At 50.4% G+C, this 69676-nt stretch overlaps 3 protein-coding genes and 1 pseudogene across 13 annotated transcripts in view; 1 reads left to right on the top strand and 3 right to left on the bottom strand.

Moving 5' to 3' along the window:
• LOC114117993 (carcinoembryonic antigen-related cell adhesion molecule 6-like) overlaps window positions 1–476 on the bottom strand; it is a 6976-nt gene extending 6500 nt beyond the window's left edge. For both annotated transcript variants that reach the window (XM_027978389.3, XM_060398638.1), the window contains exon 1: window positions 308–476. In XM_027978389.3, coding sequence (XP_027834190.1) covers window positions 308–371 — 64 coding nt within the window. In that variant the 5' untranslated portion in view covers window positions 372–476. The remainder of the gene's footprint in view (window positions 1–307) is intronic.
• Window positions 477–12738: 12262 nt separating this feature from the next.
• LOC105605823 (carcinoembryonic antigen-related cell adhesion molecule 6-like) lies at window positions 12739–61788 on the top strand. 9 transcript variants are annotated; one of them, XR_009596352.1, is made up of 10 exons: window positions 12739–12912; window positions 13808–14167; window positions 15399–15677; window positions 16508–16786; window positions 25802–25913; window positions 27098–27126; window positions 27447–27478; window positions 28096–28137; window positions 44791–44882; window positions 48793–61788. XR_009596352.1 is itself a non-coding variant. In XM_042230971.2 (9 exons), exons 1-7 carry the CDS (start codon window positions 12849–12851, stop codon window positions 27476–27478), a joined length of 1155 nt encoding a protein of 384 aa, XP_042086905.1. In that variant the 5' UTR covers window positions 12739–12848; the 3' UTR covers window positions 28096–28137; window positions 44791–61788. The 9 variants fall into 9 exon arrangements, 6 of the variants coding, with proteins under 6 accessions (XP_042086905.1, XP_060254617.1, XP_042086904.1 ...); XM_042230971.2 differs by having other exon boundaries at window positions 44791–61788; XM_060398634.1 differs by lacking the exons at window positions 44791–44882; window positions 48793–61788 and adding an exon at window positions 36196–37444.
• LOC114117900 (carcinoembryonic antigen-related cell adhesion molecule 1-like) lies at window positions 39252–43617 on the bottom strand (annotated as a pseudogene).
• Window positions 53535–69174, bottom strand: LOC105605921 (carcinoembryonic antigen-related cell adhesion molecule 4-like). 2 transcript variants are annotated; one of them, XM_027978383.3, is made up of 9 exons: window positions 69003–69174; window positions 67751–68110; window positions 66242–66520; window positions 65085–65363; window positions 56373–56484; window positions 55167–55195; window positions 54817–54848; window positions 54157–54198; window positions 53535–53913 (listed from the first exon to the last, which is right to left on the bottom strand). In XM_027978383.3, exons 1-9 carry the CDS (start codon window positions 69064–69066, stop codon window positions 53848–53850), a joined length of 1263 nt encoding a protein of 420 aa, XP_027834184.1. In that variant the 5' UTR covers window positions 69067–69174; the 3' UTR covers window positions 53535–53847. The 2 variants fall into 2 exon arrangements, with proteins under 2 accessions (XP_027834184.1, XP_027834185.1); XM_027978384.3 differs by lacking the exon at window positions 65085–65363.
• Between the last annotated feature and the right edge of the window lie 502 nt (window positions 69175–69676).

The following is a 69676-nucleotide window of genomic DNA, read 5'->3' as shown; positions in this document are numbered from 1 at the left end:
CCTGGTTATGTCTTTTTCTGTAGTGAGATAATAAATTGTTATTATTGTCATCAGTTATCAACAAACCGGTCAGTGAATTATAACTCGTAAAACCTACAGCAGTTGAGTCCTCCCGCCCCTCGCCAGCTCTAGCTCAAGCAGAGTCCTCTGTGGCTGAGCCCCCTCCCTCCCCTGTCCGCTGTCCTGTGCCCTCAGGTCCGAAAAGAAGCCCCCTGTCCCCTCTCAGAGCCCCGTCTCCCCCCCCAGGGACCAGCCAGGCTCTCGTTCTCCAGTCTCCGCCCCCTCCCTGAACACTGTCCCCTCTCACCTGCCAGCAGGAGCCTGCTCCAGGGGACATGCCGCCTGCTTGCAGGGCCTGACGGGGGCTCCATGGTGCCTGCTGTCTGCTGTGTCCCTCTCTCTGTGAGGAGAACTTCCTCTCCAGAGACGCTCACAAACCCTGCAGTCCTTGCAGAAGCTCTGCTGTCCTTCCCTCTGTGTGCTGGGCCTGCCCCTGGGCAGGAGCACTTCGCTGGGTCACGTCGCCCAGCCCCATGGGGCGGAGTCTCTGTCCAGGCCCCACCCCCTCCTCTCCTCCTTCCCTCCCTCGTGGCCCCTCCCACTTCCCCCTCTGTCTGTATTTCTATTCCCTGAACTCTGCTGAGTCCTATGCCTTCTAGAGCAGTGATTCTCCACCTACACACACACACAGACACACACACAGACACATACACACACCTACACACACGTACCTACATCTCAGCTACACACAGACACCTAGATACACACACATCTATACACACACACCCTTGTCTGGAAAAGCACAACCTTGGGGTGTCCGGGTCGGGGTCCCCACTGCTCTGGATCAGATGCACACTCAGCCTCCCCTACAGCCCTCCCTCATCCCCTTCTGGCTTTTCCCTTCAGAGGAGGAGTCTAGGGGTGAGGGGGGTACATCAGGAACGCTTGTCACAGGGACGTCCTCCCCACGGTGCGTGGGAATCACCTGTGGAGCTTCTTGAAGACTGCCAACCCCCAGGTGACACCTTAGAAATGCTGTTTCAGCAGCTGCCAGGTCACACGCTTGCCCAGCCTGGCCGAGACCCCAGAACTCTGGTTAGGCCGCCCCACCCACCCCAGTGCTGGCCTCTGCTGTGTTTTGATCTGGGGTCTCTCAGCACAATCACAGATCCAGGGGTTTCCAAATTTTGGTGGTAATTGTTCCTGTGACACAGAAACCCAGCTGGATGCCCAGGGTCTTCCTGTTGTTCTCAAATATCTGAGAAGATTGCAGATATTTGACCCGCCTGAAGGTCACACTGACTCTGGAGGAGAGAAAGGGGTCACGTGAGTGATGACTGGAGAGTGGACCTGACCTCTACCTTAGCTTGTCACCAGCCTGGCATCTGTTCTCAGGGACTGCTGCTGTTGCTGCTGCTAAGACACTTCATTCGTGTCTGACTCTGTGCGACCCCATAGACAGCAGCCCAGCAGGATCCTCCCTCCCTGGGACTCTCCAGGCAAGAGTACTGAAGTGGGTTGCCATTTCCTTCTCCAGGAACAGAGACCCAGATACCGGGTGTCAGGAGGAGCTGCAGTTGGCAGGTGAGAAGGGAAAGCTTTCCTGTGTGTCCTGGGAAGAGAGGAACCTGGTGCTGAGGGTGGGCTGACTGTGGGCTCCCTGGTCCTCTGGTCAAGTTCCGGGAGACTCTCCCTCTGTGTGTCTGTTGCCTGAGCCTTGGTTCAGAAACTGTCCAGGTCTTCCTTGCCATTACAGGGCCTCCTCTGTCAGCCTGGCTTATCTTTCTGTGGTCACTGTGATCTTTCCCATGGGTGGTTGCTGGCAGGGATGGGAGCTGGCATGGGTGCCCATAGGCCCCTATAAGGTTGGGCAGGGTAGTGTGGGCACCCAGGAGGGGCTCTAGGGTCTGTTAGAGGAGGGGTCCCTGGGGTCTAACGCCTAATGACCCGAAGTGAAGCTGATGTAATAATAATAGGTATAGGTGCACAGTAATTGTAACGCACTTGAATTATCCCCAAATCCTCTCCACCACTCCGCAATTGTCTTCCATGAAGCCGGTCCCTGGTGCCCTTAAGGTTGGAGAGCGCTGTTTAGAAGGAGGGATGGAAATCAGGCTCCTTTTCCACTTCCTTAGGCAAAGTTCACCTGTTAATATCCTGTTAATTTTCTGTTTGGCCTAATATTTTCCCCTGGAGGTCATGAGCAGACCTGGGGATAATGTAACGGGCTGCACAGGGGTGCAAAGGCCAAACGGTGTGAGCTGGCTCTGCGCCCTGGGCAGAGGTGGGCGCTGACCTCCAGACTAGAGGCTATCAGCCGGAGTTCAGGTCACTGTGAGTCCCCAGGCTTCCCGACCTCATCCCAGTGCAGGGTAAGCCCAGGGAGACGATGGGCATTGTTCAGTGGCAGGAGAACCATCCATCCAGGTGTGCTCAGGAGGAGCTCTCAGTCCCTTAGGCTCCAAAGGAAGGGCCGGCGGGGGGTCTCTGGGGCTTTGGGGAGAGGGTGGCAGCCTTTGGGCTGGACCCCAGAAGGCCGTGTCCTTCTCCACCTCATGGCACTGGGCCTGCACCCTAGTTCTCTGTGTCCCCATCAGTGGTCTGCTCTCAGCCTCCCCACAGTGCCAGGACCTGGGGCAGCTCCACCTGGAGACTCTGTCAGTGGAGGGGAGACCCCCATGGGACCCCAGTCCCCCTGAGATGGAGCAACTGCGGCAGCTGGTTCCTCGGTTCCGAAAGTTCCCCTCATTTCCCAGGAAGCCTTAGGGGGAGGGGCTGAAATGTCTCCGGGGACCAGACACAGGTGTCCCCACAGATGAGGGGCCTTGGGATGAGGAGCTGCTCCCCAATTCCTGTGAGTTCAGCTAGGGCTCCCCCTCCCCTGTGGCGACTCCCTTGGGATGGAGGATCGGGAGTCTGAGCCAGGTCAGGTCTCTGAGAGCAGGGGAAGGACTCAAGCTGCCAGCCCAGGCCCTCCAGGGAGACTACAAGATTCTCCTGAGTAGAGACAGGAGGAGGTGTGATTATCTGGGAATGAGCAGAGGTCTGACCCGACACAGAGGCCCCTGTCCTCAAAACTGACTCCATGAGGAATAAAGTCCCGCCCTGGAACAGCTTGGGCTCTTGCAAGTCTCCTCCCAGTTTGAAGCCAGGGCCCCTGTGTCCACAAGGAATATTCTCTGACACCTCGGTGTCACACTGGGTGGGGGGTGTGAGTTCTGGCTTCTGTAATGTAGATTCCCTTATCTATTTCAGTTCAGTTCAGTTCAGTTGCTCAGTCGTGTCCAACTCATTGCGACCCCGTGAATTGCAGCACGCCAGGCCTCCCTGTCCATCACCATCTCCCAGAGTTCACTCAGACTCACGTCCATCGAGTCAGTGATACCATCCAGCCATCTCATCTTCTGTTGTCCCTTTTCCTCCTGCCCCCAATCCCTCCCAGCATCAGAGTCTTTTCCAATGAGTCAACTCTTCGCATGAGGTGGCCAAAGTACTGGAGTTTCAGCTTTAGCATCATTACTTTCAAAGAAAACCCAGAGTTGATCTCCTTCAGAATGGACTGGTTGGATCTCCTTGCAGTCCCAGGGACTCTCAAGAGTTTTCTCCAACACCACAGTTCAAAAGCATCAATTCTTCGGTGCTCAGCCTTCTTCACAGTCCAACTCTCACATCCATACATGACCACTGGAAACACCATAGCCTTGACTAGACGGACCTTAGTCGGCAAAGTAAAGAGTATTTACTGAGCATGTGTGACCTGTCAGCCCTGGGTTGTGTCCTGGTCTCCAGAGAATAGGATAGACTTGGACTCCGGCTCACACACCTGACCTTGTGACGGGGAGACAGACACTCAGAGAAAATCCTGGAAATAAGGAGCTGATTATGATGGAAGGATGGACTGAAAGGGAAGGGTCTGGTGCATCCGGAATCTGTCACGGAATCTCAGCTGGACTTGGTGTCATGGAAGGCACCCCTGAGAAAGTGATCTTTTGACTGAGACATGAAGGGTGAGCAGACCCTCAGCAGAGAAAGACAGGGGAATCAGAGGGCAGAGCTACCTGAGGGGAGTCTGGCCTTCAGGTGGGCCTGGCTGGGAGGAGCGGCTGACAGAGTCCAGTGTGGGGAACTGGGAGAGTGGGGAGGACCGTGGACGGAGTCGGTTGGTGAGGGTCAAAGGCTGCTGGGCGGTGGGAGCTGCTAAGTGGGAAGGAGGTGGGCAGCCCTGTGGAGGCTCCGGACTGTGGAGGAGCTCTGCCGCCCTCTGGCGGCCATGGAGGGGAGTGTCGAAGGGAAAGTACTCCAGGAGGTTTTCTCCTAAGACAACTCAAGCATATGTCAAGAGTTTACATATCATTTTAGGAATCCCAGGGACAGAGGATGCTGGCAGGCTACAGACATGAGGTCGCGAAGGATTGTATATGACCTATGACTAACCCTTTCCACACTGCGTATCAGTAACGCTGAATCGTGTCCCACTCTGAATTTCCAATGTCTCTCATCCAAGATCTCCTCTTATACGCCCCACTCCAAGATTTCATCCGGTTGAGATCTGTGTTGACACCAGGCCAATTTCTTTCTGTCGAAGAGGATCCAGATGCAACATTCTCAGTCCTTGGGCAGGACTGGAGCATCTGTGAGTAGGAGGAGGGTGAGGAATGTCCGTGTTCCTGCCTGTGCCGGAGGGTCCATGTGGACGTGAAAAGGCTGCATTTCCTTTTCCCCCGTGCCCCCTCAGTGTCTTCCGCATGGGGCAGGGCCAGGTGGAATCGGAAGACCTGGGAGGTGCAGTGATTCTGAACCTCGTCTTCCCTCCTTCTCTGTCTCTGCCCCCATCAGGGGACCTGGTCTTCATGGAGGGAAGGAAGGTGGGGCAGCTCCATAGGCCCCTGATCAGAGATTCTTTCAGCCAAAGGGACACAGGGCTCAAGCCCGCTAGCTCTGCACTCAGTGTCCCTGACACCCTGTGACTGTAGGAACTGAATTATTAGGGTCTAATGGCCTCTTTTGTATTCTGATTTATTAGATTGCTTTTACTTCTTTTTACCTTTTGATATTTGAAGTTTCAAAGGTGAATTTCCATCTTCCTTGAGCATAAGCATGGTTGGTGCCAGGGTAGTTCAGTGGTCTTAAAGGTTATTTTTTATAGTAGCTTCAGTTTCACAGCAAAAGTGAGGGTAAGGGATCAAACCCATGTCCTGGGCTTTGACAGGCAGATTCCTGTCCACTAAGCCATCGGAAATGTCCTTTAATATTGCTTAACTTGAAGGTAGACACTGGTTCATCACGGCCACCGCACACACGAGGTTTCTATATTTGAGCATGGGTAATTTTTTTGGGCTCCAAAATCACTGCAGATGGTGATTGCAGCCATGAAATTGAAAGACGCTTAATCCTTGGAAGAAAAGGTATGACCAACCTAGATAGTATATTCAAAAGCAGAGACGTGACTTTGCCGACTAAGGTCCGTCTAGTCAAGGCTATGGTGTTTCCTGTGGTCATGTATGGATGTGAGAGTTGGACTTTGAGAAGGCTGAGCGCCGAAGAATTGATGCTTTTGAACTGCGGTGTTGGAGAAAACTCTTGAGAGTGCCACGGACTGCAAGGAGATCCAACCAGTCCATTCTGAAGGAGATCAGCTCTGGGATTTCTTTGGAAGGAATGATGCTAAAGCTGAAACTCCAGTACTTTGGCCACCTCATGCGAAGTGTTGACTCATTGGAAAAGACTCTGATGCTGGGAGGGATTGAGGGCAGGAGGAGAAGGGGACGACAGAGGATCAGACGACTGGATGGAATCACGGACTCGATGGACGAGAGTCTGAGTGAACTCCAGGAGTTGGTGATGGACAGGGAGGCCTGGCGTGCTGCGATTCATGGGGTCACAAAGAGTCGGACACCACTGAGCAATTGAACTGAACTGAACTGAAATAAACAAGTGATGTATGTCATCCTTTTTCAATTTACAGACACACAACCACCTGCTCTGAGCTCACTAGCCCTGCTGGTGTGACTTGCGCAGCAGGACTCTTACTGACATTGTGGTTGTTCTAGTTGCTAAGTCATGTGAAACACTTTTGTGACCCCATGGACTGGAGCCCACCAGGCTCCTCTATCCATGGGATTTCCCAGGAAAGAACAATGGGGTGGGTTGCCATTTCTTCTCCAGGAGATCTTCCTGAGCCAGAAATCAAACCTGGGACGTGAGTCTCCTGAACTGGCAGGAGGATCTTTACCGCGGCACCACCGGGAAGCCCATGCTGCTGAAGATCACTTGCTGAAACCTCACAAGTTACGGTGCCAAGTGTGAGCCCCAGTGGAAGCTGTGGAAGCTGGGTAGTGTTCATGCGTTCACGTGGGTTCATCAGCTGATAAAATGCACACCTCGGGGGTGGAATGTTGAGTATTAAGGAGGTCCTACACTTGTGGACAGCAGGTATCTAGGAAAACTCCATATCTTCCCTCACTTTGCTGTGAAACTGAAGCTACTATAAAAAGTAACCTTTAAGACAACTGAACTGTCCTGGCACCAACCCTGCTGAGGCTTAAGGAAGATGGAGATTCACCTTTGAAACTTCAAATATCAAAAGGTAAAAAGAAGTAAGAGCAATCTAATAAATCAGAATACAAAAGAGGCCATTAGACCCTAATAATTCAGTTCCTACAGTCACAGGGTGTCAGGGACACTGAGTGCAGAGCTAGCGGGCTTGAGCCCTGTGTCCCTTTTGCTGAAAGAATCTCTGATCAGGGGCCTAGGGAGCCACTCACCTTCCTTCCCATCAAGAAGACCAGGTCCCCTGATGGAGGCAGAGACAGAGAAGGCGGGAAGATGAGCTTCAGAATCACTGCACCAGCCTGGTCTTCCGGTTCCACCTGGCCCTGCCCCATGAAGACAATAAGGGGGCACGGGGGGAACGGAAATGCAGCCTTTTCATGGCCACATGGACCATCCGGCACAGGCAGGACACTGGACATTCCTCACCCTCCTCCTACTCACAGATGCTCCCGTCCTGCCCAAGGACTGAGAATGTTGTAACTGGATCTTCTTCTACAGAGAGAAACAGGCCTGGTGTCAACACAGATCTCAACCAGATGAAATCTTGGAGTGGGGTATATAAGAAAAGATCTTGGATGAGAGATGTTGGAAATTCAGAGTGGGACACGATTCAGCATGAATGATATGCAGTATGGAAAGGGTGAGTCGCTAGGTCGTATACGATCTTTCTCGACCTCATGTCTGTACCCTGCCAGCATCCTCTGTCCCTGGGATTCCTAAAATGATACGTAAACTCTTGACATATGCTTGAGTTGTCTTAGGAGAAAACCTCCTTGAGATACGTTCCCTTCGACACTCCCCTCCATGGCCACCAGAGGGCGGCAGAGCTCCTCCACAGTCTGGAGCCTCCACAGGGCTGCCCACCTCCTTCCCACTTAGCAGCTCCCACCGCCCAGCAGCCTCTGACCCTCACCAACCGACTCCATCCACAGTCCTCCCCACTCTCCCAGTTCCCCACACTGGACTCTGTCAGCCGCTCCTCCCAGCCAGGCCCACCTGAAGGCCAGACTCCCCTCAGGTAGCTCTGCCTTCTGAGCCCCTGTCCCTCTCTGCTGAGGGTCTGCTCACCCTTCACGTGTGAGTCAAAAGATCACTTTCTCAGGGGTGCCTTCCATGACACCCAGTCCAGCTGAGATTCCGTGACAGACTCCGGATGCACCAGACACTTCCCCTTCAGTCCATCCCTCCATCATAATTAGCTCCTTATTTCCAGGATTTTCTCTGAGTGTCTGTCTCCCTGTCACAAGGTCAGGTGTGTGAGCCCAGAGTTCAAGTCTATCCTATTCTCCGGAGAGCAGGACACAACCCAGGGCTGACAGGTCACACATGCTCAATAAATACTCTTTATTTTGGGGGGCTCCAAAATCACTGCAGATGCTGATTGCAGCCATGAAATTAAGAGACACCCACTCCTTGGAAGGAAAGTTATGACCAACCGAGACAGCATGTTAAAAAGCAGAGACATTACTTTGTCAACAAAGGTCTGTCTAGTCAAGGCTATTATTTTTCCAGTAGTCATGTATGGATGTGAGAGTTGGACTGTGAAGAAAGCTGAGCACAGAAGAATTGATGCTTTTGAACTGTGGTGTTGGAGAAGACTCTTGAGAGTCCCTTGGACTGCAAGGAGATCCAACCAGTCCATCCTAAAGGACATCAGTCCTGGGTGTTCATTGGAAGGACTGATTTTGAAGCTGAAACTCCAGTACTTTGGCCACGTGATGCAAAGAGCTGACTCATTTGAAAAGACCCTAATGCTGGGAAAGATTGAGGGCAGGAGGAGAAGGGCACAACAGAGGATGAAATGATTGGACAGCATCACTGACTCAATGGACATTTGGGTAAACTCAGGGAGTTGGTGATGGACAGGGAGACCTGGCATGCTGCGGTTCATGGGGTTGCAAAGAGTCGGACACGACTGAGCAACTGAACTGAACTGAACTGAAATAGATAAGGGAATCTTCATAACAGAAACCACCCCCAACCCCCCACCCAGTGTGCTACCAAGGGGTCAGAGAATATTCCTTGTGGACACAGGGGCCCTGGCTTCAGACTGGGAGGAGACCTGCAAGAGCCCACAGCTGCTCCAGGGCGGGACGGTATTCCTCCCGGGTCAGGAGTGAAGACAGGGGCCTCTTAACTGTGATGAGACAGCCCTCTGCTCATTCCCAGATAATCACACCCCCTCCTGTCTCTACTCAGGAGAATCTTGTAGTCTCCCTGGAGGGCCTGGGCTGGCAGCTTGAGTCCTTCCCCTTCTCTCAGAGAGCTGAGCTGGCTCAGACTCCCGATCCTCCATCCCAAGGGAGTCGCCACAGAGGAGGCGGGAGCCCCAGCTGAACTCAGGAATTGGGGAGCAGCTCCTCATCCCAAGGTCCCTCATCTGTGGGGACACCTGGGTCTGGTTCCTTGAGACATCTCAGCATCTCCCCCTAAGGTGTCCTGGGAAAGGAGGGGAACTTCCGGAACAGAGGAACCAGCTTCTGCAGCTGCTCCATCTCAGGGGGACTGGGGTCCCATGGGGGTCTCCCCTCTCCTGACAGAGTCTCCAGGTGGAGCTGCCCCAGGTCCTGGCACTGCGGGGAGGCTGAGAGCAGACCACTGAGGGGGACACAGAGAACTAGGGTGCAGGCCCAGTGCCATGAGGTGGAGAAGGACAGGGCCTTCTGGGGTCCAGCCCACAGGCCGCCACCCTCTCCCCAAAGCCCCAGAGACCCCCCGTCGGCCCTTCCTTTGAAGCCTCAGGGACTGAGAGCTCCTCCTGAGCACACATGGATGGATGGTTCTCCTGCAATTGAACAATGCCCATCGTCTCTCTGGGCTCACCCTGCACTGGGATGAGGTGGGGAAGCCTGGGGACCCACAGTGACCTGAACTCCGGCTGATAGCCTCTAGTCTGGAGGTCAGCCTCCACCTCTGCCCAGGGCGCAGAGCCAGCTCACACCGTTTGGCCTTTGCACCCCTGTGCAGCCCGTTACATTGTCTCTAGGTCTGTTCATGACCTCCAGGGGGCAACATTGGGCCAAACAGAAAAGTAACAGGAAATTAACAGGTGTACTTTGTTTTGCCTAAGGAAGTGGAGAAGGAGCCTGATTTCCATCCCTCCTTCTAAACAGCGGTCCCCAACCTTAAGGGCACCAGGGACCGGTTTCATGGAATACAATTGCGGAGTGGTGGGGATGATTTTGCGCTGGGGTCCAGCCCCCGCGGGATCCAGGGAAACCCGGAGGAGAAACGGCGTCGGCGATTGATTTAGAGAGAGAAGGAAAGAAAGTTGAAGATAAGAAAATAGAGGAGAGAAAGAAAAGAGGCTGCTGTTCCTTGGTTTATACAGAAAATCAATAAAGTCTCAAGACAAGAGACTTGCACCGTCTACGTGAGGCCACAGGTGCCCTCCCGGTCTCCCGAGGGAGTGAAGGCACAGGGCGCCTTCCCGTTCGGGTCTTAGAAACCCAGGCAAATAAGGAGACACGGCGGATCTCTGTACTACAGATGGGAACCAGCCTGAAAGAGAGAGGAAGAAGAGGAAGATGATTGACATAAGGAGACCAAGCTGCTTTGATGAGCGAGATCCAAAGCTTTATTTTTAAACGGTACATATATACTCTTTTGTACATAGAGGGAAATGAAAGACGCAAGGTCATACAGTCAGCCCAACATTCCAGCAGTATTGCCCTTATCGAAACCATGATTTTCCTGCATACCTTTTCCACAAAAGATGGTGTGTACAGTATCTTCTGGCCTTGGAGGCCTGTGAACATTTTATGATCCTCTTTTGATAAAGGCTGCTCAACCAGAAAACTTATTTTCCTCAAAGTGTTTTTTCTTTATATTTCTAATCTATGTCAGCCTCAGAAAATGCCAAACAGAGTTACGTTTTTCACAGAGCAAAGGTGCAGTGAGTTACAAGAAAGAACCACTTAGCTCAAAAGTCTCATATGGTTACATTCAAGGCTACACGTGTTTTTCTAGCATTCTCACCGTGTTAACTAATGCATTCCCAGGTGCACAGTGGATAAGAGATATGGGAACTTAGCAACAGGCATTGGCCCAATAATGAAATCCTACATCAGCACTAGCACCACTCTAATAACTTTTAACTCTTTCAAAGGCTCTTTGTTTTAGGCTTTCCATGCTTCTCACAGTTGGGAGGCTGTAAATAATTGTATGCATAGCTGCAAGAGTCTGGATAACCTGCCAAGCAAGCTAGAATGTTAACAGAGGGGGTTTGATTTGAAATATTCCTTTCATGTCCAGGAGACTTATTAGCTATAGCCCTAAGTTGATTTTCTCCAGAGAAAGGTGGTCAGGGTTAGCCCCCTGTTAACGTCAGAGGAGTTGGTGAAAGTCATGAAACAGTAAAACAGACAGATTCTGGTCTTGGGGTAGATGCTCGAGAAAGCCTAGGGAGCCCCTTGAGTTCCGAAGCCTTGCTTAACAGTTCTCTTCCACATGACCTTGTCATGGGTGGGATCTCCCATGGTGGCTCCCGGCAATTTTGGGATAATTCAAGTGCGTTACAATTACTGTGCACTTATACCTACTATTATTACATCAGCTTCACCTCAGGTCATTAGGTGTTAGACCCCAGGGGACCCCTTCTCTAACAGACCCTCAGAGCCCCACCTGGGTGCCCAACTACCCTGCCCAACCTTCTAGGGGCCTATGGGCACCCATGCCAGCTCCCATCCCTGCCTGCAACCACCCATGGGAAAGATCACAGTGACCACAGAAAGATAAGCCAGGCTGACAGAGGAGGCCCTGGAATGGCAAGGAGCACCTGGACAGTTTCTGAACCAAGGCTCAGGCAACAGACACACAGAGGGAGAGTCTCCCGGAACTTGACCAGAGGACCAGGGAGCCCACAGTCAGCCCACCCTCAGCACCAGGTTCCTCTCTTCCCAGGAAACACAGGAAAGCTTTCCCTTCTCACCTGCCAACTGCAGCTCCTCCTGACACCCGGTTCTGGGTCTCTGTTCCTGGAGAAGGCAATGGCAACCCACTTCAGTATTCTTGCCTGGGGAATCCAGTGGACGGAGAAGCCTGGTGGGCTGCTGCCCATAGGGTCACACAGAGTCGGACTCAACTGAAGAGAATTAGCACGCAAGCATGCATTTGAGAAGGAAATGGCAACCCACTCCAGTACTCTTGCCTGGAGAGTCCCAGGGAGGGAGGATCCTGCTGGGCTGCTGTCTATGGGGTCGCACAGAATCAGACATGACTGAAGTGTCTTAGTAGCAGCAACAGCAGCAGTCCCTGAAAACAGACGCCAGGCTGGTGACAAGCTAAGGGAGAGACCAGGTCCCCTCTCCAGGCATCACTCACGTGACCCCTTTCTCTCCTCCAGAGTCAGTGTGACCTTCAGGCAGGTCAAATATCTGCAATCTTCTCAGATATTTGAGAACCACAGGAAGACCCTGGGCATCCAGCTGGGTTTCTGTGTCACAGGAACAGTTACCACCAAAATTTGGAAACCCCTGGATCTGTGACTGTGCTGAGAGACCCCAGACCAAAACCCAGCAGGGGCCAACACTGGGGTGGGTGGGGCGGGCTAACCGCTGTTCTGGGGTCTCAGCCAGGCTGGGCAGGTGTGTCACCTGGCAGCTGCTGAAACAGCATTTCTAAGGTGTCACTTGGGGGTTCGCAGTCTTCATGAAGCTCCACAGGTGATTCCCACGCACCGTGGGGAGGACGTCCCTGTGACAAGCGTTCCTGATGCACCCCCATCCCCAGGCTCCTCCTCTGAAGGGAAAAGCCAGAGGGGATGAGGGAGGGCTGTCAGGGAGGCTGAGTGTGCATCTGATCCAGAGCAGTGGGGACCCCGGACCCGGACACCCCAAGGTTGTGCTTTTCCAGACAAGGGTGTGTGTGTGCATGTGTGTGTATAGATGTGTGGGTATCTAGGTGTCTGTATGTAGCTGTGTGTGTAGATGTGTGTGAGTAGAGGTGTGTGTGTGTAGGTGTGTGTGTGTGTGTGTGTGTGTGTGTGTGTGTAGGTGGAGAATCACTGCTCTAGAAGACATAGGACTCAGCAAAGTTCAGGGAATAGAAATACAGACAGAGGGGGAAGGGGAAGAGGGGCCTCTAGGGAGGGAAGGAGGAGAGGGGAGGCAGAGGGCGGGGCCTGGGCCGAGACCCCGCCCCAGGGCCACGTGACCCAGCCAAGTGCTCCTGCCTCCGGAAGAGGCCCAGCACAGAGCGGGAAGGACAGCAGAGCTCACACAAGGACTGCAGGGCTTGTGAGCGTTTCTGGAGAGGAAGTTCTCACAGAGAGAGGGACACAGCAGACAGCAGGCACCATGGAGCCCCCGTCAGGCCCTGCAAGCAGGCGGCATGTGCCCTGGAGCAGGCTCCTGCTGGCAGGTGAGAGGGGACAGTTTTCAGGGAGGAGGCGGAGACTGGAGAACGAGAGACTGGCTGGTCCCTGGGGTAGACGGGGCTCTGAGAGGGGACAGGGGCCTTCTGTTCAGACCTGAGGGCAGAGGACAGTGGACCAGGGAGGGAGGGAGGTTCAGCCACAGGAGACTCTGCATGAGCTAGAGCTGGTGAGGGGCAGAAGGACTCAACTGCTGTAGGTTTTATGTGTAATTCTTCACTGAGAAGTAACTGTTGAAGACTGATGATGATAATAATTATTTCTATCTGGGTGTCACTACAGAAAAAGACATAACCAGGACAGTAAACACTGTCCTTACCCGGCACCCTTAGAAGCTGACAAGCACCAGGCTGTGGAATTCCTGGGAACTCTCCTTCCTTCATGCCCAGGTACTAATATCTGGAGCCTGGTCCAGGCCCTGCGTTTCAAGCAGGATCAGACAAGCCCCTGCCCTCACGGAGCCCGCGCTCTGTGGGGAGGAAGACACACAAGGAGAGAGATGGAGAGTGTGCTGGCAGGTGCTACAGGCGTCACGTGGGAACCAGAGCGGGGAAGGGTCAGCAGTGAGCACACAGGGTCTTTACAGCAGCTGGTCGTTGTTGGGGGCATCTCCCAAGAGGCCCTGAATGTGAGCAGGGGTGTGAGGGCAGCGAGGGGGTGGGCCAGGGGACAGCTGGGGAAGCAGAGGAAAAAACAAGCCCAGAGGGGCTGAAGTGACGGGGGTCATGCTGCTGACCTTGAACCACACACACACAAACATACCCACATACACACCCACAGTAAGGCGGAGGGATAAAGAGACCAGCTCAGGACCCAGAGCACCATTTTCCCATCCCCCACGCAGGTCACAATAGTAACCGATTTCTCTCTCTTCCCTCCTAGGCTCACTCTTAAATTTCTGGACCCCGCCCACTGCTACCCAGCTCACTGTTGAAACGGTGACCCCCCTTGCTGCAGAAGGGTCAGATGTTCTTCTACTTGCCCACAACATGACAAAGAATACTCTAGGCTATGCCTGGCAGAGAGGAGAAAGGGTAGACAACGCCCAGCTAATTGCATCGTATAGAGTAGATACTAATGCAACTACCAATGGGCCTGCGTACAGCGGACGGGAGACACTTTACCCCAACGGAACCCTGCTGATCCGGAACGTCACCCAGAGAGACACAGGATCCTACACCCTGCTCGTTACAAAGAATGATTTACAGACAGAAATACAGACTGGACACCTCCACGTTCACCGTGAGTGCTTCCTGTCTAACCTCGAGGTGTTTGGCAGGCGGGGGCGGGGGTGGAGGGTTGCGGTTGAATTCTGTTCACACAGAACTGAGAGCCTCGGAAGTTGCCCCCATCCCCCTCTGCATTATGTCCCGTGTCGGGGTTTGAACATTCAGTGCAGGACACACGCTGTGGAGACAAACTCCAAAGGGTCAGAAATGCTTCCAGGAAGCCAGGCCCTGCAGACAGTGTGCAGAGAGAAGGACGGACTGATGGAGGGACTCAGCAGAGGGACAGCACTCTCAGTCCAGCCCCCTGGCCCCTCCCCGTGACCAGGACCCTGAGGAAGACCCTGCAGGACTCAGGGAAGACCCTGGCCTGAGGGCCCCAGGGATCCTCACAGAGAAGCTCAGCCCCAGGAAGCCCCACCCAGACCCTGTCCCAGGGCTCCTGCCTGCAGTGACACCAGGAAGCCTGTGCCAAATCCCTAGGCTCCCAAGCTGGTCACCAGCCAGGGCTCAGCCCCGAGAGCCACATCCGCTCAGGGGCACAGCCTGGTCCTACTCCTGAGACTTGGCATGGAGAGCACACAGGTACAAGGTCCCCAGGAATCAACCAAATGCCCTGGGGGACTTGGAGACGCCAGAGAAATCTCAGCACCCCCAGAGAGGAACAGAGGAAGGAAGACACTCCTGGCAGCTCCTCAACCCGAGGGTGCCACCCAGGGAGCTCTCTCCCGAGGCTGGTTGATGAAACCAGGATAGATGCCAGGTGGTCTCTGAATCCCACCCAGGTCTGTCCACCACTAAATGCTGCTGCACAATTGACCCCCGAGGAAGCCTGTGTTTCTCCCAGACATAGAGCAGGTGGCCTCACACTGTGAGCTCAGGTCCCCATGCATTTGTCTTGCCATACACAAGCATGCCTTATCGTTAAAGACTCTGTCTGTCTGAGAGGCGAAGGATTCCAGTTTTGTTTGAAGGTGTTTCTAGAGGAGGCTAAGGTATAAAGAAAGGGAAAGTGTTAGTCGCTCAATCACATCCCACTCTTTGCTACCCTGTGTGCTATAGCCCAGCAAGTTCCGCTGTCCTTGGAACTCTCCAGGCAAGAATGCTGACTGGGTAGCAATTCCCATCTCCAGGGGATCTTCCCAACCCAGGGATTGAGCCCAGGGCTCCTGCACTGGCAGGCAGATTCTTTACTGTCTGAGCCACCAGGGAAACTCAGGGCAATGTTCTCTCTGTTATCTGCACAGCGGTGCTACCCACACCCGTCATCACCAGCAACAACTCCAACCCCAGGGAGCACGAGGACACTGTGGTGTTAACATGTGGAGCTGAGACCCAGAACACCTCCTACATGTGGTGGATCAACAGTCAGAGCCTCCCCAAGGGCACCAGGCTGGAACTGTCCGAGGACAAGAGGACTCTCACAGTAGTCGCCGTAACAAGGAATGACACAGGACCCTATGTGTGTGAAGCCCGGAACCCAGTGAGTGTCAGCCGCAGTGACCCATTCACCCTGGATGTCCTCTGTGAGTAACCTCTGTTCCTAGGTGACCTGAACTGCCCACCCAAATGCACATTGCCAGAGGCCAGTCCACACCCATCCCACTCAGGTCCGAGTACATGGGCCATCACCCCTGGACACCCAGACTGGACATGACTTCCTATCCCAGGCAAGTCCAGGCAGGTCCACCTTGAATGAAGCCAGGAAGGGGATGGGCTGCTCTGTGTTGGTGGCTGAGGATCACCAGAATATGATGGGAGAAACAAATTAATGTCAGACTCCCAATGAGTGAGCATAAAGGACCCAGGGCCCCAGTACAGACCAGGAACTTCCCTTCCCTCTGATTGCACCACATGTGGCTTTCTGCTCTTTGCTCCAAATGGTCCGGAAACCCCACACTTCCCCTCAGACTCGTCTGACCATCCAGAGGGTACCTCAAGCTCTCCTGCTACACAGCCTCTCACCCAGCCACACAGCGCTCCCGGCCTGTCAGTGTGAGGCCCTGGCAATGCGCCCAGGCTCTCTATCCCCAATCACAACATGTACTCTCAGGTCCTGCACTCCCTGTCTGGCCTGGAAAGCACCACAGTCAGAAAACCAAGGTTCCCAGGGCTGATAGCACAGAGCTGTCCAGTACTAGAGTGTTGTCCTAGCAACCAGGCAAGGGTCCCCCTGACGTGATGTGGGGGTCAGAGGAGATGTGCGTTCGTCTCTTTCCTGTTGTCACCTGAACAAAGACCCAGGGCCTTCCTCAGAATTGCCTTTACAGAGGTCACTGGGCCCCGAGACTGCGGAGGGAGCAAGGCCCAGGCCCCCTCACCCACTCTCAGCAGTCACCCCTCTCTCTCTACACAGCCCCAGTGGCAAAACCCTCCCTCCAAGCCAGCAACGCCACAGTCACAGAACACGAGGGCCCCGTGATCCTGACCTGCCTCGCAGATGAGACTGGGGTCTCCATACGCTGGTTCTTCAAAGGCCAGAGCCTCCTCCTCGCACAGAGGATGACACTGTCCTCAGACAAGAGCACCCTCACCATAGACCCCGTCAGCAGAGAGGACACCGGGGATTATCAGTGTGAGGCCTTCAACAGGGGCAACTCCAGCAGAAGCGACCCCCTCAGGCTGCGTGTGACTTGTGAGTGGCCATCATCGCCTCCTGTCTTAGTCGTTCAGTGGTGTCCGACTCTCTGTGACACCACGGACTTGAGCTCACTAGGCTACTCTGTCCATGGGATTTCCCAGGCAAGAGTCCTGGAGTGGGGTGCCATTTGCTACTCCAGGGGATCATCCTGACCCAAGGATGGAACCCGAGTCTACTGCACTGCAGGCGCTCTTCCCGTATAGGCCACCAGGGAAGCCCATTTTAACCTGGATAAGCTTCCTTTATTAATTCCACCAACAATTAGCCTATCATCTTATTTCCTCCACTTCAAGCAATTGGAACGTGTGCTGTCTCTCCCCTCCTCACCCCCTGATTTCTCCTGGCCCTCTGCTGTGAAGCCTCGTTGCCAGGACCTCTGGAAGCAGCGCTAAAATCAGTCCCTGGGACTTCCTGGGCAGCCCAGAGGTGAAGACTGCACCTTCCACTGCAGAGGTTGCCGTGACCTCCTCCGGGGGATCTTCCCCACCCGGGACTGGGTCCCTGTGTCCTATGTCTCCTGATTGGCAGGTGGGATCGTTACCACTAGCACCTGCTGGGAAGCCCCGGTGAGTCACAAAGGCTAACCCTCCTCTTCCTTATGTGCACCGTGAGGTGTGGTGTGCACTCTATAGAGCTGTGTGAATACGCGCCCCAGTGAAGGCAGGGCCACGGCAGACGCGTTCAAGCAGGAGGTGTCCGCATGCTAGCTGGCACTGCTGTGATTGCGGGCTTGCCGGCACACTCGACTCCACGTCCCTCCTCCTGTCTTTCTTAGTTGCGCCGTCATCTCTACAATGCAAGTGACGCCATTGCTCCCCAGGATGGGCGGTGGTCGTGTGTGGTGAGAGATGGGGGCCTTGAGGACTGTAATTTGTGCAACATAAACTCCTACGACTGTGTGTTGTCTGTTGGCCGGTTAGGTCTCTGGTTTGCAGTTCTCTCATGACCCCTAGTTTCTCACTGAAATTCCCTCTGACTGCCGCATCCATCATTGAAAGCTGGGTGTTGTCGTGTCACTGTTGTGACCGAGCTATTTCTCCCCTCGATGCTGTCCATTTTGATTCACAAATCTGGTGGTGTTAGGTGCATGATGCTTATAATTGTTCGATTTCCTTGGTGAATGAAACATTTCTTGATATGTACGGTCTTACTTTGTCTCTTGTAGGCTTTTTTGATTTAGAGATTACTGTATCAGACACTCATACAGCCACCACAATTCTCTTTTTATTACTATTTGCATAGAATATCTTTTTCCAACCTTGCTTCAACCTTCTATGTCTTTGTATCTAAAGTGAGTCCCTTGAGGAGAGTATAGAGATAGGTCATAATTTTTAATCCATTCTGTCAACCTCTGCCTTCAATTTCAAGGTTGAGGCTATCTATGAGTCAGATACTTCCCGATAGGAAAGAGCTTCTGCCATCTCACTACTTGGTATTTGTCCTATTAATTCCTCTATTTCTTCCTCTTTGGTAGTTAAGTGATTTCCTTTCTTAGGTGTCATTTTGATTCTATCTTTCCCTTTCCACATATATTTCAGTTCTTTTCTTAGGGGCTAACTTGAAGATGACAATTAATATCTTAAACAGGTATCTATCTAGTTGAAATATCAACTAGATTCTATGATGTATAAAACAGAGGAGGTGCTCCTATCCATCTCCATCCCTCTGATTTTATACACATATTGTCATAAATTTCAGCCATCCTTATACAATGTGTGTCCATTATATAGATTTATAAATATTGTTCCACGAAATACCTTTCAAATGAGAAAGAAAACCAAGTGATTGCAAGAAAGACAAGAATATTGGCTTAAATGAGATAGCTACCTTGGATCACTCTTAGCACTATCCTTTTTTCTTTAATTAGTTTTTTATTGGAGGATAAGCGCTTTACAGAATTCTGTTGTTTCCATCAAACCTCAACATGAATCAGCCATAGGCGTACATTTACCCCTCCCTTTGGAACCTCCCTCCCCATCCCCTCTAAGCTGATACACAGCCGCTGTCTGAGTTTCCTGAGCCATACAGCAATTTCCCATTGCCTATCTGTTTTACATACGGTAATGTAAGTTTCCATGTTACTCTTTCCACGCGTCTCACCCTCTCCTGCCCTCTCCCCATGTCCATAAGTTGATTCTCTGTGTCTGTTTCTCCATTGCTGCCCTGTAAGTAAATTCTTCAGGACCATTTTTCTAGATTCCGTATATATGCGTTAGAATACGGTATTTATCTTTCTTTTTCTGGTTTACCTCACTCTGTATAATAGGTTCTAGGTCCATCCACCTCATTAGAACTGACTCAAAGGCGTTCCTTTTTGTGGCTGAGTATACTCCATTGTGTCTGTGCACCACAATTTCTTTATCCATTGATCACTCGATAGACATCTAGGTTGCTTTCACGTTCCAGCTCTTGTAAATAGTGCTGCAATGAACAGTGGGTTACAGGTGTCTTTTTCAGTTTTGGTTTCCTCGGGATATGTGCCCAGTAGTGGGATTGCTGGGTCATATGTTGGTTTTATTCCTAGTTTTTTAAGGAGTCTCCATTCTGTCTTCCATAGTGGCTGTATCAATTTACATTCCCACCAACTGTACAAGAGCATTCCCTTTTCTTACACCGTCTCCAACATTTATAGTTGGTCGACTTTGATGTTGGCCATTCTGACTGGTATGAAGTGATATCTCATTGTAGTTTTGATTTGCATTTCTCTAAGAATGAGCCATGTTGAGCATCTTTTCATGTGTTTGTTACCCATCTCTATGCAACCTAGACAGCATGTTTAAAAGCAGAGACATTACTTTGCCATAAAGGTCTGTCTAGTCAAGGCTATGGTTTTTCCAGTGGTCATGTATGGATGTGAGAGTTGGACTGTGGAGAAAGCTGAGCACTGAAGAATTGATGCTTTTGAACTGTGGTGTTGGAGAAGACTCTTGAGAGTCCCTTGGACTGCAAGGAGATCCAACCAGTCCATTCTAAAGGAGATCAGTCCTGGGATTTCTTTGGAAGGAATGATGCTAAAGCTGAAACTCCAGTACTTTGGCCACCTCATGTGAAGAATTGACTCATTGAAAAAGACTCTGATGCTGGGAGGGGTTGGGGGCAGGAGGAGAAGGGGACGACAGAGGATGAGATGGATGGATGGCATCACCGACTTGCTGGGTGTGAGTCTGAGTGAACTCCAGGAGTCGGTGATGGACAGGGAGGCCTCGCATGCTGCGATTCATGTGGTCACAAAGGGTCGGACACGACTGAGCAACTAAACTGACTGACTGATGTCTTCTTTGGAGAAGTGTCTGTTTAGGTCTTTTTCCCACTTTTTGATTGGGTTGGGTTTTTTTTTTTTTTTCTGGTATTGAGTTGTATGAGCTGCTTGTTTATTTTGGAACTTAACCCTTTGTCAGTTATTTAATTTGCTATTATTTTCTCCCATTCTGAGAGTTGTATTTTCACCTTACCATCAAAGGTCCGTGTAGTCAATGCTATGATTTTTCCTGTGGTCATGTATGGATGTGAGAGTTGGACTGTGAAGAAAGCTGAGCGCTGAAGAATTGATGCTTTTGACCTGTGGTGTTGGAGAAAACTCTTGAGACTCCCTTGGACTACAAGGAGATCCAACCAGTCCATTCTGAATGAGATCAACCCTGGGATTTCTTTGGAGGGAATGATGCCAAAGCTGAAACTCCAGCGCTTTGGCCACCTCATGCAAAGAGTTGATTCATTGGAAAAGACTCTGATGCTGGGAGGGATTGGGGGCAGGAGGAGAAGGGGATGACAGAGGACGAGATGGCTGGATGGCATCACTGACTGGATGGACGTGAGTCTGGGTGAACTCCAGGAGTTGGTGATGGACAGGGGGGCCTGGCGTGCTGCGATTCATGGGGTTGCAAAGAGTCAGACACGACTGAGCATCTGAACTGAACTGAACTGATAGTTTCCTTTGCTGTGTAAATGTTTTAAGTTTAATCAGGTCCCACTTGTTTACTTTTGTTTTTTTTGCCATGACTCTAGGAGGTGTGTCATAGAGGATCTTGCTTTGGTTTATGTCATCGAGTGTTCTGCCTATAGTTTCCTCTAAGAATTTTATAGTTTCTGGTCTTATATTAAGGTCTTTAATCCATTTTGACTTTGTGTTTGGTGTTAGGAATTGTTCTAATTTCATTGTTTTACCTGTAGCTGTCCAGTTTTCCAGCACCGTTTATTGAAGAGGCTATCTTTGCCCATTCTATATTCTTGCCTTCTTTGTTAAAAAAAATGGGTACCCATAGGTGCCTGTGTTTATTTGGGGGCTTTCTGTCTTATTTCATTGGCTATGTTCCTTTCTATGTATGGTACTGGCACACAAAAAATTATGTGTTTTTGTGCCAGTACCATACTGTCTTCGTGACTGTAGCTTTGTAGTATAATCTGAATTCAGGAAGGTTGATTCCTCCTGCTCCATTCTTCTTTCTCAAGACTGCTTTGGCTATTTGCGGTCTTTTGTGTTTCCATATGAATTGTGAATTTTTTTGTTCTAGTTCTGTGAAAAATGTCATTAGTAGCTTGATAGGGATCACATGGAATCTGTAGATTGCATTTGGTAGTATCATCATTTTCACAGTATTGGTTCTTCGTACCCAGGAACATGGAGTATCTCTCCATCTGTTTCTGTCGTCTTTGATTTCCTTCATTAGTGTCTTATACTTTTCTGGGTACAGTTCTTCTGTCTCCTGAGGTAAGTTTATTCCTAGATATTTAATTCCTTTTGTTGCTAAGATGAATGGGATTGATTCCTTAATTTCTCTTTCTGATTTTTCAATGTTAGTTTATAGAAATGCAAGTGGTTTCTCTGTATTGATTCTTTATTTGCAACTTTGCTAAATTCACTGATTAACTCTAGTAATTTTCTGGTAGTGTCTTTAGGGTTTGCTATGTACATTATCCTGTCATCTGCAAACAGTGAGAGCTTTACTTCTTCTTTTCCCATCTGTATTGTCTGTTTTAACCTCTCCTTTTTCATTTCTAATTTTGTTGATTTGATTCTTCTTTTTTTTTCCTTGATGAGACTGGCTAAAAGTTTGTCAATTTTGTTTATTTTCTCAAAGAACGACCTTTTAGTTTTATTCCTCTTTACTATTGTTTCTTTCATTTCTTTTTCATTTATTTCTGCTCAGATCTTGTTGATTTATTTCCTTCTACTCATTTTGGGGGGTTTTGTTCTTCTTTTTCCAGTTGTTTTAGGTGTAGCGTGAGGTAGTCTATTCAATGGTTTTCTTGTTTCTTGGGGTAGGATTGTATTGCTGTAAACTTCCCTCTGAGAACTGGTTTTGGATTATAAGAGACTATTATGAAAACTATATGGCAATAAAATGGATAACCTGGAAGAAATGGACAGATTCATAGAAAAGTTCAGTCTTGGACTGAACCAGGAAGACTGGTTGAGTCTTCCTGACTCAACCAGGAAGAAATAAAAATCACAAACAACCCCATTACAAGCACTGAGATTGCAGCTGTGATCAAAAATCTCCCAAAAGAGAAAAGTCCAGGACCAAATGGCTTCACAAGAGCATTCTCGCAAACATTTAGAGAAGAGCGAATGCCTATCCTTCTAAAACGCTTTCAAAAAATTGCAGAGGAAGCAACACTTCCAATTTCATTCTATGAGGCTACCATTACTCTGATACCAAAACCACACAAAGACAACACTAAAAAAGAACACTATGGCCAATATGACTGATGGGCAGAGACACAGAAATCCTCAACAGAATTTTAGCAAACAGAATTCAGCAACACATCAAGAAGTTTGTAAGCCATGATCAGGTTGGGTTTATTCCAGTGATGCAAGGATTCTTCAGTATACGCTAAGCAATCAATGTGATATATCATATTAACAAATTGAAAGATGAAAACCATGTGATCATCTCAATAGATGCAGAAAAAGCCTTTGACAAAATTCAGCACCCATTTATGATGACAACTCTTCAGAAAATGGGCATAGAAGGAACCTGCCTCGACATACTAAAGGCCACATATGAGAAGCCTACAGCAAGCATTATTCTCAATGGTGAAAAACTGAAAGCATTCCCCCTAAGATCAGAAACAAGACAAGGGTGTCCACTTCCAGCACTATTATTCAGCATCGATCTGGAAGTGCTAGCTACAGCAGTCAGAGAAGAGAACGAAAGAAAAGGAATCCAGATGGGAAAGGAAGTAAAGCTCTCACTGGAATGTATTTTTCCATCCTCTCACTTTCAGTCTACCTGTGTCTTTAGGTCTGAAGTGGGTTTCTGGTGGATCGCGTATATATGGGTCTTGTGTTTGTGTCCATTCAGCCAGTTGTCTTTTGGTTGGAGCTGCCAGTGATCAGCTGTTGTGCTGTCCGCCATCCGTGTTCTGTGTGGATCTGTATATTCTTTTCCGCTGGTCAGGTCCTCCTCTCCACTCTCAGCTGGTGTTCTGCATGCACTCCTGTCTCTGAAGGTGTGTTCCTGATGCATCTGTGGAGAGAGACGTACTCCACGTCCCCGCTCTTGTTCTTCTCCTGACCTCTGTTCTTTATACATTCCTGTGGCTTTGAGTTACTGTCCAGTGTTTGAACAGTCATCTTAAAGGATCCCCTTTACGTTTCATATGAGGCACATCTCCAAGGAATAAACTCCCTTGACCATTGTTTATCTACGAAAGTCCTAATTTGAGCTTCAGTGGAGAAGACTTTTTCTGTGCATTGCTTTCCTGGTTGAAATCTTCCAATAGGACTTAATTCAGCCATCCCAATATCTTCTGGCCCCCTGATCTCTGATGTGAAATTTGCTTTCACTTTGTTGAAGATGCCTTGTACGTGATAAGCCACTTCTCTCTCGCAGCTTTAATCGCTTCCTCTTTTGCTCAGTATTTCAGCAGTTTGACTAAATTGTGTCACACCATCTGAATCGTGAAACGTCCTTTTGTGGAGCCTGAACCACCCTTTATAGGTAATCTCCCATCTGGCTTGGAAAGCTTTAAGACATTAATTTTAACCTTTTTTTTTTCAGTGCTTTCCTCTCTCTCTTCTACTTCAAAAACTGCCATTCTGCACATGTTTGTCCACTTGATGGAGTTCTGCGTAATACTTTGCCTGGAGTCACCAGTCCTCATTTTTTCTTCCTTTCTAATCCCCAGTCTGAATAATTTCTTTTGTGGTTTTTTTTTTTTCTACACGTTCATGGATTCTTTCTTCCACCTGCTCAAATGTGCTGAGGAATCACCCTTCCAAGTTACTGTTTTCACTTCTTATACTTTAGCTCCAAATTTTCTTCAACCCTGTTTAAATAATTTAACAACGAGGAAGAAAACATCTTTCTTGAGAAGCAGGTTCTCCTTAGACCTGCCCAATATGGAGACAGCCATCCCCTCACACTGAGGACTCCAGTGCTTTAGACATGGACCTTGATTATATAGCTAGGTGAGTCAGTCTCAGACAAGCACATTAGGAGTGGAAAACCAGAACAGACAGGAGGCTAGTTTTGGACCCTGAGAAGGAAGGCTCATCTCTCGGAGCTCTCAGGTGGGATCAGCCAAGGAACTGGACTTGTCCTCAAGTTTGATGTCCCCTCTTCCCTCTCTAGGGGCTTCACAGGTGGGGCTAGTGGTAAAGAACCAAAGAACCTGCCTGCCAGTGCCTGTCCCTGAGACTAAGAGATGCAGGTTCAGTCCCTGGGTCGGGAAGATCCCCTGGAGGAGGAAATGGCAACTCACTCCAGTATTCTTACCTGGAGAATTCCATGGACAGAGGCATCAGTCCAAGAGATGTGGAACCACAGGCAAAGGTCATGCTGTTCGGTAGTCAGTCCCTACCTCTGAGAAAGCCCATGAGCATTCCAGTCCAGGTGCAAACAGATCATGGGGACAGGCATCCAGTGGTCAGTGAATTGATGAGCGGAGTTTACGGCTCCCTGAGAAGGGGGTGCTGCCCCACACAATCAGCAGTGTCAGGACAGAGGATGCAGGATCCCCCCAGTGTAGAGTCTCCCCACCATCAGAGTCTGCAGATGAGACCCCAGCTCCCCAGCTGAGCACTCTAAGTGACCCTCAGCACCTCTACACCTTCCCTGGTGATTTCACAGGAAGTGGGTGTGTAATGAAAGCAAATGATGAGGATGTGGTCTCCTTTCAGAGCCTGTAGAACAATGTGTCCAATTAATTGTTCAAAACTTAGCTCATCTTGTCGTAGTTTGGTTATTATTTGTGAGAGTTGTTTGACTGTGGGCAGCACACTGGATCTTGTGCCTCAGTTTCCTCATCTTAAACCTGGAGAAGAACAGCTGGATTTTAGCACTGTTCAGAGGCTGTTCACCAGGAGGTTGATGAGATATAAAATCCTTCCCCAGGTCCCTCCACAGAGTCAGCATGCAAGAAACATTTTCACTGGTGATATTTTGGTTTTCAACACGGTGGTTTTTGACTGTAAAGCCAGACAACTTGCTTGCATTTTGTTGCACCCGCCACTAGTTCTGTGGCTTCCGGTGATCTACTGAACTACTGTGTGTCTCAGATCTGTGTGTACAGTGGGGATGACAGCCCCTCCCTCATGCGGACGGAAAGAGCCGGGTGTAAAGGTTTTCACCATGTGCAAAGTCACACAGGAAGAGCTGGAAACATTGGCTCATATGATTAACCAGTCAGTGTTAGTGGACTGGAGAGGACCTGCCCTCCACCACCCACAATAGTGATGAAATGAAAAAATCAGAGGGCGGGGGCATAATGTGAGAAGAAAAGAGTCCTTCAGAGGAAAATGAACAGGACATGGAATTGGCTACCGTGAGAGAATGGAGAGTGAGAGCAAGCCCAGGGCTTCAAATCTGATAAAGAGTAAAATGATGCAACCACGTGCGGCAGGAGAGTCCGGAAGACACTGTGATGACAAAACATGCAACCACATACCGATCTCAGAGCATTCCCTTCCTGCTAACCAGGCCCTCTCCCTGTAAGACTCCCCTTGGTGCTCCCTCCAGTGAACTCGGAGCTCATTTCCCCTCTCTGTTTCTCTTCTGCTTTCAGGGAGAGAAAACAGCCGAGCCCTCGGTGTGGGGGCCATTACTGGCATCGTGATTGGGGTCCTGCTTGTGCTGACGCTGCTGGCTGTCCTGGGGCATTTGATTTTCCTTCACAGGTACAGTGGCATTCCCAGATGCTGCTCCTGCCCCAGGTTGACCCTAGTCCTAGAGGAAGGACACCCCATCCTCCATTTCAGGCCTGGATCTCCAGGACCTCCCCACTTCCCCACGGATATTCTCTCTCGTCCTCAGTTCCTGCCTCACCTGGTATTGACCTGTGGCAGCTTCCTTAACACTGTCCTCATTTATTTTGTTATTTAGTCGTGAAGTTGGGTCCATCTCTTTGCCACTCCATGGACTCCTCTGTCCATGGAATTTCCAGGCAGGAATACTGGAGTGGGTTGCCATTTCCTTCCTCAGGGAATCTTCCTGACCTAGGGATCGAACCTGCGTCTCCTGCATTGGCAAGCGGATTCGTTATCTCTGAGCCACCAGGGAAGCCTCATCTATCAGTTAACAAAATTAAGACCCCTCCATGTCCTAGTTCCCTATATGTAGGCTGGAGGTAGTAAGTACTCAGAAAAAAGTATCTCCTGTATATTTAAATCCAGCTACTATGTGGGGCAGTCATGGGGCCAGGGTCTGAGGGGCATCCTGACCAAGGTCACGCTTGGCCAGAGAGTGGAAGTCTGGACAGGCCAGGTGTGGTCAAATGCCCCCAGCTGGCAGATGCGTTAACAACAGCCCCGGATCATGAGACAGAACATCGTGCCAGGTCAGGGGGAGGTGGGATGTCTTTACACTTCAGGTCCAGGTGATGGAGACAGAGGACAAGGCCGCTGTCACATTTCAGCAGCTCCTGGGTGAGGGCAGGGGGCCACAGCAGCGACACTGCCCTCAGTGAGACCCCAGAGTCACTGGCTTCCGTTTCCTCCCCACGCACTGGCCCTGCTCTCCCCATAAGTGTGATGCGTCCGCTCAGACAAAGCTTTGGATGGATGGATACCTTTCCCAGAGCCCTGGTCCCTTCAGTGACCACTTTCTTCTGAACCCTATTAGCCTATGGTCCTGTCCCTCTCGACTCGTGGCAGATACGGCTTCATAAGGACTTTCCTCAGCTTCCTTGCTGGGGGCTCCCCTCTCAGTGGCCTTGGTGGAGAAAGGAGGAGTTCAGCCCCTACTTGGATGTGGGGATCCTCCTGTCCCGTGTTCTGAGACCAAAGCCCTGACCTCTGTCTACACTCCTCACAAATATGCCTCTTTTGTTTTTCTTCCCTAACCCCGGCTGCCTGCACAACAGAGGGAACTGGCCCCCAGCATCCACCTCAGGTGAGTGTCTATTCAGCCCAGCACAACGGGGTGCCCTGGGCAGGCCCTGCCCTGTCTGTTCCTGCCTGGCTCCCCCAGGGTCTCTGGCCCTTTCTCTGGGGCTTCAGCACAGGGGACCCCGACTGGCTAGTCTGCTTGTCTGGTGGCTTATAATCCTGGGAGGCTCCCTTGCCCTCACTGGGGCCTGAAATTGCCAGAGTGTCTCTCCCTTGGTGGGGCTCTTTCTCCCATGGTTCTCCAGAAGGTAGGCTCTCAGCCTCTCCTGAGAGAATGGGCTAAGCTTCCTCACATGCTCGGTGGTAACTCCTGTCTCCTCCCAGGACGTGGTCCCTCTGGCAGCTCTGTCTCCTAGGTGAGTACATGCCTTCCTTGCCTCTTCTCCCCAGCGTCCCCGCTTCACAGGCTCAGGGCAGGGGGCCTGTCCAACCCTGACGCACTGTGCAGACCCCTTTCACTTGAGAGTAGTTGAAAGTCGCTCAGTCGTGTCCAGCCTTTGTGACCCCATGGACTGTAGACTGCCAGGCTCTTCTGTCCATGGATTTCTCCAGGCAAGAATTCTGGAATGGGTAACCATTGCCTTCTCCAGGGGATCTCCCTGACCCAGGGATTGAGCCGGGGTCTCTCGCACTGCAGGCAGATTCTTTGCCTTCTGAGCCACCAGGGAAGCTCGTAAGAGTGTTTAGGACATAGTAAGTCCCACCAAGCTGGAAGCTGTATCCACTTCAGGGACGGGACCACCCACCACCTTATCCAGAGGCTGCCCTGGGCCCCTCACTTGACCTCAGGAGAACCTTGGATCGAGCCAGGATGAGAGTGGGCACTGGATCATCCATCAGGGGAGCCAGGCTAACAAGGGTGGGAAACAGAGCCCAGACAGGATTTGGGGTGGGGGCTGCAGGTTGGAGATGGCTGCTCGGGAGAAATGACTCTCCTTCGCTCTCCTCTGATGCCTGCTTCCTCCATGCCCAGGCCTCCCTACGTGATGCCAGGCCACCAGCTCCCATCTACCAGGTGAGTGTGGGGATCTAGGTTCTGGTCCCATAAGCCCAAGGTGCAGAGGAAATGCCCCCTGCACACCTGGCTGTGTTTGAAGGTCCAATAAATAGCAGAAAGATGGAAAGGGGATGAAGGGGAGGTGGGTCTGGACCAAAAACCTCTGACAGAAACAGACCCTGGGTGACCCGGGGCTGGGAAGTCCCTGGGAAGTCATCTGACACGGTTACATGAGCTTGGAGGCGTCGGATCTCTTTTGCAGGAATTACTATACCCGAAAGGAGATGTTTACTGTCATATCAGCCACAAAGCAGATGTGGGTCCTTAGTTCCTCCAGACATGTCTCCTTAACAGACTGTGGGAAAGAGCTTACCTGAGACCCAAGACCCGAGTGAGATGAAGAGGAAGAGCTTGAGGCAGAGAACCAGCTCTGAGACCTGAGGCTATTCGGGAACCTGGGCCCAGGCTCAGGGTCCTCCTGGATTCCTGGACACCCTGACAGGCTTCCCTGAACCCTGATGGACCAGAACTCAGGCTGCGATTCCCACAGTGGGGGGAGGTCCCAACAGGGCAGCAGACTGGGCCCGTGACCCACTGTGGACCACCGGAGAGATCTGAGTAAAGAGCACTTTCCTTCTGGCTGCAAAATATACTGCCCCTGGGTCCAGTCCAGCTAGAAATTCACCTGAATCTGTGCTCCGGTCTCTCCATGGTTCCTCAGGGAACACATTAGCTCTAGTTAGCTGACCTCCCCATCTATTCCCTGGGGGAAAGGAAGGGGAAGATTGTGAGAATGGAGGGAGGGGGCATGCTAACAGGAAAGGAGGGTCACCAGACCCTTCGCAGCCACGTGGGCATCGGCAGTCCTCACACTGCCCTGGGGTCCCAGGCACTTCCCAGTGCCTGCTCACCTGGCATGGGGTCTCTGGAGCACACAATATGGGACCATCTGAGACCCACTAGAACCTGAGTCAGGAAGGAGAAGTCGTGGGTGAGACAGCTATTATGGGTGAGGTCCCTTTGCAGCCTCTTGGTGTCCTGAGCCCTCTGGCCCTTATCTTCCATGGGGACAGAGTCTGCAGGAATCACCCGGGCTCATGTGCACCACCTGTGGAACCATGGTGTTTAAATGGAGCAGCAGAGGGAGCTACTGAGGGTATCTCAGGGGTCCTGGCATCTGGCCAACCACAAAGGCACAGCCAAAAGACTTCGTGAAAAAAAGAAGAATGGGTATGGGACAAGGAGGGATGGGGTGTGCCAGAGGGATGGACGTATATACACACATGCTGTCTCCTCACAGAATTTTTCCGTAAAGGGTGAGGATGTTGGAAATGAACATTTTCCTATACTCCCCATGCAAACGCAGTTCAGTGGATACAGTGGCATTGAGTGTGCACACAGGTTGACCAGGACTCCAGTTCTAAGAGGATCCCTGAGCTGGGAGCTCGGACATGGAAGGATTCACCTGCCCTGCTTCTGCTGAGTCCACTGGCCAGCTCCAGGCCTGAGGCAGGGAGCTGCGTACCTGTGTGTCAAATGAATGAGCCCCTGGATCATACTCCACTGGGGCTGAGATTTGTGGTGAGGATGTTCACTGCAGAGCAGATGGTCAGTGTGAAAGGTAGGATGCTTGCTAGTGGCTGTTCCAGACTGAAAACAAATTTGCAGTGAAGTCATCAATGGCAGAGCAGGTCCTCAGCCTGTGGAAAATCAATGTTTCAATGGTGTTTGGATGTTTGAGAAAGAGGGACATGAAAAGAAGACCTGACAGCTTCGGGGATAACATTTAGTTCTGAACTACTCTTAGGAAACATTTTTTTTATTTTTTATTTCCGGCTGCGCTAGTTCTTCATTGTTTTCCACCAGTTTCCTCTAGTGTGGTGAGCAGGGGCTACTCTTCGCTGCGATACGTTGGCTGCTCATCACAGGGGCTTCTCTCTTCCCGAACATAGGCTCTCGGCAAGCACACTTCAGTCGCTGCAGCTCATGGGCTCTAGAGCACAGACTTAGTAGTTCTGATGCATGGCCTTAGTTGCTCAGAAGCATGAGAAATCCTCCTGACCAGGGATGAAACCCGGGTCCCACACTTTTTCAGGTGGATTTCTATCCAGTGAGCACCAGGAAAGTCCTCTAAACAATGCTTAACTTGTAGGCAGACACTGGATCATCATGGCCACCCCACACAAGAGGTTTTCCTGGATACCTGCCACCCACAAGTGTAGGGCCTCCTCAGTATTCAACATTCCACCCCCGAGGTGTGCATTCTACCAGCTGATGAACCCACGTGAATACATGAACATGACCCAGCTTCCATAGCTTACATTAGGCTCACACTTGGCACCGTAACTTGCGTGAGTTTCAGCAAGTGAGCAGCATGGGCTTCCCCGGTGGCGCCGTGGTGAAGATCCTCCTGCCAGTTCAGGAGACCCAGGTGTGATTTCTGGCTCAGGAAGATCTCCTGGAGAAGAAACGGCAACCCACTCCAGTGTTCTTGCCTGGGAAATCCCATGGATAGAGGAGCCTGGCGGGCTCCAGTCCATGGGTCACAGGAGAGTTGCACCTGACTTAGCAACTAGAACAACCACAATGTCAGGAAGAGTCCTGCTGCCCAAGTCACACCAGCAGGGCTAGTGAGCGCAGAGCAGGTGGTTGTGAGTCTGCAGGGCTAGTGAGTGCATAGCAGGTGGTTATGAGTCTGCAGGGCTAGTGAGCACAGAGCAGGTGGTTGTGAGTCTGCAGGGCTAGTGAGCACAGAGCAGGTGGTTGTGAGTCTGCAGGGCTAGTGAGCACAGAGCAGGTGGTTCTGAGTCTGCAGGGCTAGTGAGCGCAGAGCAGGTGGTTGTGTGTCTGTAAATTCAAAAAGGATGACATACATCGCTTGTTCATTTACCCATACTCAAATATGGAAACCACGTGTGAGGCGGCCATAATGATCCACTGTCTATCTATGAGTTGAGCATTGTATAGAGGACTTTCCTGGTGGCTCAGTGGATAGGAATCCACCTGCCAAAGCGTGGGACACGGGTTTCATCCTTGGTTAGGAGGACTTCACATGCTTCTGAGCAACTAAGGCTATACATCAGAACTACGAGGCTCCTCTGTCCATGGGATTTCTCAGGCAAGAGTACTGGAGTGGGGTGCCATTGCCTTCCCTACCCATCCTTTTATCCATCTTTTCATGAAGTCCTGTGGCTGGGCCTCTGTGGTTGGCCAGATGCCAGGACCCCTGACATACCCTCAGTAGCTCCCTCCGCTGCTCCATTTAGACACCATGGTCCCACAGGTGGTGCACCTGAGCCCAGGTGATTCCTGCAGAGTCTGTCCCCAGGGAAGATAAGGGAGGCCCCTGGACCCACGTGACTATTATACTGGGTATCTCGAGCCTTTAGCATGACTGTTAGGGATGCTGGATGGGTTAGACCTGAGCCCTTGGGAAGTATAGTGCTGGGTTTGCCTGTCAGAGTTACCTCTGTCAATAGTATATTTATGGAGAACAGGAAGTTAGTTTGGGGTGACTGTGGAGCCCTAGTTCCTTCTCTTCCCTGGGGTTCACAGGCAGACAGATGAGCCCTCAGGTGACAGATTGTACCCTGGAGACTGGTCTTCAGGCTCCACTTGTTTTTCAGCAGGACCCTTGCTCTGTTGGAAGCATGGGGAGATGGCAAAAGCTCTCACACCAGGCTTGAGGCTCAGACTGGAGGAGCTGGGAGGGTAGCCCAGGCGTTCTGCTCAACCTTGCTCCGTGGGGGAGGGGCATCATTTGGAGAATGAGGGAAGAGGAGGCTGTGCTCAGGGGGCCTCCAGGCTAGGTGATGGCTGTCTCCAAGGTCAGGTACCGAGGGTCAGGACTTAACCATGAAACGTTCCCTCCAAGTGGTAGACAAGCCAGTTATCTGACACTCAGCAGCGGGGAGATACCCTGAGAGGACAGACTTAGTTCTCAGCCTCCTTGAGGACACCCTCCGGGTGCAGGATCATTCACCAGGGAGTTATCATGGGTGTAGCTACAACTAATACACAGACACAATAAAGTGCTCCCGATTCATAAACTAGAGCAAGTGGGTTATCCGTGAACACATTCTACCATGTTCATCTTTGTCATAGAATAGAAATGGGCAGGATATCCAGCCGTCCCTTCCCATTGAGCCCTTCTTGCTGCAGCCCAGGGGCTGAGCACAGCAGAGACACTGTCCATGGTGCTGATGAACACAGGCCACCTGGAGACGTGGGAGTTGTGGTCTTTGAGTCACATCTGCTCTCTTTTCATTCTGAAAAATTGGGCATTGCTAGAAAAGAAGAGGCTTCTGTGGTGGCTCAGACAGTAAAGAATCTTCCTGCAATGCCGGAGACCTGGGTTTGATGAGCCTACAGAGATGGCAATGGCTATCCACTCCAGTATTCTTGCTTGGAGAATCCCATGGCAGATGTGCCTGGAGGGTTACAGTCCATGGGGTTGCAAAGAGTTGGACAGACTGAGCAACGTTCACTTCATAGGAAAGAAGAGGTGGGGAGAACTGCAGGGAGTGAGGACTGGCTTCGATCTCCAGGGCTCAGGGCCAGTGACATTGCTGAGGACGTCATGGCAGGACTTAACCCCACATCAGCATGACAAAGTCCAAGCTGCCCAGAGCAGATTGCAGTGAGGGAAGATGATGACCCCAGCCTTGAGAGGAGTGGTGGGCAGAGCACAGAACCCTAAGAGATGTCCACAGCCTCAAGCCCACAATTTGAGAAATGTGCCCCATGAAGAAGGAAACCTACAGATGAAATCCAGATCACATGACTGGGAGATTACGGTGGGGAATATGGGAGATATGTGGGTTACTTGAAGATTATGGTGGGAAATGTATTGGGCTGAGTCCAATACATTCATATTGTTCCAAGGCAGGAGGGGCAGAGCCAGAGGAGATGGGAGGATGGAAGGAGAGCTTGGGGAGCTTCAAGATGCTCCACTGCTGGCTTTGAAGATGGAGGAAGGGGCCACGAACCCAGGAAAGCAGGCAGCCCCTCACAGGTTGGAAAGGCAAGCAAATGAACTGTCTGTAGAATCCAGAATCAACGGGGTCATATTCACACCTTGATTGAGTAGATTTGTGCCAGTAAATTTGTGGTCATCTGACCTATAGACACAGGTAGACGAAAGTGAGAGGATGGAAAAATATATTCCAGTGTGGGCTTTACTTCTTCTTTTCCCATCTGGATTCCTTTTCTTTCTTTCTCTTCTCTGATTGCTGTAGCTAGGACCTCCAGATAGATGTTGAATAATAGTGGTGAAAGTGGACACCCTGTCTTATTTCTGTTCTTAGGGGGAATGCTTTCAGTTATTCACCATTGAGAATAATGTTTGCTGTAGGCTTCTCATATGTGGCCTTTACTATGTTGAGGTAGGTTCCTTTTATGCCCATTTTCTGAAGAGTTGTCATCATAAATGGGTGCTGAATTTTGTCAAAGGCTTTTTCTGCATCTATTGAGATGAGCATATGGTTTTTATCTTTCAATTTGTCAATATGATATATCACATTGATTGCTTAGCGTATATTGAAGAATCCTTGCATCACTGAAATAAACCCAACTTGATCATGGTATATGAACTTCTTGATGTGTTGCTGAATTCTGTTTGCTAAAATTCTGTTGAGGATTTCTGTGTCTCTGTCCATCAGTATATTGACCCATAGTGTTCTTTTTTAGTGTTGCCTTTAGATCAGCCCTGGGATTTCTCTGGAAGGAATGATGCTAAAGCTGAAACTCCAGTACTTTGGCCACCTCATGCAAAGAGTTGACTCACTGGACTCTGATGCTGGGAGGGATTGGGGGCAGGAGGAGAAGGGGATGACAGAGGATGAGCTGGCTGGATGGCATCACTGACTTGATGGGCATGAATCTGAGTGAACTCCAGGAGTTGGTGATGGACAGGGAGGTCTGGCGTGCTGCAATTCATGGGGTCACAAAGAGTTGGACATGACTGAGCGACTGAACTGAATTTGGTTTTGGTATCGGAGTAATGGTAGCCTCATAGAATGAGCTTGGAAGTCTTCCTTCCTCTGCAATTATTTTGAAAGAGTTTTAGAAGGATAGGCATTAGCTCTTCTCTAAATGTTTGATAGAATTCTCCTGTGAAGCCATTTGATCCTGGACTTTTCTTTTTTGGGAGATTTTTGATCACAGCTTCAATTACAGTGCTTGTAATGGGGTTGAGTCAGGAAGACTGAACCAGTCTTCCTGGTTCAGTCCAAGACTGAACTTTTCTAAGAATCTGTCCATTTCTTCCAGGTTATCCATTTTATTGCCATATAGTTTTCATAATAGTCTCTTATAATTCAAAACCAGTTCTCAGAGGGAAGTTGATAGCAGTACAATCCTACCTCAAGAAACAAGAAAAACATTGAATAGACTACCCAACTTTACACCTAAAACAACTGGAAAAAGAAGAACCAAAACCCCCAAAATTAGTAGAAGGAAATAAATCAACAAGATCTGAGCAGAAATAAATGAAAAAGAAATGAAAGAAACAATAGTAAAGAGCAATAAAACTAAAAGGTCATTCTTTGAGAAAATAAAATTGACAAACTTTTAGCCAGACTCATCAAGGAAAAAACAGAAGAATCAAATCAACAAAATTAGAAATGAAAAAGGAGAGGTTAAAACAGACAATACAGATGGGAAAAGAAGAAGTAAAGCTCTCACTGTTTGCAGATGACTGGATAATGTACATAGCAAACCCTAAAGACACTAGCAGAAAATTATTAGAGTTAATCAGTGAATTTAGCAAAATTTCAAATAAAAAATCAATACACAAAAACCACTTGCATTTCTATAAACTAACATTGAAAAATCAGAAAGAGAAATTAAGGAATCAATCCCATTCACCATTCCAACAAAAAGAATTAAATATCTAGGAATAAACTTACCTAAGGAGACAAAAGAACTGTACCCAGAAAAGTGTAAGACACTAATGAAGGAAATCAAAGAGGACAGAAACAGATGGAGAGATACTCCATGTTCCTGGATAGGAAGAACCAATACTGTGAAAATGATGATACTACCAAATGCAATCTACAGATTCCATGTGATCCTTATCAAACTACCAATGACATTTTTCACAGAACTAGAATAAAAAAATTCACAATTCATATGGAAACACAAAAGATCCCAAATAGCCAAAGCAGTCTTGAGAAAGAAGAATGGGGCAGGAGGAATCATCCTTCCTGACTGACTTCAGATTATACTACAAAGCTACAGTCATCAAGACAGTATGGTACTGGCACACAAAAAGACATGATTTTTTGTGTGCCAGTACCATACATAGAAAGAAACATAGGCCAATGAAACAAGACAGAAAGCCCCCAAATAAACCCAGGCATCTATGGGTACCCCCTTTTTTTAGCAAAGAAGGCAAGAATATAGAATGGGGCAAAGACAGCCTCTTTAATACATGGTACTGGGAAAACTGGACAGCTACATTTAAAAGAATGAGATTAGAACAATTCCTAACACCACACACAAAGACATACTCAAAATGGATTAAAGACCTTAATATAAGACCAGAAACTATAAAACTCTTAGAGGAAAACATAGGCAGAACACTCGATGACATAAACCAAAGCAAGATCCTCTATGACCCACCTCCTAGAGTCTGGAAATAAAAACAAAAGTAAATAAGTGGGACCTGATTAAACCTAAAAGCTTTTGCACAGCAAAGGAAACTATAAGCAAGGTGAGAATACAACTCTCAGAATGGGAGACAATAATAGCAAATTAAATAACTGACAAAGGATTAATTTCCAAAATAGACAAGCAGCTCATATAACTCAATATCAAAAAACCAAACAACCCAAACAAAAAGTGGGAAAAAGAACTAAACAGACACTTCTCCAAAGAAGACATCAGTCAGTCAGTCAGTTTAGTCGCTCAGTCGTGTCCGACTCTTTGCGACCCCATTAATTGCAGCACTCCAGGCCTCCCTGTCCATCACCAACTCCCGGAGCTCACTCAAACTCATGTCCATCGAGTCAGTGATGCCATCCAGCCATCTCATCCTCGGTTGTCCCCTCCTCCTCCTGCCCCCAATCCCTCCAGGCATCAGAGAATTTTTCAATGAGTCAACTCTTCGAGTGAGGTGGCCAGAATACTGGAGATTCAGCTTTAGCATCATTCCTTCCAAAGAACACCCAGGACTGATCTCCTTTGGAATGGACTGGTTGGATCTCCTTGCAGTCCAAGGAACTCTCAAGAGTCTTCTCCAACACCATGGTTCAAAAGCATCAATTCTTCAGCGCTCAGCTTTCTTCACCGTCCAACTCTCACATCCATACATGACCACAGGACAAACCATAGCCTTGACCAGACGCACCTTTGTTGGCAAAGTAATGTCTCTGCTTTTGAATATGCTATCTAGGTTGCATAGAGATGGCTAGCAAACACATGAAAAGAAGCTCAACATGGCTCATTCTTAGAGAAATGCAAATCAAAACTACAATGAGACATCACTTCACACCAGTCAGAATGGCCATCATCAAAAAGTCGACAAACAATAAATGTTGGAGAGGGTGTGGAGAAAAGGGAATGCTCTTGTACTGTTGGTGGGAATGTAAATTGTTACAGCCACTATGGAAGACAGAATGGAGACGCCTTAAAAAACTAGGAATAAAAACACCATATGACCCAGCAATCCCACAGCTGGGCACATACCCCAAGGAAACCAAAATTGAAAAAGACACCTGTACTAATGTTCACTGAAGGGCTATTACAAAAGCTGGAACATGGAAGCAACCTAGATGTCCATCGACTGATGAATGGATAAAGAAATTATGGTGCACAGACACAATGGAGTAACCTCAGCCACAAAAAGGAACGCCTTTGAGTCAGTTCTAATGAAGTGGATGAACCTAGAAACTATTATACAGAGTGAAGTAAGTCAGAAAAAGAAAGATAAATACCGTATTCTAACGCATATATACGGAATCTAGAAACATGGTCCTGAAGAATTTACTCACAGGGCAGCAATGGAGAAACAGACACAGAGAATCGACTTATGGACATGGGGAGAGGGGAGGAGAGGGTGAGATGCATGGAAAGAGTAACATGGAAACTTACATTACCGTATGCAAAATAGATAGCCAACGGGAAATTGCTGTATGGCTCAGGAAACTCAGACAGTGGCTGGGTATCAGCTTAGAGGGGATGGGGAGGGAGGTTCCAAAGGGAGGGGTAAATGTATGCCTATGGCTGATTCATGTTGAGGTTTGACAGAAACAACAGAATTCTGTAAAGCGATTATCCTCCAATAAAAAACTAATTAAAGAAAAAAGGATAGTGCTAAGAGTGATCCAAGGTAGCTATCTCATTTAAGCCAATATTTTTGTCTTTCTTGCAATGGCTTGCTTTTCTTTCTTATTTGAAAGGTATTTCTTGGAACAATATTTATAAATCTATATAATGGACACACATTGTATAAGGATGGCTGAAATTTATGACAATACGTGTATAAAATCGGGGGGATGGAGATGGATAGGAGCACCTCGTCTGCTTTATACATCATAGAATCTAGTTGATATTTCAACTAGATAGATACCTGTTTAAGATATTAATTGTCATCTTCAAGTTAGCCCCTAAGAAAAGAATTGAAATATATGTGGAAAGGGAAAGATAGAATCAAAATGACACCTAAGAAAGGAAATCACTTAACTACCAAAGAGGAAGAAATAGAGGAATTAATAGGACAAATACCAAGTAGCGAGATGCAGAAGCTCTTTCCTATCAGGAAGTATCTGACTCATAGATAGCCTCAACCTTGAAATTAAAGGCAGAGAATCACAGAATGGATTAAAATTATGACCCATCTCTATACTCTCTTCAAGGGACTCACTTTAGATACAAAGACATAGAAGGTTGAAGCAAGGTTGGAAAAAGATATTCTATGCAAATAGTAATAAAAAGAGAATTGTGGTGGCTGTGTGAATGTCTGATACAATAATCTCTAAATCAAAAAAGCCTACAAGAGACAAAGTAAGACCTTACATATTGAGAAAAGTTTCATTCACCAAGGAAATCGAACAATTATAAGCATCATGCACCTAACAACATAGCACCAGATTTGTTAATCAAAATGGACAGCATCGAGGGGAGAAATAGCTCGGTCACAACAGTGACACGACAACACCCAGCTTTCAATGATGGATGCGGCAGTCAGAGGGAATTTCAGTGAGAAACTAGGGGTCGTGAGAGCACTGCAAACCAGAGACCTAACCGGCCAACAGACAACACACAGTCGTAGGCGTTTATGTTGCACAAATTACAGTCCTCAAGGCCCCCATCTCTCACCACACACGACCACCGCCCATCCTGGGGAGAAATGGTGTCACTTCCACTGTAGAGACAATGGCGCAACTAAGAAAGACAGGGGGAGGGAGGTGGAGTCGAGTGTGCCGGCAAGCCCGCAGTCACAGCAGTGCCAGCTAGTGTATGAAAACTTCCTGCCTGAACACAGCTGCTGTGGTCCCGCCTTCACTGGGGCACGTATTCACACAGCTCTATAGAGTGCACACCACACCCCTCGGTGCACTTAAGGAAGAGGAGGTTTAGCCTTTGTGACTCACCGGGGCTTCCCAGCAGGCACTAGTGGTAACGATCCCACCTGCCAATCAGGAGACATAGGACACAGGGACCCAGTCCCGGGTGGGGAAGATCCCCCGAAGGAGGACAACCCCTGCAGTGGAAGGTGGAGTCTTCACCGCTGGCCTGCCCAGGAAGTCCCAGCGACTGATTTTAGCGCTGCTTCCAGCGGTTTTGGCAACGAGGCTTCACAGCAGAGGGCCAGGAGAACTCAGGGGGTGAGGAGGGGAGAGGCAGCACACATTCCAATTGCTTGAAATGAAGGAAATGAGACGATAGGCTAATTGTTGGTGGAATTAATAAAGGAAGGTTATCCAGGTTAAAATGGGCTTCCCTGGTGGCCTATACAGGAAGAGCGCCTGCAGTGCCGTAGACACGGGTTCCATCCTTTGGTCAGGATGATCCCCTGGAGTAGCGAATGGCACCCACTCCAGGACTCTTGCCTGGGAAATCCCATGGACAGAGTAGCCTAGAGAGCTCAAGTCCGTGGTGTCACGGAGAGTCGGACACCACTGAACGACTCAGACGGGAGGCGATGATGGCCACTCACAGGTCACACGCAGCCTGAGCGGGTCGCTTCTGCTGGAGTTGCCCCTGTTGGAGGCCTCACACTGATAATCCCCGGTGTCCTCTCTGCTGACGGGGTCTATGGTGAGGGTGCTCTTGTCTGAGGACAGTGTCATCCTCTCTGCGAGGAGGAGACTCTGGCCTTTGAAGAACCAGCGTATGGAGACCCCAGTGTCATCTGCGAGGCAGGTCAGGATCACGGGGCCTTCATGTTCTGTGACTGTGGTGTTGTTGGCTTGGAGGGAGGGCTTTGCCAGTGGGGTTGTGTAGAGAGAGAGGGGTGACTGCTGAGAGTGGGTGAGGGCGCCTGGGCCTTGCTCCCTCCGCAGTCTCAGGGCCCAGTGACCTCTGTAAAGGTGACTGTGAGGAAGGCCCTGGGTCTTTGTTCAGGTGACAACAGGAAAGAGACGAACGCACATCTCCTCTGACCCCCACATCACGCCAGGGGGACCCTTGCCCTGTTGCTGGGACAACACTCTAGTACTGGACAGTCTGTGCTATCAGCCCTGGGAACCCTGGTTTTCTGACTGTGGTGCTTTCCAGGCCAGACAGGGAGTGCAGGACCTGAGAGTACATGTTGTGATTGGGGATAGAGAGCCTGGGCGCATTGCCAGGGCCTCACACTGACAGGCCGGGAGCGCTGTGTGGCTGGGTGAGAGGCTGTGTGGCAGGAGAGCTTGAGGTACCCTCTGGATGGTCAGAGGAGTCTGAGGGGAAGTGTGGGGTTTCCGGACCATTTGGAGCAAAGAGCAGAAAGCCACACGTGGTGCAGCCAGAGGGAAGGGAGGTTCCTGGTCTGTACTGGGGCCCTGGGTCCTTCTGAGCTGTTCACATGCTTGTCTGAAAAATTTATAATCATTACCTCTCATGCTCACTCACTGTGAGTCTGACGGTAATTTGTTTCTCCCATCATATTCTGGTGATCCTCAGCCACCAACACACAGCAGCCCATCCCCTCCCTGGCTTCATTCAAAGTGGACCTGCCTGGACTTGCCTGGGACCAGAAGTCATGTCCAGTCTGGGTGTCCAGGGGTGATGGCCCATGTACTCGGCCCTGAGAGGGATGGATATGGCCCGGCCTCAGGCACTGTAGATTCAGCAAGTCAGCCTGGCTGACACAAAAGCAGAGGGCATCCAGGGTGAATGGGTCACTGTGGCTGACACTCGCTGGGTCCTGGGCTTTACACACATAGGGTCCTCTGTCATTCCTTGTCACAGTGAATACTGTGAGAGTCCTCTTGTCCTTGGACAGTTCCAACCTCATGCTCTTGGGGAGTTTCTGACTGTTGATCCACCACATATAGGAGGTGTTCTAAGTCTCAGCTCCACATGTTAACACCACAGTGTCCTCGTGCTCCCAGGGTTGGAGATGCTGCTGGTGATGACAGGTGTGGGTTGTATCACCGCGGCAGAAATAACAGAAGAGTATACACCCCTGAGTTTCCCTGGTGGCTCAGACAGTAAAGAATCTGCCTGCCAGTGCAGGAGACCTCGGTTTAATCCCTGGGTCAGGAAGATCCCTTGGAGAAGGGAACTGCCACCCAGTCATACTCTTGCCTGGAGAATTCCATGGACAGAGGAGCCTGGTGGGCTACATACAGTCCATGGGGCTACGAAAGAGTAGGACACGACTGAACGACTAACACTCTCACTTTCTTTATACCTTTAGCCCCTCTAACAGCATCTTTCAACAAAATTGGCATCCTAACCTCTCAGCCAGACAGAGTCTTTGAAGAATAAAGCATGCTTGTGTATGGCAAGACGAATGCATGGGGACCTGAGCTCAGAGTGTGAGGCCACCTGCTCTATGTCTGGGAGAAGCACAGGCTTCCTCGGGGGTCGATTGTGCAGCAGCGTTTAGTGGTGGACAGACCTGGGTGGGATTGAGAGACCACCTGGCATCTATCCTGGTTTCATCAACCAGCCTCGGGAGAGAGCTCCCTGGGTGGCACCCTGGGGTCGAGGAGCTGCCAGGTGTCTTCCTTCCTCTGTTCCTCTCTGGGGGTGCTGAGATTTCTCTGGCATCTCCAAGTCCCCCAGGGCATTTGGTTGATTCCTGGGGACCTTATACCTGTGTGCTCTCCATGCCGAGTCTCAGGAGTAGGACCAGGCTGTGCCCCTGCACGGATGTGGCTCTCAGGGCTGAGCCCTGGCTGGTGACCAGCTTGGAGCCTCGGGATTTGGCACAGGCTTCCCGGTGTCACTGGAGGCAGGATCCCTGGGACAGGGTCTGGTAGGGGCTTCCGGGGGCTGAGATTCTCTGTGAGGATCCCAGCGGCCCTCAGCCCAGGGTCTTCCCTGAGTCCTGCAGGGTCTTCCTCAGGGTCCTCGTCATGGGGAGGGGCCCAGGGGGCTGGACTGAGAGTGCTGTCCCTCTGCTGAGTCCCTCCATTAGCCCGTCCTTCTCTCTACACAGTGTCTGAAGGGCCTGGCTTCCTGGAAGTATTTCTGACCCATTGGAGTTTGTCTCCACACGGTGTGTCCTGCACTGAATGTTCAAACCGCCAAATCACCACACAGGAAATGACACAGAGGGGGATGGGGGCAACTTCCGGGGCTGTCAGTCCTGTGTGAACAGAATTCAACCGCAACCCTCACCCCCGCCCTCGCCTGCCAAACACCCTGAGGTCAGAGAGGAAGCACTCAGGGTGCACGTCGAGGTGTCCAGCCTGTCTTTCTGTCAGTAAATCTTTTTAATGAGCAGGGTGTAGGATCCTGTGTCTCTCTGGGTGACGTTCTGGATCAGCAGGGTTCCGCTGGGGTAAAGTGTCTCCCGTCTGCTGTATGCAGGCCCTTCAGTAGGTGCATTAATGTCTACCCTATATGTTGCAATTATCTGGGTTTTGTCTACCGTTTTTCCTCTGTGCCAGGAATAGCCTAGTGTATTCTTTGTCACGTTGTGGGCAAGTAGAAGAACATCTGACCTTCTGCAGCAAGGGGGGGCACCGTTTCAATAGTGAGCTGAGCAGTGGTGGGCGGGGTCCAGAAAGTTAAGAGTGAGACTAGGAGGGAAGTGAGAGAAATCAGTTAATATTTTGACTTATGTGTTGCAATGCAAAAATGGTGCCCTGGGTCCTGAGCAGGTCTCTTCATCCCTCAGGCTTGGGGTGTGTTTTTATACTGTGTGAGGACACGACTGAGCGACTTCACTTTCACTCTCATGGTCACTCTCACGCATTGGAGAAGGAGATGGCAACCCACTCTTGTCTTCTTGCCTTGAGAATCCCAGGGACAGAGGAGTCTGGTGGGCTGCCGTCTATGGGGTCGCACAGAGTTGGACACGACTGAAGTGACTAAGCAGCAGCACCAGGGTGTGTGCGCATGCGTGTGTGCATGGGTGTGCATGTATGTGTGTGTATGTGTGTATGTTTGTGTGTGTCCTACAGGTTTAACATCAGCAGCATGACCCCCATCACTTCAGCCCCTCTGGGCTCATTTTTCCCTCTGTCTCCCCAGCTGTCCCTGGCTCACTCCCTCGCTGCCCTCACACGCCTGCTCACACTCAGGGGCCTCTTGGGAAATGCCCCCCACAATGACCAGCTGCTGTAAGACCCTCTGTGCTCACTGCTGACCCTTCCCCGCTCCGGTTCCTGCGTGACGCCTATAGCACCCGCCAGCCCACTCTCCATCTCTGTGCTTGTCTGTCTGCCTCCCCAGAGAGCGCGGGCTCCATGAGGGCAGGGGCTTGTCTGATCCTGCTTGAAACCCAGGGCCTGGACCAGGCTCCAGACATTAGTACCTGGGGATGAAGGAAGGAGAGTTCCCAGGAATTCCACAGCCTGGTTTTATTTGTCAGTTCCTAAGGGTGCCAGGTAAGGACAGTGTTTACTGTCCTCGTTCTGTCTTTTTCTGTAGTGACACCCAGATATAAATATTATTATCATCATCAGTCTTCAACAGTTACTGCTCAGAGAAGAATTACTCATAAAATCTACAGCAGTTGAGTCCTCCTGCCTCTCACCAGCTCTAGCTCATGCAGAGTCTCCTGTGGCTGAGACTCCACACTTCCCGGTCCGCTGTCCTCTGCCCTCAGGTCTGAACAGAAGCCCCCTGTCCCCTCTCTCAGAGCCCCGTCTCCCCCAGGGACCAGCCAGGCTCTCATTCTCCAGTCTCCGCCTCCTCCCTGAAAACTGTCCCCTCTCACCTGCCAGCAGGAGCCTGCTCCAGGGGACATGCTGCCTGCTTGCAGGGCCTGACGGGGGCTCCATGGTGCCTGCTGTCTGCTGTGTCCCTCTCTCTGTGAGGAGAACTTCCTCTCCAGAAACGCTCAGAAACCCTGCAGTCCTTGTGTGACCTCTGCTGTCCTTCCCGCTCTGTGCTGGGCCTATTCCCGGGGCAGGAGCACTTGGCTGGGTCACGTGGCCCTGGGGCGGGGTCTCTGCCCAGGCCCCGCCCTCTGCCTCCCCTCTCCTCCTTCCCTCCCTAGTGGCCCCCCTCCCCCTTCCCCCTCTGTCTGTATTTCTATTCCCTGAACTCTGCTGAGTCCTCTGCCTTCTAGAGCAGTGATTCTCCACCTACACACACACACACAGACACACACCTACACACACCTACACACAAACCCCCTCACACCCCTCCTCACACATACCTACATCTCAGCTACACACAGACATCTAGATACACACACATCTACACACACACACATGCACACACACAACCTTGTCTGGAAAAGCACAACCTGGGCGTGTCCGGGTCTGGGGTCCCCACTAGTCTGGATCAGATGCACACTCAGCCTCCCCGACAGCCCTCCTTCATCCCCTCTGGCTTTTCCCTTCAGAGGAGGAGTCTGGGGGCGGGGGGTGCATCAGGAACGCTTGTCACAGGGACGTCCTCCCCACGGTGCGTGGGAATCACCTGTGGAGCTTCGTGAAGACTGCGAACCCCCAGGTCACACCTTAGAAATGCTGTTTCAGCAGCCGCCAGGTGACACGCTTGCCCAGTCTGGCTGAGACCCCAGAACAGCGGTTAGGCCGCCCCACCCACCTCAGTTTTGGCCTCTGCTCTGCTTTGGTCTGGGGTCTCTCAGCACAATCACAGATCCAGGGATTTCCAAATTTTGGTGGTAATTGTTCCTGTGACACAGAAACCCAGCTGGATGCCCAGGGCCTTCCTGTTGTTCTCAAATATCTGAGAAGATTGCAGATATTGGACCTGCCTGAAGGTCACACTGACTCTGGAGGAGAGAAAGGGGTCACATGAGTGATGCCTGGAGAGGGGACCTGACCTCTACCTTAGCCTGTCACCAGCCTGGCGTCTGTTCTCAGGGACTGCTGCTGTTGCTGCTGCTAAGACACTTCATTCGTGTCTGACTCTGTGTGACCCCATAGACAGCAGCCCAGCGGGATCCTCCCTCCCTGGGACTCTCCAGGCAAGAGTACTGGAGTGGATTGCCATTTCCTTCTCCAATGCATGCTTGCGTGCTAATTCTCTTCAGTTGTGTCCGACTCTGTGCGACCCTATGGGCAGCAGCCCACCAGGCTTCTCCTTCCACAGGATTCTCCAGGCAAGAACTGAAGAGGGTTGCCATTACCTTCTCCAGGAACAGAGACCCAGAACCGGGTGTCAGGAGGAGCTGCAGTTGGCAGGTGAGAAGGGAAAGCTTTCCTGTGTTTCCTGGGAAGAGAGGGACCTGGTGCTGAGGGTGGGCTGACTCTGGGCTCCCTGGTCCTTGGGTCAAGTTCCGGGAGACTCTCCCTCTGTGTGTCTGTTGCCTGAGCCTTGGTTCAGAAACTGTGCAAGTCCTCCTTGCCATTCCAGGGCCTCCTCTGTCACCCTGGCTGATCTTTGTGAGGTCGCTGTGATCTTTCCCATGGGTGGCTTGCAGGCAGGGATGGGAGCTGGCATGGGTGCCCAGAGGCCCCTAGAAGGTTGGGCAGTGTAGTGGGGGCATCCAGGAGGGGCTCTGAAGGTCTGTTAAAGGAGGGGTCCCCAGGCCTAACGCCTAATGACCTGAGGTGAGGCTGATGTAATAATAATAGGCATAAGTGCACAGTAATGGTAATGCACTTGAATTATCCCAAAATCATCTCCACCACTCCGCAATTGTCTTCCATGAAACCGGTCCCTGGTGCCCTTAAGGTTGGAGAGCGCTGTTTAGAAGGAGGGATGGAAATCAGGCTCCTTCTCCACTTCCTTAGGCAAAACAAAGTACAGCTGTTAATTTCCTGTTAATTTTCTATTTGGCCTAATATTGTCCCCTGGAGGTCATGAGCAGACCTGGGGACAATGTAACGGGCTGCACAGGGGTGCAAAGGCCAAAGGGTGTCAGCTGGCTGTGCGCCCTGGGCAGAGGTGGGCGCTGACCTCCAGACTAGAGGCTATCAGCCGGAGTTCAGGTCACTGTGGGTCCCCAGGCTTCCCAACCTCATCCCAGTGCAGGGTGAGCCCAGGGAGACGATGGGCATTGTTCAGTGGCAGGAGAACCATCCATCCATGTGGACATGTGCTCAGGAGGAGCTCTCAGTCCCTGAGGCTTCAAAGCAAGGGCCGGCAGGGGGTCTCTGGGGCTTTGGGGAGAGGGTGGCAGCCTGTGGGCTGGACCCCAGAAGGCCCTGTCCTTCTCTACCTCACGGCACTGGGCCTGCACCCTAGTTCTCTGTGTCCCCATCAGTGGTCTGCTCTCAGCCTCCCCACAGTGCCAGGACCTGGGGCAGCTCCACCTGGAGACTCTGTCAGTGGAGGGGAGACCCCCATGGGACCCCAGTCTCCCTGAGATGGTGCAACTGCAGAATCTGGGTTCCTCTGTTCCGGAATTACCCTCCTTTCCCACGATGCCTTATGGGGAGGGGCTGAAATGTCTTCTGGGACCAGACCCAGGTGTCCCCACAGATGAGGGACCTTGGGATGAGGAGCTGCTCCCCAATTCCTGAGTTCAGCTGGGGCTCCCCCGTCCCCTGTGGCGACTCCCTTGGGGTAGAGGATCAGGAGTCTGAGCCAGGTCAGGTCTCTGAGAGCAGGTTAGGACTCAAGCTGCCAGCCCAGGCCCTCCAGGGAGACTAGAAGATTCTCCTGAGTGGAGACGGGAGGGGGTGTGATTATCTGGGAATGAGCAGAGGTCTGACTCGTCACAGTTAAGAGGCCCCTGTCCTCACTCCTGACTCCAGGAGGAATAACGTCCCACCCTGGAGGAGCTGTGGGCCCTTGCAGGTCTCCTCGACTGTGATGCCAGGGCCCCTGTGTCCACAAGGAATATTCTCTGACCCCTCGGTGTCTCACTGGGTGGGGGGTGTGAGTTCTGGCTTCTCTTATGCAGATCCCCTTATCTATTAGAGTATTTATTGAGCATGTGTGACCTGTCAGCCCTGGGTTGTGTCCTGCTCTCCAGAGAATAGGATAGACTTGGACTCCAGGCTCACACACCTGACCTTGTGACAGGGAGACAGACACGCAGAGAAAATCCTGGAAATAAGGAGCTAATTATGATGGAGGGATGGACTGAAGGGGAAGCATCTGGTGCATCCGGAGCCTGTCACGGAATCTCAGCTGGACTGGGTGTCATGTAGGGCACCCCTGAGAAAGTGATCTTTTGACTGAGACATGAAGGGTGAGCAGACCCTCAGCAGAGAGGGACAGGGGGCTCAGAGGGCAGAGCTACCTGAGGGGTGTCTGGCCTTCAGGTGGGCCTGGCTGGGAGGAGCGGCTGACAGAGTCCAGTGTGGGGAACTGGGAGAGTGGGAAGGACTGTGGACGGAGTCGGTTGGTGAGGGTCAGAGGCTGCTGGGCGGTGGGAGCTGCTAAGTGGGAAGGAGGTGGGCAGCCCTGTGAAGGCTCCGGACTGTGGAGGAGCTCTGCCGCCCTCTGGTGGCCATGGAGGGGAGTGACGAAGGGAAAGTACTCAAGGAGGTTTTCTCCTAAGACAACTCAAGCATATGTCAAGAGTTTACATATCATTTTAGGAATCCCAGGGACAGAGGATACTGGCAGGTACAGACATGAGGTCGCAAAGGATCATATATGAACTACACTAACCCTTTCAACACTGCATATCATTTTTGCTCAATCATGTCCCACTCTGAATTTCCAATGTCTCCCATCCAAGATCTTCTCTTATGTACCCCACTCTGAGATTTCATCCGGTTGAGATTTGTGTTGATGCCAGGCCAATTTCTCTCTGTAGAAGAAGATCCAGACGCAACATTCTCAGTCCTTGGGCAGGACTGGAGCATCTATAAGTAGAAGGAGAGTGGGGAAACGTGTGTGTGTCCTGCCTGTGCCAGAGGGTCCATGTGGACATTAAAAGGTCGCATTTCATTTTCCCCCATGCCCCGTCAGTGTCTTCCGCATGGGGCAGGGCCAGGTGGAATCGGAAGACCAGGGCTGCTGCAGTGATTCTGAATATCGTCTTCCCGCCTTCTCTGTCTCTGCCCCCATCAGGGGACCTGGTCTTCATGGAGGAATGGAAGGTGGGGTGGCTCCATAGGCCCCTGATCAGAGATTCTTTCAGCAAAAGGGACACAGGGATCAAGCAGGCTAGCTCTGCACTCAGTGTCCCTGTCACCCTGTGTGACTGTAGGAACTGAATTATTTGGATCTAATGGCCTGTTTTGTATTCTAATTTATTAGATTGTTTTTACTTCTTTTTACCTTTTGATATTTGAAGTGTGAAAGGTGAATTTCCATCTTCCTTGAGCATGAGCAGGGTTCGTGCCAGGGTAGTTCAGTTGTCTTAAAGGTTATTTTTTATAGTAGCTTCAGTTTCACAGCGAAAGTGAGGGTAGTGGATCAAACCCATGTTCCGTGCTTTGGCAGGCAGATTCCTATCCACTGAGCCATCGGAAAAGTCCTCTAAACAATGCTGAACTTGTAGGAGACACTGGATCATCATGGCCACCACACACACGAGGTTTCCATATTTGAGTATGGGTAATTTTGGGGAGGCTCCAAAATCATTGCAGATGGTGATTGCAGCCATGAAATTAAAAGACACTTACTCCTTGGAAGTAAAGTTATGACCAACCTAGACAGTATATTCAAAAGCAGACATTACTTTGCTGACTAAGGTCCGTCTAGTCAAGGCTATGGTTTTTCCTGTGGTCATGTATGGATGTGAGAGTTGGACTGTGAAGAAGGCTGAGTGCCGAAGAATTGATGCTTTTGACCTGTGGTGTTGGAGAAGACTCTTGAGAGTCCCTTGGACTGCAAGGAGATCCAACCAGTCTATTCTGAAGGAGATCAGTCCTGGGTGTTCTTTGGAAGGAATGATGCTAAAGCTGAAACTCCAGTACTTTGGCCACCTCATGCAAAGAGTTGACTCATTAGAAAAGACTCTGATGCTGGGAGGGATTGGGTGCAAGAGGAGAAGGGTATGACCGAGGATTAGATGGCTGGATGGCATCACTGAGTCTGAGTGAACTCCGGGAGTTGGTGATGGACAGGGAGGCCTGGCATGCTGCGATTCATGGGGTCGCAAAGAGTAGGACACGACTGAGCGAGTGAACTGAACTGAACTGAACTGAAATAAACAAGTGATGTACGTCATCCTTTTTGAATTTACAGGCACACAACCACCTGCTCTGAGCTCACTAGCCCTGCAGACTCACAACCACCTGCTCTGTGCTCACTAGCCCTGCTGGTGTGACTTGGGCAGCAGGACTCTTCCTGACTTTGCGGTTGTTCTAGTTGCTAAGTTATGTGTAACTCTCCCGTGACCCCATGGACTGGAGCCTGCCAGGCTCCTCTATCCATGGATTTCCCAGGCAAGAACACTGGAGTGGGTTGCCATTTCTTCTCCAGGAGATCTTCCTGAGCCAGAAATCACACCTGGGTCTCCTGAACTGGCAGGAGGATCTTTACCACGGCGCCACAGGGGAAGCCCATGCTGCTGCTGATTACTTGCTCAAACCCACGCAAGTTACGGCACCAAGTGTGAACCCTAATGGAAGCTATGGAAGCTGGGTAATGTTCATGTGTTCACGTGGGTTCATCAATTGATAAAATGCACACCTCGGGTGTGGAATGTTGAATATTGAGGAGGCCCGACACTTGTGGGCAGCAGATATCCAGGAAAACCTCTTGTGTGGGGCGGCCATGATGATCCAGTGTCTACCTACAAGTTAAACATTGTTTAGAGGACTTTCCTGGTGGCTCAGTGGATAGGAATCTGCCTGTAAGAGCGCGGGACCGGGTTTCATCCCTGGTCAGGACGATTTCTCATGCTTCTGAGCAACTAAGGCCATGCGTCAGAACTGCTGAGTCTGTGCTCTACAGCCCACAAGACTCAGCGTCTGAAGTGTGCTTGCCGAGCGCCCATGCTCGGGAGGAAAGAAGCCACCACGATGAGAAGCCGGCGCATCGCAGCGAAGAGTAGCCCCTGCTCATCGCACTAGAGGAAACTGGTGGAAAACAATGAAGAGCCAGTGCAGCCAGAAATTAAAAAAATAATAATAAGTTTCCTAAGAGTAGTTCAGAATTAAATGTTGTTCCCGAGGTTGTCAGATCTTCTTTTCATGCCCTTCTTTCTCAAACACCCAGAGCACCACTGAAACACTGATTTTCCACAGGCTGAGGGCCTGCTCTGCCATCCGGGTGACTTCACTGCAAATTTGTTTTCAGTCTGGAATAGCCACTAGAGAGCATCACGCCTTTCACACTGGCCATCTGCTCTGCAGTGAACATCCTCACCACAAATCTCGGCCCCCGTGGAGTATGATCCAGGGGCTCATTCATTCGACACACAGGTACGCAGCTCCCTACCCTAGGCCTGGAGCTGGCCAGTGGACTCAGCAGAAGCAGGACAGGTGAATCCTTCCATGTCCGAGCTTCCAGCTCAGGGATCCTCTTAGAACTGGAGTCCTGGTCAACCTGTGTGCACATTGAATGCCACCGTATCCACTAAACTGCGTTTGCATGGGGAGTATAGGAAAATGTTCACTTCCAACATCCTCACCCTTTCCGGAAAAATCCTGTGAGGAGACAGCACCCGTATCCATACGTCCATCCCTCTGGCACACCCAATCCCTCCTTTATCCCCTACCCATCCTTTTATCCATCTTTTCACGAAGTCCTGTGGCTGTGCCTCTGTGGTTGGCCAGATGCCAGGACCCCTGAGATACCCTCAGTAGCTCCCTCTGCTGCTCCATTTACACACCATGGTTCCACACGTGGTGCACCTGAGCCCGGGTGATTCCTGCAGAGTCTGTCCCCATGGAAGATAAGGGAGGCACCTGGGACCCACATGACTATTATACTGGGTATCTCGAGCATTTTGCATGACAGTTAGGGATGCTGGATGGGTTAGACCTGAGTCCTTGGGAAGTATAGTGCTGGGTTTGGGTGTCAGAGTTACCCCTGTCAATGGTATATTTATGGTGAAGAGGAAGTTTGGGGTGACTGTGGGAGCCCTAGTTCCTTGTCTTCCCTGGGGTTCACAGGCAGACAGATGAGTCCTCAGGTGACGGATTGTACCCTGGAGACTGGTCTTCAGGCCCCACTTGTTTTCAGCAGGACCCTTGCTCTGTTGGAAGCATGGAGAGATGGCAAAAGCTCTGACACAAGGCTTGAGGCTCAGACTGGAGGAGCTGAGTGGGTAGCCCAGGCGTTCTGCTCAGCCTTGCTCCGTGGGGGAGGGGTGATCATTTGGAGAATGAGGGAAGAGGAGGCTGTGCTCAGGGGGCCTCCAGGCTAGGTGATGGCTGTCTCCAGGGTCAGGTACCGAGAGTCAGGACTTAATCATGAAACGTTCCCTCCAAATTGTAGACAAGCCAGTTACCTGACACTCAGCGGCGGGGAGATACTCTGAGAGGACAGAGTTAGTTCTCAGCCTCCTTGAGGACACCCTCTGGGTGCAGGATCATTCACCCGGGAGTTATCATGGGTGTAGCTACAGCTAATATACAGACAGGAGTAAGTGCTCCCGATTCATAAACTGGAGCAAAGTGGGTTATCCGTGAACACATTCTACCATGTTCATCTTTGTCATAGAATAGAAATGGGCAGGATATCCAGCTGTCCCTTCCCATTGAGCCCTTCTTGCTGCAGCCCAGGGGCTGAGCACAGCAGAGACACTGTCCATGGTGCCGATGAACACAGGCCACCTGGAGACGTGGGAGTTGTGGTCTTTGAGTCACATCTGCTTTCTTTTCATTCTGAAAAACTGGGCATTGCTAGAAAAGAAGAGGCTTCTGTGGTGGCTCAGACAGTAAAGAACCATCCTGCATGCGGGAGACCTGGGTTTGATGAGCCTACAGAGATGGCAATGGCTATCCACTCCAGTATTCTTGCCTGGAGAATCCCATGGCAGATGTGCCTGGAAGGTTACAGTCCATGGGGTTGCAAAGAGTTGGACAGACTGATCAACGTTCACTTCACAGGAAAGAAGAGGTGGGGAGAGCTGCAGGGATTGTGGACTGGCCTCGATCTCCAGGGCTCAGGGCCAGTGAGATTGCTGTGGACGTCATGGCAGGACTTGACACCACACCAGCAAGACAAAGTCCAAGCTGCCCAGAGCAGAAGGCAGTGAGGGAAGTTGATGAAACCAGCCTTGAGAGGAGTAGTAGGCAGAGCTCAGAACCCTAAGAGATGTTCAAACTTCAAGCCCACAATCCGAGAAATGTGCCCCATGATGAAGGAAACCAGAGATAAAATCCAGATCACGTGGGTGGGGAATATGGGAGATATGGTGGGGTGACTTGAAGATTATGGTGGGGAATGTATTGGGCTGAGTCCAATACATTCATAATGTTCTAAGGCAGGAGAGGCAGAGCCAGAGGAGATGGGGTGATGGAAGGAGAGCTTGGGAAGCTTCAAGATGCTCCACTGCTGGCTTTGAAGATGGAGGAGGGGCCATGAACCCAGGAAAGCAGGCAGCCTCTCACAGCTTGGAAAGGCAAAGAAATGAACGGTCTGTAGAATCCAGAAAGAACAGAGTCATACTGACACCTTGATTTGTGCCACTAAATTTCTGGTCACTTGTTACAGAACAATAAGGAACACCAAGAGGTGTCACCTTGTCTTATCCAAGACTGTGTGCAGGGGGATAGGAGTAATTTAGACCTCAGTCATGACCGGAAGCTTTGCAGGCGGTCTCTCCTGCCTCCCATCTCATCTCAGCACACATGGCACTGGCACTGGCTGAGCTCCTTTCTTCTGTGGGCTCTGTGCCCTGTGCACACGCCTGCTACATGTGTGTGAGTGTGTCACCTACCCCAAGGACCTATATGAGAACAGCACCTACCACAGGGGCCTCAGGGAGACAGTGAGAACTGCTAGCCCAGGTGTGTGGTGGGGGCTGCAGGTGAGATCCAGGTGGGGAGGCCATTGGGACACTTTGAGGAGGGGACAGGTGGGCCCTTTGCCACGGTAGCCATGCTGAGTTTTCGGTAGAGCCTGAGGATCGTGTGTGTGTGTGTGTGTGTGTGTGTGTGTGTGTGTGTGTGTGTGTGTGTGTGTGTGTGTGTGTGTGTGTGTTGGGAGCAGGCTCATGATCTGCATCAAAAACCAGAGTGGAAACCAGCAGGAAGTGGACAGAGGTCTCGGGAAGTTCCTGGGAAGACTTTCCTCAGAGCATGGCTTCTGAGTCCCTCTTACTTTGGGGACCCTGGTTGCTCCTCTATCGCCCCGGAGGGAATGGTGTCCTCAGGGCCTAGGCCCTTAGGGAAGCAACAGAAACCCATGGAGAGAGAAGGCATTCTGGATCCCATATCTAGGGACAGATTAAATTCCTGTCCCCTCGCTGACTCAGTGGAGATTAGTTGAAGCAAACTCCGGGGAATAGTGAAGGACAGGGAAGCCTGGTGTGCTGTAATACATGGGGTCCCAAAGACTCAGACACAACTTAGCAACTGAAAAACTCATTTGAGGCAGCACCAGTCAGGGCCACGAGGGCCTTGAGAGGAGGGCCAGAGGGCTCAGGACACCAAGAGGCTGCAAAGAGGCCTCATCCATAATAGCTGTCTCACCCACGCCTTGTCCTTCCTGACTCAGGTTCTAGTGGGTCTCAGATGGTCCCAAATCTGTGCTCCAGAGACCCCATGCCAGGTGAGCAGGCACTGGGAGCTGTCTGGGACCCCAGGGCAGTGTCAGGACTGCCGATGCCCACGTGGCTGCGAAGGGTCTGGTGACCCTCCTTTCCTGTTAGCATGCCCCCTCCCTCCATTCTCACAATCTTCCCCTTCCTTCCCCCCAGGGAATAGAAGGGGAGGTCAGGTAACTAGAGCTAATGCGTTCCCTGAGGAACCATGGAGAGACCGGAGCAGAGATTCAGGTGAATTTCTTGCTGGACAGGACCCAGGGGCACTATATTTTGCAGCCAGAAGGAAAGTGCTCTTTATTCAGATCTCTCTGGTGGTCCACAGTGGGTCACGGGCCCAGTCACTTGACTGTTGAAACCTCCTCCAACTGTGGGAATCACAGCCTGAGTTCTGGTCCATCAGGGTTCAGGGCATCCTGTCAGGGTCTCCAGGAATCGACCCTGAGCCTGGGCCCAGGTTTCCGAATAGCCTCAGGTCTCAGAGCTGGTTCTCTGCCTCAGGCTCTTCCTCTTCACCTCACTCAGGTCTTGGGTCTCAGGTAAGCTCTTTCCCACAGTCTGTTAAGGAGACGTGTCTGGAGGAACTAAGGACCCACATCTGCTTTGTGGCTGATATGACAGTAAACATCTGTGTTCGGGCATACTAATTCCTGCAAAAGAAAACCGACGCCTCTAAGCTCATGTAACCTTCTCAGATGGCTTCCCATGGGCTTCCCAGCCCCGGGTCACCCACGGTCTGTTTGTCAGAGGTTTTTGGTCCAGACCCACCTCCCCTTTGTCCCCTTTCCATTTTTCCTGCTATTTCGTGGACCTTCAAACACAGCCAGGTGTGTAGGGGGCTTTTCCTCTGCCCCTTGGGCTTATGGGACCAGAACCTAGATTCCCACACTCACCTGGTAGATAGGAGCTGGTGGCCTGGCATCAGGTAGGGAGGCCTGGGCATGGAGAAAGTGGGCATCAGAGGAGAGGGAAGGAGAATCATTTCTCCTGAGCAGACATCTCCAAGCCTGCAGCCCCCACCCTAAATCTTGTCTGGGCTCTGTTTCCCACCCTTGTTAGCCTGGCTCCCTTGACTGATGATCCAGTGCCCACACTCTTCCTGGCTCGACTACAAGGTTCTCCTGAGGTCAAGTGAGGGTACCAGGGCAGCCTCTGGATAAGGTGGTGGGTGGTCACGTTCCTGAAGTGGATCCAGCTCCCAGCTTGGTGGGTCTTGCCATCTCCTAACTACTCTTACAAGCTTCCCTGGTGGCTCAGAAGGCAAAGAATCTGCCTGCAATGTGGGAGACCCAGGCTCGATCCCTGGGTCAGGGAGATCCCCTGGAGAAGGCAATGGTAACCCAATCCAGTATTCTTGCCTGGAGAAATCCATGGACAGAGGAGCCTGGCGGCCTACAGTCCATGGGGTCACAAAGGCTGGACACGGCTGAGCGACTTTCAACTACCCTCGAGTGAAAGGGGTCTGCACAGTGCGTCAGGGTTGGACAGTCCCGCTGCCCTGAGCCTGTGATCGGGGACGCTGGGGAGAAGAGACAAGGAAGGGATGTACTCACCTGGGAGACAGAGCTGCCAGAGGGACCACGTCCTGGGAGGAGACAGGAGTTACCACCAAGCATGTGAGGAAGCTCAGCCCATTCTCTCAGGAGAGGCTGAGAGTCTACCTCCTGAGAACCATGGGAGAAAGATCCCCACCAATGGAGAGACACTCTGGCAATTTCAGGCCCCAGTGAGGGCAAGGGAGCCTCCCAGGATTATAAGCCACAGGACAAGCAGACTAGCCAGTTGGGGCCCCTGTGCTGAAGCCCCAGAGAAAGGGCCAGAGACCCTGGGGGAGGCAGGTAGGAACAGACAGGGCAGGGCCTGCCCGGGGCACCCCGCTGTGCTGGGCTGAACAGACACTCACCTGAGGTGGACGCTGGGGGCCACTTCCCTCTGTTGTGCAGGCAGCCGGGGGTAGGAAAGAAAAATAGGCTTATTTATGAGGAGTGTAGAGGGAGGTCAAGGCTTTGGTATTAAAACATGGGACAGGAGGATCCCCACGTCCAAGCAGGGGCTAGACACCTCCTTTCTCCACCAAGGCCGCTTAGAGGGGAGGGCCCAGCAAGGAGGCTGAGGAAAGTCCTTACAAAGCCGTATCTGCCCTGAGTCCAGAGGGGCAGGACCATAGGCTAATAGGGTTCAGAAGGAAGTGGCCACTGAAGGGACCAGGGCTCTGGGAAAGGCATCTATCCATCCAGAGCTTTGTCTGAGTGGATGCATCATGCTTATGGAGAGAGCAGGGCCAGTGCGTGGGGAGGAAAGGGAAGCCATTGACTCTGGGGTCTCACTGAGGGCAGTGTCGCTGCTGTGGCCCCCTGCCCTCACCCAGGAGCTGCTGAAATGTGACAGCGGCCTTGTCCTCTGTCTCCATCACCTGGACCTGAAGTGTAAAGACATCCCACCACCCGCTGACCCGGCACGATATTCTGACTCATGATCCGGGGCTGTTGTTAACGCATCTGCCAGCTGGGGGCGTTTGACCCCACCTGGCCTGTCCAGACTTCCACTCTCTGGCCAAGCGTGACCTTGGTCAGGATGCCCCGCAGACCCTGGCCCCGTGACTGCCCCTCATAGAGTAGCTGGATTTAAATATACAGGAAGAGGTACCTTTTTCTGAGTACTTACTACCTGCCAGCCTACATATAGGAAACTAGGACATGCAGGGGTCTTAGTTGTGTTAACTGATAGATGAGGCTTCCCTGGTGGCTCAGAGATAAAGAACCTGCTTGCCAATGCAGGGGACGGGGGTTCGATCCCTGGGTCAGGAAGATCCCCTGGGGAAGCAAATGGCAACCCACTCCAGTATTCCTGCCTGGAAATTCCGGTCCATGGAGTGGCAAAAGAGATGGACACAACTTCGGGACTAATTAACAAAATAAATGAGCACGGTGTTAAGGAAGCTCCCACAGGTCAATACCAGGTGAGGCAGGAACTGAAGGACGAGAGAGAATATCTGTGGGGAAGTGGGGAGGTCCTGGAGATCCAGGCCGGAAACTGGAGGATGGGGTGTCCTTCTTCTAGGACTAGGGTTAACCTGGGGCAGGAGCAGTATCTGGGAATGCCACTGTACCTGTGAAGGAAAATGAAACACCCCAGGACAGCTAGCAGCGTCAGCACAAGCAGGACCCCAATCACGATGCCAGTAATGGCCCCCACACCGAGGGCTCGGCTGTTTTCTCTCCCTGAAAGCAGAAGAGAAAGAGAGAGGGGAAATGGGGTCCGAGTTCACTGGAGGGAACACCAAGAGGAGTCTTCCAGGAGAGGGCCTGGTTATGAGGAAGGAAATGATCTGAGGCCTGTGTGGCTGTCTGTTTTGTCATCACGGTGTCCTCCTGACTCTCCCACCGCACGTGGTTGCATCAGTTTCCTCTTTATCAGATTTGAAACCCTGGGTTTGCTCTAACTCTCCATTCTCTCACTGTAGCCAGTTCCATGTCCTGTTCACTTTCCTCTGTGGAGGGACGCGGAGAAGGATTTTAATCGCATCAACTTCCTGGTGAACAGCCTCTGAACAGCCCTAAAATCCAGCTGTTCTTCTCCAGGTTTAAGATGAGGAAACTGAGGCACAAGATCCAGTGTGTTGCCCACAGTCAAACAACTCTCACAAATAATACCCAAACTACGACAAGATGAGCTAAGTTTTGAACAATTAATTGGACACATTGTTCTACAGGCTCTGAAAGGAGACCACATTCTCATCATTTGCATTCATTACACACCCACTTCCTGTGAAATCACCAGGGAAGGTGTAGAGGTGCTGAGGGTCACTTAGAGTGCTCAGCTGGGGAGTTGGGGTCTCATCTGCAGACTCTGACGGTGGGGAGACTCTACACTGGGGGGATCCTGCATCCTCTGTCCTGACACTGTTGACTGTGTGGGGCAGCATCGCCTTCTCAGGGAGCTGTAAACTCCGCTCATCAATTCACTGACCACTGGATGCCTGTCCCCATGTCACCTGATCTGTTTGCGCCTGGACTGGAATGCTCATGGGCTTTCTAAGAGGTAGGGACTGACTACCGAAGAGCATGACCTTCCCCTGTGGTTCCAGATCACTTGGACTGATGCCTCTGTCCATGGAATTCTCCAGGTAAGAATACTGGAGTGAGTTGCCATTTCCTCCTCCAGGGGATCTTCCCGACCCAGGTTTCGAACCTGCATCTCTTAGTCTCAGGGATAGGCACTGGCAGGCAGGTTCTTTGGTTGTTTACCACTAGCCCCACCTGTGAAGGCCCTAGAGAGGGAAGAGGGGACATCAAACTTGAGGACAAGTCCAGTTCTTTGGCTGATCCCACCTGAGAGCTCCGAGAGATGAGCCTTCCTTCTCAGCGTCCAAAACTAGCCTCCTCTCTGTTCTGGTTTCTACTCCTAATGTGCTTGTCTGAGACTGACTCAGCTAGCTAGATAATCAAGGTCCATGTCTAAAGCACTGGAGTCCTCAGTGTGAGGGGATGGCTGTCTCCATACTGGGCAGGTCTAAGGAGAACCTGCTTCTCAAGAAAGATGTTTTCTTCCTCGTTGTTAAATTATTTAAACAGGGTTGAAGAAAATCTGGAGCTGAAGTGTAAGAAGTGAAAACAGTAACTTGGAAGGGTGATTCCTCAGCACATTTGAGCAGGTAGAAGAAAGAACCCATGAACGTGTAGGAAAAAAAAAAAAGAAATTATTCAGACTGGGGATTAGAAAGGAAAAAAAAACAATGAGGACTGGTGACTCCAGGCAAAGTATTATGCAGAACTCCATCAAGTGAACAAACGTGCAGAATGGCAGTTTTTGAAGTAGAAAGAGAGAGGAAAGCAGTGAAAAAAATGTTTAAAATTAAAGGATGGGAGATTACCTATCAAGGGTGGTTTGGAACTCCACAAAAGAATCTTTCACGATACAGATGTTTTGACACAATTTAGTCAAATTGCTGAAATACTGAGGGAAAGAGGAAATGATTAAAGCTGCAAGAGAGAAGTGGCTCATCACTTACAGTGGATCTTCAACAAGGTGAAAAGCAAATTTCACATCAGAGACTGGGGGCCAGAAGATATTGGGATGACTGAATTAAGTCCTACATGAAAGATTTCAACCAGGAAAGCAATGCCCAGAAAAAGTCTTCTTCAATGAAGCTCAAATTAAGACTTTCGTAGATAAACAATAGTCAAGGGACTTTATTCCTCGGAGACATGCCTCATATGAAACGTAAAGAGGATCCTTTAAGATGACTGTTCAAACACTGGACAGTAACTCAAAGCCACAGGAATGTATAAAGAACAGTGGTCAGGAGAAGACCAAGGTGGGGGACGTGGAGTACGTCTCTCTGCACAGATGCATCAGGAACACACCTTCAGAGACAGAAGTGCATGCAGAACACCAGCTGAGAGTGGAGAGGAGGACCCGACCAGCGGAGAAGAATATACAGATCCACGCCGAACACGGACACGGACAGCGAAACACCTGATCGGCGGCAGCTCCAACCAAAAGACACACTGGCTGAATGGATACAAACACAAGACCCATATATACGCGGTCCACCAGAAACCCACTTCACACCTAAAGACACAGGCAGACTGAAAGCGAGAGGATGGAAAAATACATTCCAGTGAGAGCTTTACTTCCTTTCCCATCTGGATTCCTTTTATTTCTTTCTCTTCTCTGACTGCTGTAGCTAGGACTTCCAGATCGATGATGAATAATAATAGTGGAAGTGGACACCCTTGTCTTGTTTCTGATCTTAGGGGGAATTCTTTCAGTTTTTCACCGTTGAGAATAATGTTTGCTGTAGGCTTCTCATATGTGGCCTTTAGTATGTTGAGGTAGGTTCCTTCTATGCCCATTTTCTGAAGAGTTGTCATCATAAATGGGTGCTGAATTTTGTCAAAGGCTTCTTCTGCATCTATTGAGATGATCACATGGTTTTTATCTTTCAATTTGTTAATATGATATATCACATTGATTGCTTAGCATATATTGAAGAATCCTTGCATCACTGGAATAAACCCAACCTGATCATGGCTTACAAACTTCTTGATGTGTTGCTGAATTCTGTTTGGTAAAATTCTGTTGAGGATTTCTGCGTCTCTGCCCATCAGTGATATTGGCCATAGTGTTCTTTTTTAGTGTTGTCTTTGTCTGGTTTTGGTATCAGAGTAATGGTGGCCTCATAGAATAAAATTGGAAGTGTTCTTTCCTCTGCAATTTTTTGAAAGAGTTTTAGAAGGATAGGCATTCGCTCTTCTCTAAATGTTTGAGAGAATGTTCTTGTGAAGCCATTTGGTCCTGGACTTTTCTTTTTTGGGAGATTTTTGATCACAGCTGCAATTTCAGTGCTTGTAATGGGGTTGTTTGTGATTTCTATTTCTTCCTGGTTGAGTCAGGAAGACTGAACCAGTCTTCCTGGTTCAGTCCAAGACTGAACTTTTCTAAGAATCTGTCCATTTCTTCCAGGTTGGCCATTTTATTGCCATATAGTTTTCATAATAGTCTCTTATAATCCAAACCAGTTCTCAGAGGGAAGTTGATAACAATACAATCCTACCTCAAGAAACAAGAAAAACATTGAATAGACTACCTCACGTTACACATAAAACAACTGGAAAAGAAGAACAAAAAACCCCAAAATTAGTAGAAGGAAATAAATCATCAAGATCCGAGCAGAAATAAATGAAAAGAAATGAAAGAAACAATAGTAAAGAGCAATAAAACTAAAAGGTCGTTCTTTGAGAAAATAAAATTGACAAACTTTTAGCCAGACTCATCAAGGAAAAAAACAGAAGAATCAAATCAACAAAATTAGAAATGAAAAAGGAGAGGTTAAAACAGACAATACAGATGGGAAAAGAAGTAAAGCTCTCACTGTTTGCAGATGACAGGATAATGTACACAGCAAACCCTAAAGCAGAAAATTACTAGAGTTAATCAGTGAATTTAGCAAAGTTGCAAATAAAAAATCAATACACAGAAACCACTTGCATTTCTATAAACTAACATTGAAAAATCAGAAAGAGAAATTAAGGAATCAATCCCATTCATCATTACAACAAAAAGAATTAAATATCTAGGAATAAACTTACCTAAGGAGACAAAAGAACTGTACCCAGAAAAGTATAAGACACTAATGAAGGAAATCAAAGACGACAAAAACAGATGGAGAGATACTCCTTGTTCCTGGTACGAAGAACCAATACTGTGAAAATGATGATACTACCAAATGCAATCTACAGATTCCATGTGATCCCTATCAAACTACCAATGACATTTTCCACAGAACTAGAACAAAAAAAGTCACAATTCATATGGAAACACAAAAGACCCCAAATAGCCAAAGCAGTCTTGAGAAAGAAGAATGGAGCAGGAGGAATCAACCTTCCTGACTTCAGATTATACTACAAAGCTACAGTCATCAAGACAGTATGGCACTGGCACACAAAAAGACATGATTTTTTGTGTGCCAGTACCATACATAGAAAGAAACATAGGCCAATGAAACAAGACAGAAAGGCCCCAAATAAACCCAGGCACCTATGGGTACCCTGTTTTGTTTTGTTTTGTTTTTTCACAAAGAAGGAAAAAATATAGAATGGGGCAAAGAGAGCCTCTTCAATAAACGGTGATGAGAAAACTGGACAGCTACAGGTAAAACAATGAAATTAGAACAATTCCCAACACCACACACAAACTCAAAATGGTTTAGAGACCTTAATATAAGACCAGAAACTATAATTTTCTTAGAGGAAAATATAGGCAGAACACTCGATGACATAAACCAAAGCAAGATCCTCTATGACCCACCTCCTAGAGTCATGGAAATAAAAACAAAAGCAAAAAAGTGGGACCTGATTAAACTTAAAAGCTTTTACACAGCAAAGAAAAATACCAGTTCAGGTCAGTTCAGTTGCTCAGTCATGTCCGACTCTTTGCGACCCCATGAATCGCAGCATGCCAGGACTCCCTGTACATCACCAACTCCCGGAGTTCACTTAGACTCACGTCCATCGAGTCCATGATGCCATCCAGCCATCTCATCCTCTGTCGTCCCCTTCTCCTCCTGACCCCAATCCCTCCCAGCATCAGGGTCTTTTCCAATGAATCAACACTTCGCATGAGGTGGCCAAAGTACTGGAGTTTCAGCTTTAGCATCATTCCTTCCAAAGAAATCCCAGGAGTGATCTCCTTCAGAATGCACTGGTTGGATCTCCTTGCAGTCCAAGGGACCCTCAAGAGTCTTCTCCAACACCACAGGTCAAAAGCATCAATTCTTCGGCGCTCAGCCTTCTTCACAGTCCAACTCTCACATCCATACATGACCAAGGAAAAACCATAGCCTTTACTAGACGGACCTTTGATGGCAAGGTGAAAATACAGCTGTCAGAATGGGAGAAAATACTAGCAAATTAAATAGCTGACAAAGGGTTAATTTCCAAAATATACAAGCAGCTCATACAACTCAATACCAGAAAAAAAAAAAAAACCAACCCAATCAAAAAGTGGGAAAAAGACCTAAACAGACACTTCTCCAAAGAAGACATCAGTCAGTCAGTTCAGTTGCTCAGTCGTGTCCAACTCTTTGCGACCTCATGATTCGCAGCATGGGAGGCCTCCCTGTCCATCACCAACTCCTAGAGTTCACTCAGACTCATGCCCATCGAGTCAGTGTTGCCATCCAACCATCTCATCCTCTGTTGTCCCCTTTTCCTCCTGACCCCAATCCCTCCCAGCATCAGAGTCTTTTCCAATGAGTCAACTCTTCTCATGAGGTGGCCACAGTACTGGAGTTTCAGCTTTAGCATCATTCCTTCCAAAGAAATCCCAGGACTGATCTCCTTCAGAATGGACTGGCTGGATCTCCTTGCAGTCCAAGGGACTCTCAAGAGTCTTCTCCACACCATAGTTCAAAAGCATCAATTCTTCGGCGCTCAGCTTTCTTCACAGTCCAACTCTCACATCCTTACATGACCACTGGAAAAACCATAGCCTTGACTAGACGGACCTTAGTCATCAGAGTAATGTCCCTGCTTTTGAATATGCTATCTAGGGTGCATAGAGATGGCTAACAAACACATGAAAAGAAGCTCAACATGGCTCATTCTTAGAGAAATTCAAATCAAAACTACAATGAGACATCACTTCACACCAGTCAGAATGGCCATCATCAAAAAGTCGACAAACAATAAATGTTGGAGACGGTGTGAGAAAAGGGAACGCTCTTGTACTGTTGGTGGGAATGTAAATTGATACAGCCACTATGGAAGATAGAATGGAGACTCCTTTAAAAACTAGGAATAAAACCACCATATGACCCAGCAATCCCACAGCTGGGCACATATCCCGAGGAAACCAAAACTGAAAAAGACACCTGTAACCCATTGTTCATTGCAGCACTATTTACAAGAGCCGGAACGTGGAAGCAACCTAGATGTCCATTGACAGATGAATGGATAAAGAAATTGTGGTGCACAGACACAATGGAGTAACCTCAGCCACAAAAAGGAACGCCTTTGAGTCAGTTCTAATGAGGTGGATGGACCTAGAACCTATTATACAGAGTGAGGTAAACCAGAAAAAGAAAGATAAATACCGTATTCTAACGCATATATACGGAATCTAGAAAAATGGTCCTGAAGAATTTACTTACAGGGCAGCAATGGAGAAACAGACATAGAGAACAGACTTATGGACACGGGGAGAGAGGAGGAGAGGGTGAGATGTGTGGAAAGAGTAACGTGGAAGCTGACATTACCGTATGCAAAACAGATAGCCAAGGGGAAATTGCTGTATGGCTCAGGAAACTCAGACAGCGGCTGTGTATCAGCTTTGAGGGGATGGGGAGGGAGGTTCCAAAGGGAGGGGTAAATGTACGCCTATGGCTGATTCATGTTGAGGTTTGACGGAAAAAACAGAATTCTGTAAAGCGATTATCCTCCAATAAAAAACTAATTAAAGAAAAAAGGACAGTGCTAAGAGTGATCCAAGGTAGCTATCTCATTTAAGCCAATATTTTTTTCTTTCTTGCAATGGCTTGCTTTTCTTTCTCATTTCAAAGGTATTTCTTGGAACAATATTTATAAATCTGTATAATGGACACACACTGTATAAGGATGGCTGAAATTTATGACAATATGTGTATAAAATCGGGGGGATGGAGATGTATAGGAGCACCTCGTCTGTTTTACGCATCATAGAACCTAGTTGATATTTCAACCAGATAGATACATGTTTAAAATATTAATTGTCATCTTCAAGTTAGCCCCTAAGAAAAGAACTGAAATATATGTGGAAAGGGAAAGATAGAATCAAAACAACACCTAAGAAAGGAAACCACTTAACTACCAAAGAGGAAGAAATAGAGGAATTAATAGGACAAATACCAAGTAGTGAGATGGCAGAAGCTCTTTCCTATCAGGAAGTATCTGACTCATAGATAGCCTCAACCTTCAAATTAAAGGCACAGAATCACAGAATGGATTAAAATTATGACCCATCTCTATACTCTCTTCAAGGGACTCACTTTAGATACAAAGACATAGGTTGAAGTAAGGTGGGAAAAAGATATTCTATGCAAATAGTAATAAAAAGAGAATTGTGGTGGCTGTATGACTGTCTGATATAATAATCTCTAAATCAAAAAAGCCTACAAGAGACAAAGTAAGACATTACATATCAAGAAAAGTTTCATTCACTAAGGAAATCGAACAATTATAAGCATCATGCACCTAACACCACCAGATTTGTGAATCAAAATGGACAGCATCGAGGGGAGAAACAGCTCGGTCACAACAGTGACACGACAACACCCAGCTTTCAATGATGGATGCAGCAGTCAGAGGGAATTTCAGTGAGAAACTAGGGGTCATGAGAGCACTGCAAACCAGAGACCTAACCGACCAACAGACAACACACAGTCGTAGGCGTTTATGTTGCACAAATTACGGTCCTCAAGGCCCCCATCTCTCACCACACACGACCACCGCCCATCCTGGGGAGAAATGGTGTCACTTCCACTGTAGAGACGACGGCGCAACTAAGAAAGACAGGGGGAGGGAGGTGGAGTCGAGTGTGCTGGCAAGCCCGAAGTCACAGCAGTGCCAGCTAGCATGCGGACACTTCCTGCCTGAACACAGCTGCTGTGATCCCACCTTCACTGGGGCGCGTATTCACAAAGCTCTATAAAGTGCATACCACACACCACGGGACACATAAGGAAGGGGAGGGTTAGCCTTTGTGACTCACCGGGGCTTCCCAGCAGGCACTAGTGGTAAACATCCCACCTGCTAATCAGGAGACATAGGACACAGGGACCCAGTCCCGGGTGGGAAAGATCCCCCGGAGGAGGTCATGGCAACCCCTGCAGTGGAAGGTGGAGTCTTCACCACTGGGCTGCCCAGGAAGTCCCAGCGACTGATTTTAGCGCTGCTTCCTGAGGTCTTGGCAACGAGGCTTCACAGCAGAGGGCCAGGAGAAATCAGGGGGTGAGGAGGGGAGAGACAGCACATGTTCCAATTGCTTGAAGTGAAGGAAATGAGATGATAGGCTAATTGTTGGTGGAATTAATAAAGGAAGATTATCCAGGTTAAAATGGGCTTCCCTGGTGGCCTATACAGGAAGAGCGCCTGCAGTGCAGTAGACTCAGGTTCCATCCTTGGGTCAGGATGATCCCCTGGAGTAGCAAATGGCACCCACTCCAGGGATCTTGCCTGGGAAATCCCATGGACAGAGTAGCCTAGTGAGCTCAAGTCCGTGGTGTCACAGAGAGTCGGACACCACTGAACGACTAAGACAGGAGGCGATGATGGCCACTCACAGGTCACACGCAGCCTGAGGGTCTCACTTCTGCTGGAGCTGCCCCTGTTGGAGGCCTCACACTGATAATCCCCGGTGTCCTCTCTGCTGACGGGGTCTATGGTGAGGGTGCTCTTGTCTGAAGAGAGTGTCATCCTCTCTGCGAGGAGGAGACTCTGGCCTTTGAAGAACCAGTGTATGGAGACCCCATTCTCATCTGCGAGGCAGGTCAGGAGCACGGGGCCCTCGCGTTCTGTGACTGTGGTGTTGCTGGCTTGGAGGGCAGGCCGTGCCACTGGGGCTGTGGAGAGACAGGGCGGTGACTGCTGAGAGTGTTTCGGGGGCCTGGGCCTTGCTCCCTCCACAGTCTCCGGGCCCAGTGACCTCTGTAAAGGCGACTGTGAGGAAGGCCCTGGGTCTTTGTTCAGATGACAACAGGAAAGAGACGATCACACATCTCCTCTGACCCCCAGATCACGGCATGGGGACCCTTGCCTGGTCGCTGGGACAACACTCTAGTACAGGACAGCTCTGTGCTATCAGCCCTGGGAACCTTGGTTTTCTGACTGTGGTGCTATCCAGGCCAGACAGGGAGTGCAGGACCTGAGAGTACATGTTGTGATTGGGGAATAGAGAACCTGGGCGCATTGCCAGGGCCTCATACTGACAAGCCGGGAGCGCTGTGTGGCTGGGTGAGAGGCTGTGTGGCAGGAGAGGTTGAGGTTCCCCTCTGGATGGTCAGAGGAGTCTGAGGGGGAAGTGGTGGGGTGTCCGGACCATTTGGAGCAAAGAGCAGAAAGCCACACGTGGTGCAATCAGAGGGAAGGGAAGTTCCTGGTCTGTACTGGGGCCCTGGGTCCTTCTGAGCTGTTCACACGCTTGTCTGAAAAACTTGCAATCATTACCATCATGCTCACTCACTGTGAGTCTGACATTAATTTGTTTCTCCCATCTTATTCTGGTGATCCTCAGCCACCAACACAGAGCAGCCCATCCCCTCCCTGGCTTCATTCAAGGTGGACCTGCCTGGACTTGCCTGGGACAGGAAGTCACGTCCAGTTGGGTGTCCAGGGGTGATGGCCCATGTACTCGGACCTGAGAGGGATGGGTGTGGATTGGCCTCTGGCAACGTGCATTTGGGTGGGCAGCTCAGGTCACCTAGGAACGGAGGTTACTCACAGAGGACATCCAGGGTGAATGGGTCACTGCGGCTGACACTCACTGGGTTCCGGGCTTCACACACATAGGGTCCTGTGTCATTCCTTGTCACGGCGACTACTGTGAGAGTCCTCTTGTCCTTGGACAGTTCCAGCCTCATGCCCTTGGGGAGGCTCTGACTGTTGATCCACCACATGTAGGAGGTGTTCTGGGTCTCAGCTCCACATGTTAACACCACAGTGTCCTCGTGCTCCCTGGGGTTGGAGTTGTTGCTGGTGATGACGGGTGAGGGTAGCACCGCTGTGCAGATAACAGAAAGAACATTGCCCTGAGTTTCCCTGGTGGCTCAGACAGTAAAGAATCTGCCTGCCAGTGCAGGAGACCTGGGCTCAATCCCTGGGTTGGGAAGATCCCCTGGAGATGGGAATTGCTACCCAGTCAGCATTCTTGCCTGGAGAGTTCCAAGGACAGCGGAACTTGCTGGGCTATAGCACACGGGGTAGCAAAGAGTGGGACATGATTGAGTGACTAACACTTTCCCTTTCTTTATACCTTTGTCTCCTGTAGAAACACCTTTAACAAAACTGGCATCCTTCGCCTCTCAGCCAGACAGAGTCTTTAACGATAAGGCATGCTTGTGCATGGCAAGACAAATGCATGGGGACCTGAGCTCAGAGTGTGAGGCCACCTGCTCTATGTCTGCGACAAGCACAGGCTTCCTGGGGGGTCAACTGTGCAGCAGCGTTTAGTGGTGGACAGACCTGGGTGGGATTCAGAGACCACCTGGCGTCTCTCCTAGTTTCATCAACCAGCCTCGGGAGAGAGCTCCCTGGGCGGCACCCTGGGGTCAAGGAGCTGCCAGGAGTGTCTTCCTTCCTCTGTTCCTCTCTGGGGGTGCTGAGATTTCTCTGGCGTCTCCAAGTCCCCCAGGGCATTTGCTTGATTCCTGGGGATGTTGTACCTGTGTGCTCTCCATGCCAAGTCTCAGGAGGAGGACCAGGCTGTGCCCCTGCGCGGATGTGGCTCTCGGGGCTGAGCCCTGGCTGGTGACCAGCTTAGGAGCCTAGGGATTTGGCACAGGCTTCCCGGTGTCACTGGAGGCAGGATCCCTGGGACAGGGTCTGGGAGGGGCTTCCTGGGGCTGAGCTTCTCTGTGAGGATCCCTGGGGCCCTCAGGCCAGGGTCTTCCCTGAGTCCTGCAGGGTCTTCCTCAGGGTCCTGGTCACAGGGAGGGGCCAGGGGGCTAGACTGAGAGTGCTGTCCCTCTGCTGAGTCCCTCCATCAGCCCGTCCTTCTCTCTGCACAGTGTCTGCAGGGCCTGGCTTCCTGGAAGCATTTCTGACCCTTTGGAGTTTGTCTCCACAGTGTGTGTCCTGCACTGAATGTTCAAACCCCGACCCGGGACATAATGCAGAGGGGGATGGGGGCAACTTCCGGGGCTGTCAGTCCTGTGTGAACAGAATTCAACCGAAACACTCCACCCCCGCCCCCGCTGGCCAAACACCTCGAGGTCAGACAGGAAGCACTCACGGTGCACGTGGAGGTGTCCAGTTTGTATTTCTGTCTGTAAATTTTTCTTTGTAACGAGCTGGGTGTAGGGTCCTGTGTCTCTCTGGGTGACGTTCCGGATCAGCAGGGTTCCGTTGGGGTAAACTGTCTCCCGTCCGCTGTATACAGACCCATTGGTAGTTGCATTATTATCTACCCTATACGATGCAATTAGCTGGGCGTTGTCTACCCTTTCTCCTCTGTACCAGGCATAGCCTAGAGGATTCTTTTCCACGATGCGGGCAAGTAGAAGAACATCCAACCCTTCTGCAGCAAGGGGGGGCACCGTTTCAACAGTGAGCTGGGCAGTTGTGGGTGGGGTCCAGAAAGTTAAGAGTGCGACTGGGAGGGAAGAGAGAGAAATTGATTACTATTGTGACCTGCGTGGGGAATGGAAAAATGGTACTCTGGGTCCTGAGCTGGTCTCTTTATCCCTCCGCCTTACTGTGGGTGTGTGTGTGGGTATGTTTGTGTGTGTGTGTGGTTCAAGGTCAGCAGCCTGACCCCCGTCACTTCTGCCCCTCTGGGCTGTTTTTCCCTCTGCTCCCCTAGCTGTCCCTGGCCCACCCCCTCGCTGCCCTCACACGCCTGCTCACATTCAGGGCCTCTTGGGAGATGACCCTCCCCCCGACCAGCTGCTGTAAAGGCCCTCCGTGCTCACTGCTGACCCTTCCCCGCTCCGGTTCCTGCGTGACGCCTGGAGCACCTGCCAGCACACTCTCCATCTCTCTGCTTGTGTGTCTACCTCCCCACAGGGCGCCGTGAGGGCAGGGGCTTGTCTGATCCAGCTTGAAACGCAGGGCCTGGACCAGGCTCCAGACATTAGTACCTGGGGATGAAGGAAGGAGAGTTCCCAGGAATTCCACAGCCTGGTGTTTATTTGTCAGTTTCTAAGGGTGCCGTGTAAGGACAGTGTTTAGTGTCCTGGTTATGTCTTTTTCTGTAGTGACACTCAGATAGAAATTGTTATTATCATCATCAGTCTTCAACAGTTACTGCTCAGTGAAGAATTACACATAATACCTACAGCAGTTGAGTCTTCCCGTCCCTGGCCAGCTCTAGCTCATGCAGAGTCTCCTGTGGCTGAGCCCCTCCCTCCCCTGTTCCGCTGCCCTCTACCCTCAGGTCTGAACAGAAGGCCCCTGTCCCCTCTCAGGGCCCTGTCTCCCCCAGGGACCAGCCAGGCTCTCGTTCTCCAGTCTCCGTCCCCTCCCTGAAAACTGTCCCCTCTCACCTGCCAGCAGGAGCCTGCTCCAGGGCACATGCCGCCTGCTTGCAGGGCCTGACGGGGGCTCCATGGTGCCTGCGGTCTGCTGTGTCCCTCTCTCTGTGAGGAGAACTTCCTCCCCAGAAACGCTCACAAGCCCTGCGTCCTTGTGTGAGCTCTGCTGTCCTTCCCGCTCTGTGCTCTGTGCTGGGCCTGCGGGGGAGCAGGAGAACTTCGCTGGGTCACGTGGCCCGGGGGCGGGGTCTCTGCTCAGGCTCCGCCCCCTGCCGCCCCTCTCCTCCTTCCCTCCCTAGTGGCCCCCCTCCCCCTTCCCCCTCTGTCTGTATTTCTATTCCCTGAACTCTGCTGAGTCCTCTGCCTTCTAGAGCAGTGATTCTCCACCTACACACACACACACACACACACACACACACACACACACACACACCCCTACACACACACCTCTACTCACACATACCTACACACACAGCTACACACAGACACCTAGATATACACACATCTATACACACACACATGCACACACACACAACCTTGTCAGGAAAAGCACAACCTTGGAATGTCTAGGTCCGGGGACCCCACTGCTCTGGATCAGATGCACACCCAGCCTCCCCTATAGCCCTCCCTCATCCCCTCTGGCTTTTCCCTTCAGAGGAGGAGCCTGAGGGTGGGGGGTGCATCAG

Source organism: Ovis aries, chromosome 14 (genome assembly GCF_016772045.2).
Source record: "Ovis aries strain OAR_USU_Benz2616 breed Rambouillet chromosome 14, ARS-UI_Ramb_v3.0, whole genome shotgun sequence".
NCBI classification, from domain to species: Eukaryota; Metazoa; Chordata; class Mammalia; order Artiodactyla; family Bovidae; genus Ovis; species Ovis aries.
The sequence above is the reverse complement of the archived record's forward strand: the minus strand, read 5'-3'. Positions and strand labels throughout refer to the sequence as shown.

Excerpts from the sequence above, each read along its gene's own strand:
- LOC105605823 (XM_042230971.2), top strand. The coding sequence starts at position 12,849 with ATGGAGCCCCCGTCAGGCCCTGCAAGCAGGCGGCATGTGCCCTGGAGC. Across the intron at positions 15,678-16,507 it reads ATTCACCCTGGATGTCCTCT|CCCCAGTGGCAAAACCCTCC; the intron begins GTGAGTAACCTC and ends CTCTCTACACAG. Across the intron at positions 27,127-27,446 it reads GCCCCCAGCATCCACCTCAG|GACGTGGTCCCTCTGGCAGC; the intron begins GTGAGTGTCTAT and ends GTCTCCTCCCAG.
- LOC105605921 (XM_027978383.3), bottom strand. The coding sequence starts at position 69,066 with ATGGAGCCCCCGTCAGGCCCTGCAAGCAGGCGGCATGTGCCCTGGAGC. Across the intron at positions 55,196-56,372 it reads TGTTTCATTTTCCTTCACAG|AGGGAAGTGGCCCCCAGCGT; the intron begins GTACAGTGGCAT and ends CCTGCACAACAG. Across the intron at positions 53,914-54,156 it reads CACCAGCTCCTATCTACCAG|GAATTAGTATGCCCGAACAC; the intron begins GTGAGTGTGGGA and ends TTTCTTTTGCAG.